General features: G+C 41.7%; 1 long non-coding RNA gene, 1 other non-coding gene and 1 pseudogene across 2 annotated transcripts; 2 read left to right on the forward strand and 1 right to left on the reverse strand.

Moving 5' to 3' along the window:
* Positions 1 to 5,155: 5,155 nt before the first annotated feature.
* LOC124390296 lies at positions 5,156 to 13,332 on the reverse strand. Its single transcript, XR_006926714.1, has 6 exons — positions 13,158 to 13,332; positions 10,115 to 10,300; positions 9,732 to 10,006; positions 9,505 to 9,651; positions 8,929 to 9,177; positions 5,156 to 5,655 (listed from the first exon to the last, which is right to left on the reverse strand). It is a non-coding gene; the product is annotated as an uncharacterized LOC124390296 (long non-coding RNA).
* A 930-nt stretch (positions 13,333 to 14,262) lies between these two features.
* LOC124390705 lies at positions 14,263 to 14,437 on the forward strand (annotated as a pseudogene).
* Positions 14,438 to 14,671: 234 nt separating this feature from the next.
* LOC124390659 lies at positions 14,672 to 14,785 on the forward strand. The gene has a single exon (XR_006926806.1). It is a non-coding gene; the product is annotated as a U5 spliceosomal RNA (small nuclear RNA).
* Positions 14,786 to 72,089: the final 57,304 nt, after the last annotated feature.

Below are 72,089 nucleotides of genomic sequence, written 5' to 3' on the forward strand. Positions count from 1 at the left end.
ATCAACACATCACCTGCCCCACCAGGGGTGAAAGGACACTGGACCACTGTTACACACCATGCAAGAACAGCTACAAGGCACAATCACGTCCATCGTTTGAGAAATTGGACCATGGGTGGATAAAACCATCCATGGCGCTCTGAGATCCCGCTCCGCTGCCTACAACATGGGGCTCACCACCGGGGACATGGACAAGTACAAGGCTGCATCCTACAGTGTTCGCAGAGCGGTGAAGGATGCAAAGCGGCGCTACGGGAGTCACAGTTCCAACATGGTGGCTCTAGGAGCCTGTGGCAGGAACTAAGAACAATCACGGACAACAGAACACCATCTTCTAGTATGAGGAATGCGGACGCTTCTCTGGCAGATGAGCTAAACATCTGTTACGTTTGCTTCGAGGCTGCAGATAACCATGCTAGTGGTGCTAGTGGCACAAACAGCATGCACGCTAAGAGAGCCGGAGAGGTGAACACGTTCACTATCTCGGAGCATGACGTGAGGAGGGCATTCAAGAGAGTGAATATCAGGAAGGCAGCAGGACCAGATGGCATCACAGGTCGGGTTGGAAAAGCCTGCGTTGACCAGCTAGCACCGGTTTTCAGATATTCAACCTCTCTCTGGAACAGTCTGTTGTCCCCTATTGCTTCAAACAGTCCAACATTGTTCCTGTCCCGAAGAAACCCCAGCCCGCCTCCTTAACATCTACCGTCCTGTAGCCTTGACCTCAGTAGTGATGAAGTGCTTTGAGAGACTGGTCAGAGACCTCATCAGTGCCTCACTACCAGACACACTGGACCCATTACAGTTTGCGTACTGCCTGAACCGTTCTACTGAGGACGCCATTGCTCATCTCCTCCACACTAGGATAAGCCACCTGGACTACAGTAATGGGAATTATACAAAGATGCTGTTTGTGGACTACAGTTCAGAATTAAAACACACCTTATCCACCCTCACCCTCAGCACTGGAGCTCCCCAGGGTTGTGTTCTGAGCCCCCTGCTGTACTCACTGTGCAGCCACTTCCAACTACACAATCATCATCAAGTTTGCTGACGACACTGTTGCGGTCGGCCTGATCTCCAACAATGACGAGATGGCCTACCTACAGGAGGTTAAAAACCTGGAGAGATGGTGCCAGGAGAACAACCTTCTTCTAAATGTCAGCAAGACTAAGGAGTTGATATTGGACTTCAGCATGAAGCAGGAGCGGTCTACCCTTGTACGTTGCTACTGAGACCTTCCTCTCATTTCTTTCCTCAACCATTGACCTCCTTTGCCCCTTGACTACAAAACCCAAGAAGACTTCTTGTCCCACACCGTGGCTGTCAGAAGTTTTGTGCAGCAATCGACAAGAACTCAGATCTGCAGAGAGGAAGTGGAAAAATCTCCACAATCATCAACGGGTCATTAACATCTGGCTATGTACCAACTACCTTCTAGCAAGCAAGGGTCATTCTGATCTTGAAGAAACCTGCTCTGGATCCATCAGACATCAACAACTACAGACCGGTATCACTTCTCTCATTTCTTTCTAAATCTCTGGAACGCACTGTTTTTAACCAACTGTCTGTCTAACTCTCAAAGAACAACCTCCATGATCCTAACCAGTCTGAGTTCAAAGCGGCACATTCCACAGAGACAGCCCTTTTAGCTGTTTCTGAGAAACTGCATGCTGCTCGGTCAAGTCAAGTCAAGTCTATTTCTATAGCGCTTTTCACAACAGACATTGTCTCAAAGCAGCTTTACAGAAATCAACAGTCAAGGTGAATGGTGTGCATTTATCCCTGATGAGCAAGCCATGGTGACTGTGGCAAGGAAAAACTCCCTTAGATGTAATGAGGAAGAAACCTTGAGAGGAACCAGACTCCAAAGGGGAACCCATCCTCATTTGGGTGACATCAAGTCAGCTCGGTCAGCTGAGCTGTCATCTGTACTTATCTTCCTGGACCTTTCAGCAGCATTTGACCACAAGATCCCAGGTGGTTCATCTCCAGGTCAAGATCCCCAAATAACACTTCATGACTCTCTGCTCTCCCCTTCAGCCACTGCTCATAACGTTGGGGTAACTATGGACAATGAACTGTCCTTCTTCCCACATGTCGCTAATGTTGCTCGTTCTTGTCAATTTCTTCTCTACAACATTTGAAGGATTCGACCATTTCTGTCCACACAGGCTGCCCAGGTGCTTGTTCAGTCTCTTGTCATTTCAAGACTCGACTACTGCAACTCTCTGCTGGCAGGTCTTCCCCTGAATGCAATTTGTCCACTGCAAATGATCCAAAATGCAGCTGCACGGCTAGTGTTCAATCAGCACAAGTTCTCCCACACCACCCCACTGCTGCGCTCCCTTCACTGGCTTCCAGTAGCTGCATGTATCAAATTTAAAACACTGATGCTTGCCTACAAGGCCAAAAATGGACCAGCGCCATCATCACATCTCGCACTGTCTGAGATCCTCTAGCACTGTTTGACTGGTACCACCTTCTCTCAGAATGAGAGGTAAGTACACTTCAAGGCTCTTCTCTGTTCTGGCACCGAGGTGGTGGAATGAACTTCCCCTAGATGTCCGTACATCGGAGTCCCTGACTATCTTCAAGCGACGACTGAAGACCTACCTCTTCCTGAAACACTTAAATTAGCACTTTCCAAGTTTGTAGAATTCAAAAGTTATATTTATAAAAAGTTTGTAATCTGGCTTACCAGTGTAGATTTATTCATTACTAGAGACTTAAAGCATTTTTGTACGTCGCTCTGGATAAGGGCGTCTGCTAAATGGTGCAAATGTGAGTGTAAAAACCAACCGCTAAACATCAGCAGGACCCCAGTGGAGAGAGTGGACAGTTTTCTGTACCTAGGTATTTACATCACACAGGACCTGTCTTGGTCCTGTCACACCAACACCCTGGTGAAGAGGACCCAGCAGCTGTACCATCTGAGACATTTAAGGGACTTTAAACTACCCTATCAGGTGGTAAAGACTTTTTTCACTTGCACCATTGAGAGCGTTTTGACGGGTAACATCACTACCTGGTTTAGGAACAGCACCATTCAGGACAGGTGAGCCCTCCAGAGGGTAGTGCGTTCAGCTGAACGTACCATCCACACCGAGCTCCCTAACCTGCAGGACATCTACAGCATGCAGTGCCGGACCAGAGCCAGAAAGATTGTGAAGGACCTCAGCCATCCTAACAATGGACCCCTTTTCTTTTTGCATTCAGGGAAACGCTTCCGCTCCCTGAAAGCAACCACAGAGAATTAGGAGGAGCTTCTTCCCGCAGGCCATTCAAAGTTTGAACCAGGAATCACCCAGGATCTAAAAAACTGGCCCACTCTCTCCATCATCACACTTTTTCTATGCACATATTTTTATTTTCGTACTACGACACTTTAAACTCTGGACTGTCACTTTAGCTCTGGACTTGCACAGCACAGCACAGTGCACTTTATACTTTATACCACACCATACCGCACATGGACACTTTAAGGACAATCACATAAACCACCTTAATTTTTTTTACTGATTTACAGTTTTCTGCCATAAGCATACCTTGTATATACACCTTTTTTCTCATATATATCTTTATATATTTTACATAGTTTTATACTTTATTTATCTGCCTTCTTTTTCTTGGTTTATTATTTTCTCTCCCCATCCTATTCCCTCATGCCGGACAGTCGTTAAAAGCATTTCACTGCATGTCGTAACTTGTATGTATGTGTGTGAGACAAATAAAATTTGATTTGATATAATTTGAAGTGGATTTTAAAATAGGGTCGACAATTTTAGGGGTAAAATTCAAAGAAGGGGGAGGAAGCGGGAACTGGTCTGACTTGATAGGGAAAGTCAGGCAGCAACTGGGATTTTAGGGACTAAGACAGATGACAATAAAAGGTAAAGTTTTCATTTTCAAAGCATTGATTTTACCTATGATTTTACTTGTCTGTTCTGTTTTTAGTCCTAACAGGAAATTTCTTTTAGGGTTGTAGAAAGTGGTATTTTAGCTCTTGTGGGGGTCTAAGTGGAAGCAAATAAAGAGGAGGTCATGAAGAAAAGACATGAGAATGGCAGCAATGGACTCCCAGACTCCGACCTGTTTTTAGGAAATTGATTCACCGCTCTCCACGTCCGCTATGCTGTGACCCCATTCAGTGAAAACAAAACAGCTGCCATGGCCCAATTCTGAATGGGTTTTTACTAGTTGACTTAAAAATTCCAGTGTCTTTTAACCTCCCCAAGTAGTATAGTTTTATTAAAACGTTTTAAAAGAAGTATCTTTTAGAAAATGAAAATGTCACCATTTTAACTAACCACAAGTCTCTTATCTCTCTTGTGCAGGACCGGGAAACTGTAAACCCCCAATTCCAAGCCTCACTCTAGGTGAGACCAAACAAGTTTGGATGAACGCTGTGCACCCGGCTCTCCAGAACAGGCACAAGGACTTGTCATGGATGGTGGCCCATGAGATCCTCCAAGTCAGGGCGTTAATGCACCTGCGCAGCATGGCCACATGCCCCCAGGCCAAATGCCATGCCCTAGAGACCGTGCGACACCTGTTTTGGAACTGCGGCGCTGTGAGGACCAGTGGATCGCGCCCGGCCCACTGTTATTCCCGTGCCTACCAGCGGGTGGGGTCCAGATGGATTACAAGCTCACCATCCTAAGAGTGGGCAAGTGCTAAAAGGAGACAAAGGCTCCCACATCTTGGCCTACCACATCTTGGCCTCCCACATAGCAATTTTTCTCTGGCCCAGCTCTGGCCTATACAACCAGCTGGATTCCAGACAAGGGCCACTAATGGGCCATAGCTGGCCCAAGTCTCAGCCAAGTTAAATACCCATAACTGGTCCTGAATTGGGCCAGGTCAAAATATGACATTGGAACCAAAATACAACCATAAGTAAACCATATCAACAGCAGAAATCCCAAAACTTAGCCACACCTGAGCATAATCCATAGGTTAACTAAACCTGGCAGCCAAAATATGGGCCATAAAAGGGCCATGACAGAGCCATAGCTCACCCACCTGTATAACCATAGCTGGCCCTATTGTGGTCCTATACACTGGACCAGATATGGTTTTTTTAAGGCTGACGTGGAACCTAACCACGCCACTTGATACACACCCCTCCCAAATGAATAGTCACAACAATGACAGTATTTTGAACAAATATTTAATTATATTTAACATCAAACCTCACATATAACGCTTAAACATCCATGTTTGTCATTAACAAGTTTCACACTTTGCATAACACTTGAACGTCCTGGTTAATAACAAGATTTACAAGATAACTTTGCATAACACTTGAACGTCCTGGTTAATAACAAGAATTACAAGATAACACTTGAACATCCGTGTTTCTAGTCATCAACAAGTTTCACTTCACATAACACTTGAGCCACCACTTTTATAGTCAGTAACAAGTAGTACGCTTCAAATAACTCCAAAACATTAATGATTCTTTCAACGAACAAGCTCTGGAGTCCATTCCTGAAGTCTGTTAACCAGTCAGACTCTCTTTGCGCACCTTGTTCTTCATTCTCTCTTTTTGGCCACCAATTCTGTCTGGGGCCAGATATAGCCATCTTTTAACTGTGGAATCGATTTCTTTTTCTGTTGCCTTAGATGTAAGACGGTTACGCCTCACAGCTGCTGAAAAACACAAGCACACATGGCGTGTAATTAACTTTTGCATCAACAGTAACGTGGATATTGGATAAAATACAATATTACAAGACAAACTGCACCTAGGACCTCTGGATAAACTGCTGTGTTGTCTTTTCATGTGTACCTGTCTTCCGTTTTAATTATTGTTTCTTCCTTCACGTGTTACTAAGGTAAGCAACTTACCAATCACAACATCTCGTATCTGTAGGCGTAGGAAGCCAGTCTTTCCATTCACTCCTCTCATGTTAACTTTCCTCACCAAGGAGTTTGTAAACAGTCCATGCATGATTCTCCAAACGTTCGTCCCATCTTAAACAGCCAGTGTGTTTACCTGAAATCATTTATTAATTAGTTTATAAAGTTGTAAATATGGATATTTAAAAAAAAAAATGTTTTTCTTTAGAAGGCCTTTATTAACACCATAGATCCATGTGAATTGCTTTTATGATGGATGGATGCACTTTTTTAGGCTTTAACCAAACAAACTCTATGTTGACTACTCATCACAATTACTGTATAAAGCTTAAAGATACAGGAAATTTTCAAATATAACTCCAATTGTATTCATCTGAAAGGAGGAATACACTAAGGATTTTTGGGTTAAATATACCTTAAAGCTGAAGAGAAAAAAAGGCTTATTTGGAAAATAAAAGCTAGCCAAATAGGTTTGAATGTTATAAAATAAAATGCCCACATACCAATTGCTTTTGGAGGTCAGAAGTACTCCGCAGATTGTCCTCCATGTCCTGAAGAGTACTGAGATCTTTGAGTGGTAATAAATTTCGATCCAGGCCTATCTCTGTCTCCTGACTTGATTGCATACCCTGGAGGGTCTTAAAGATAATTCGCAATTAGTCCAACACCATTTCCTGTTTTGCTAATATATTACAAAGAAGAACTAAGAGGAAAAAAGAGAAAGACAGACATTAGTTTTTTGTTGTCCAAATTTTACTGTATACTTGCCACACACCCAACCTAACTATAGAAAACATTACAGAAAACAAATTCAGAAACCTGTAAGAAAATGCATTGCACTTATTTACCAAAATGCCATTGGTGTTGACATTATTTAATAATTATAAAAACAACATTGCACGGTATTCACATGGGACACAGCAAGCATTGGGATCACTATATAGCTGACGCTTTTATAGAGGAAGGGTTTTGTGCAGGTCAGGCTGTGATTACATTATGTTCTCTGGTCACACTTTGCCATAGCTGTGATTACCAAGCACACATGGCGTGTAATTAACTTTTGCATCAACAGTAACGTGGATATTGGATAAAATACAATATTACAAGACAAACTGCACCTAGGACCTCTGGATAAACTGCTGTGTTGTCTTTTCATGTGTACCTGTCTTCTCGTTTTAATTATTGTTTCTTCCTTCACGTGTTACTAAGGTAAGCAACTTACCAATCACAACATCTCGTATCTGTAGGCGTAGGAAGCCAGTCTTTCCATTCACTCCTCTCATGTTAACTTTCCTCACCAAGGAGTTTGTAAACAGTCCATGCATGATTCTCCAAACGTTCGTCCCATCTTAAACAGCCAGTGTGTTTACCTGAAATCATTTATTAATTAGTTTATAAAGTTGTAAATATGGATATTTAAAAAAAAAAATGTTTTTCTTTAGAAGGCCTTTATTAACACCATAGATCCATGTGAATTGCTTTTATGATGGATGGATGCACTTTTTTAGGCTTTAACCAAACAAACTCTATGTTGACTACTCATCACAATTACTGTATAAAGCTTAAAGATACAGGAAATTTTCAAATATAACTCCAATTGTATTCATCTGAAAGGAGGAATACACTAAGGATTTTTGGGTTAAATATACCTTAAAGCTGAAGAGAAAAAAAGGCTTATTTGGAAAATAAAAGCTAGCCAAATAGGTTTGAATGTTATAAAATAAAATGCCCACATACCAATTGCTTTTGGAGGTCAGAAGTACTCCGCAGATTGTCCTCCATGTCCTGAAGAGTACTGAGATCTTTGAGTGGTAATAAATTTCGATCCAGGCCTATCTCTGTCTCCTGACTTGATTGCATACCCTGGAGGGTCTTAAAGATAATTCGCAATTAGTCCAACACCATTTCCTGTTTTGCTAATATATTACAAAGAAGAACTAAGAGGAAAAAAGAGAAAGACAGACATTAGTTTTTTGTTGTCCAAATTTTACTGTATACTTGCCACACACCCAACCTAACTATAGAAAACATTACAGAAAACAAATTCAGAAACCTGTAAGAAAAATGCATTGCACTTATTTACCAAAATGCCATTGGTGTTGACATTATTTAATAATTATAAAAACAACATTGCACGTGTATTCACATGGGACACAGCAAGCATTGGGATCACTATATAGCTGACGCTTTTATAGAGGAAGGGTTTTGTGCAGGTCAGGCTGTGATTACATTATGTTCTCTGGTCACACTTTGCCATAGCTGTGATTACCAAGGTCACATTTGGTGACTGAAAACATAACAGACTGATTATGTGTTTGTTATTAATCATTTCATGGGAACATGACTAGCATAGTTTTCTTTATAGATTGTTTATAATGACAAAGAATTTGCAGTGTTTTTCCATATGTGATCAAGCTTGAGCTTATTCGTACATTACTCGTCACATCCTGTGCACAAAACCCTTCCTCTTTAAAACCAGCAGCTATGTAGTGATCCCACTGTTTGCTGTGTCCCAAATAAATGCACATGTAATTTTGTTTTTATTCTTTATACTCATTTGACTCAGGTGATGTGTAGATTGTTAGAGAGAGAAAATACTAAAGTTGTGATGTTCAAGAGGCAATTCAAAAATTGGATAAAGAACTTATGGATGGCCCTGTACCAGAGTGCTTCTCACAACAAGATCATCAATTTTAAAATCACTGGCAGTGTGAATGAACCAAAATCAGATGATTCTGAAGCTAATCCTGTGACATACTATCAGTGCATTCTCTGTGTGAAAAGTGATAAACATTTGGTGCAACCCAGATGAGGATGGGTTCCATCTTGAGTCTGGTTCCTCTCAAGGTTTCTCCTTATGCCATCTTGGGGAGTTTTTCCTTGCCACAGTTGCTCATCAGGGACAAACATACTTACAAAGAACATATTTACGTTTAATCACCACATTATCTGTGTAAAGCTGCTTTGAGACAATGTTCATTGTTAAAAGCGCTATACAAATAAAATGAATTGAATTGAATTGAATTGAATTGAATTGAACTGAATAAACACTAATATACTCACACATTTGGTGACTGGATGTTTGCTGGATGTCCTTGGTGTGGTGTGACCTTGAAGGTTCAGAGTGCCTTTTTTTATGGATCTCCTTACTTTTGTGGGCTGTTTTTCTGACCTCAGTGTCGGCATGCCTTGAAAGGGTCTCAGTGCTTGATTTACCTGATGTACAGCTCTCAGAGCGAACATGCAAGCCGGAGGATAACATAGTAGTGCTGGTCTGGGGACTTAAGTGGATCTCAGGAGTGCTGTGACCATCTGCATAAAAGTCAGGACTGTAGTAGCAATTCGGGCAAAAGTTGTGACTAATTTGGCTGTATAGACGAAGGTGAGGACTGCTTTGGCCATGTGGGCTAACATCAGGACTGCTTTGGCCATGTGGGCTAACGTCAGGACTGCTTTGACCATGTGAATGAAGGTCAGGACTGCTTTGGCCACTAAGTTGGAGGTTGTCTACTACAGGAGAAATCTGTTCCCTAGTGATCACTGGAGCATTAGGTAAGGCATGCCTCCTGCAAAGTATCTTAGTCCCTTTAACAGCAGTGATAAAATGCACTGTAATTTTAAAAGGCTGATGTCTCTTACCTTTTTCTTGACTTTGTTCCTTTAATGCGTTTCATCTCATCAATAGGGAGGTCAGGAGTACTGTGGCAGTGCTTTGGGCAGCTTGGCTTTCCTGGGTCTAATTTGTGTTGTCTAGCGATTTTTGGAGCATCAGGTATGGAATACCTTCTGCTTAAAAGTACAAAATGTCAGTCATTTATCTGCTGTGGTGAAATAAATTATCATTATAAAAAGCAGATGCTTCTTACCCCTTTTTTTTATTTGGTTCTTTCTGGTGTCCTTCCATCTCACTATCATCATCTTCTCCAGGGAAAAGAATGTTCTTAGGTCTAACAACACATTTATCAATTTCAAAATATACTTTTATTTTTAAATGTGGTGCAAAACACTAATATAAACAAACAAACCAAAACCCTATTTCTTTTTCTTTGAAATGTAATGGGTGAGTTCCCTCCATCGGTCTGATCAATGTCTGTGTGATCAACAGCTAGAGATAGTTTACGTCTTGCTTCCTTGTAGCTAACTGGAAAAGTAGCATCACAAAAAGAAGAAATGTAAAAAGTAAAACAGTGATTTTAAATTTAATTACTATTAATTCATTTAAAGGAAGTGGTGGCAAAACATAACTCACATGATGTGAAAATAATTCTGGCCTTATGGGGATTCCAATCATCTCCAGGACTCTCTTGCGATTTTACAGCTTTTGTTATATCACTTTTATTTGGAGGCCACATGCACTCACACACGCATTTTTAATCCAGACTGAAGGCACAACTTCAACCTCATTTGTCTTGTCAAAGACAACAATATGAAACATCTAAAGAGACAAAGAATTGTATTCCTCAGCCAAATATTATACAAAAGCAACTTAAGAGTTATTTCTCTTGATGCAGGAGTGGAACAACAACAAATCTGTTTCGGAATGGCAATCTCACATACTTCTAAAGCTTCTTTCCTGTCATGAAACACCCAACATTTGTGGAGAGGTTGGAAACCACATAAATTCCCAATTCCTTTGAATCAATAGGATATTTAAAGAAGTGTTCCACTTGTATATATTTATTGCCCACAAGGTATACTGCACCTTCATCCTCAACAATGTTTTGGACTAAAACCAACTGATTGTCGATTTTGACACAAGAATCTCTCTCATTGAGCTTCACAACTATATCATCAATCGCAAGAACTTTAAATTGACGAGCTTGTAGCGAGAAGCACTCTGGTATTGGCCCATCTGTATGTTCTTTATCCAATTTTTTGAATTGCCTCTTGAACATCACAACTGTAGTTGCTATTTTCTATCTCTGACAATCTACGCATAACCTGAGTCAAAGGATTGCAAGCCCCTCTAACCATTTTTTTGAGTTTTCATAAGAAATTTTCAAAGGGGAATCCTGATATAAGATCTAGATTGCCATGGATTTAGACATCTTCGCTGAGGTGCACCAGGCCATGAATATTGTAAACCAAAAACTCTTCACCATAAAGCTGGCCAAAGTGTTCAACAAATGAAAGCAACAGAGTATTTGCAAGGTCATTCATCTTCATGCAAAATTTCGGACTTGCCAAAATCTACACAGCTACAGACAAAAGCATGAAGTTGTTGTAGATTTTATGCTGTAGAACATTGTTCAGCACAACTGAACCAGTGTACAACAAGAATTGGCATAGCTCTATTGCTTTCCACCTACATCGATCTGCTAGTGCCCGAGGCCTTCGAATAAACTCACGTGGAATGTAATTTCTCATGGCAATAAGTCTATCTGACACCATGGAAGCTTGAATAGATGATATGCAACAGTGCAAGGGACCAGTGGTGCTCATCCACAAGTCTAAGAGACGCCGCATTACACCCAGACAAACCAGGTGCATGTAATTATGTGGGAAATAAGCGACCATGTCAATGCCAATGTCTGTAAGAGGTGAGTGCTGGATGTGTTCTTCATCAGTTGCTTGCCTAAAACTCTCATCAGTTCTGCACTTTGCATTCAACTTAGGAAATGTCATTCAATTTAATTTCCAAACACCTGTTTGGTGACACTTCTCACATGCACGATATGCAGTGTGTGACTTCACACCTCTGATGAAGGTTCGGGCAGGGGCATCGCACACATCAGAAACAACATGCAAAAAGAACATTTTCTTCTTGAACAGAAACCCATCTCTCAACATTTTCAGCTCCTGAGCCAGATCATGAAGATAATCAGCCAAGGAATTTGGCTTTAAAGTACCACAAAAGATCCAATCAACACAGGTGCCTTAGTGTGACCTTGCAGCAAACCAAGAATCGGCCAAAACGGTGTACTATTACTCTTAAAGAGTGGTAGTCCATCAAAATTCAACTGTAGTTTGAAGACATGTTTGTCTGGCACAGTATGCCAAACTTTATCAAGGATTTTCCAAACAGAATTAAGAATTCCACAATAATGGAACACACCACCAGCTATACTGCTAATGCTGTAGCATGTTTTTGTTTTCAGCAACGTTCTTTCATCCTTAGGCAGAGAGGAATGATGGACTTTGAGAATGGTAAGAAGTGCTGACAAAGCAATTAGTGAAATTCCAAATTCAATTGCCCAATCTGCTAGTGAACTCTGCAAATCACTATCTCTCTGACTACAAGGTTCTCCAAGATCAGAGTGGTCCTCAACAGAAGCTGCAGTCTCTTCATTTACTTCCTTATCTTCAACATCCAACTCAATATTTTGGTGGTCACCTTCATCATCACTAATTTCTATCTCTGATTTCCCTGAATCATCAACACAAACACTTAACTCCAAATTGTCCCCCACCTCCCCCTCCCTATGTTGCTCATTGTCAATCAATTCACTGACTAGTCTTAGTGCCCTCCTTTTGGAATTGCTCCTATCATTGTACTTCCAAACCTTTTCCATACTTTTCCTTTACTGAAGCCTTTTGTTCTTCCTCCCAATAAAAACATTATTAAAAAGTTTTAGACTATAATGAAAATAAAATACCAGAAAAGAGAAGCTTTTTTCAGCCTCTGTTTGATTCTAAAAAAAGCAAAATAGCTTGATGATTAATTAAAACCACTATTTAAGAACTATTAATTATAATTAAAACCACATTTGATTTCTGTGATTTTAACTCAAAATAATACTGTTTGATGTAATACCTAATTAAATATTGTTTATACATGCAATCATGGCTGAACAATTAATTAAAAAGTAATCAACGACATAACATGCAACATACACCACGAATGAAATTCTATAATATTGGTCAAACAAAATGTATAATTTTCACTGTGATTTAATATATAGTTTTACAGACATTTGCTCCAACCAAATAACAACAAAATGACGGTTACAACCCTAATCTGCCTAAAACTATTTAATTTAAGTAACATAATACAATGAGTGACTTTTTCAGGAGTAGTGGCATGTTAGTTTATTGTATTTACAACACGTAACAGTTAAATTAGATCAAAACTGCGTTCACGTGCTACTGAAACAAGGGCACTCATTAAGTACATGCTGGTTTAATTTTTTTTTTTTTTGTTTTTGCCTTCGTCCATTTATTCATACACGTACAGGTGTATTTTTTTATTTCCCCCCATCCATCATTTGTTCATTAAGTCCACATGTGACCGTGGCTAAATTTAATAATAATATAATATTTGTTTATTAAAACATTTGTATGTTCTCACTTACCAACTCTGCTGGCTTTCCTGGGTTGAGTGCGAGTGGCTGTTCCCGAGCGCCCGCCCACTTTTTCAACAGGCAGTTCCTGGAGTATTTTCATTCACTTTTCCTCGTTGGAGATTTGTTGCTTAAAGCGTTATAAGCCTTGAATCATAACAACCATCTACAACTTGAATTACAACATGTAAAATCTTCGATCTGAAATAAAAATATTTGGAAATTTGTCATAAAGGCAATATGAGACTGTGTGTGTTAACCGGCTAACTGGGTAAATAAAACTACAATCCCATGAAGCATTGCAATTGTTCGCCTTTTGGCCAACTTTGCTCTGATAGGCCAATTTCGCATTTCCAGGTTTTTAAAATCATGATTGTGCACGCTGGGTAAAAGTTATTCCGGTAAAAAAAAATCAATCTATTTTTTGTTTTATTAAAATCTACACCTACCCCAACCAAAATTCCTGAGTGTAATGACATGACCAAAAGAAGTGTTCCACTATTTTACCTTTACTATTATTATACAGTGTGACAAAAATTACAGCATACTAATGTGGGCATGCCAAGTTTTAGATTTAGCTTAGATTTAATGAAAATGTTTAGACTGTCTTAATTGGTGGTTTATTGGTCTACAAGTTTAAATTAATGGCATAAACCTTTTTAACTGAAATCAAACAATTTCAGTTGATTTTCATAATTCAGAAGTATAAATCTTTATTGTTGCCTGAATTAACTTGAAGGCATTAGACACAGAAAGATGGAAATATCTTTGTGAATTAAAACATTGGGATTTTACTCAAAGGTATTTGAAATGGATTTTAAATATGGGTTAAGATCGGCCATATGTATGAGGCCTACATATGTATACTTGACATCTGGGCCGAATACTACCGGGTCATGTTTGACCCACATGCTGTATGCCAGTGCCGGATTATTGCCAGCTGTACCAGATGAATGCCAAATCTGGGCCAGATTTGTTTGCTGACTGGGGGCCTGCTCTAAAGAATTGAGTGATGGCCCTTCCTTGATAGGTACTCACACCCGGGTCTCACAACATTATTTTATTTAATATGTAGAAAGTGAATCATGTTTTAAGAAAGTGACGGTGACAAGAACAGATTTCTTCTGTAAAAATAATTTACTATCTGATATAATATAATATCTGAAACATCCTCTATATGAGGACTTCATATTAAACTGATTTTTCGCCATGGTAGTCGGAAGAAGGCCTCGCTCCATCCGCTCCACGCATCAGCCCGGTATTGCAGTGCTTCTGGGAATAATGCATCTCACCTGTTAAAAAAGCAGAAATAAAGCAAAGAAAAAAAATTAAGGTGATGCTTATTGTTCTTTTCTTGAGTGGACATAGCTCTCAGCTGTGTAGTGTGTTCAATTTAATTTAAAAAACATAAATTCAATGTGAATTTTCTTTTCCACACCTGTTCATTATCAACAGTTTTCCTGGCACCCTTAGCCAGCTTTCTAGCCCACCAATGGACTTTCTAAGACCTAGCAACACCCAAAGTATATCTCAGGTTTCTCTTCATTCATGAATAAATCTTTAGCCTTTTACAAAATTTTCCGTGGAGAGGAACATTGATGAGTTCCAATTATTTTTGCAGGCTTTGCTATTGCAAAGCTAGTTGTTTTCTATGGTTCAAGGAAAGAATTTGTATGAAGAGACTTATATCTAAATCTTGTTGCTAGCTTCTACAACCTTTTCACCACCGCTCTTATTTAAAACCTCTGATTGGGAGATTGAGACGGTAGTGTCAGTAGTGCCGGGAAGGATTGTTTGTGTGGATGGTAAGAGGAGGGGGTTGAGTTTCAGGGCGATAGGTGTGTATACACCATGCAGGGGACAACAGAGGCGGGGTTTTGTCAGCTTACTTGAGCCACTACTCTACACAAGAATGCTACTATTGGTGGGAGGGGATTTAAATGTTGACATGGAGGCAGACGGTGGAGGGGAGCTGGCCCAGGTAATGGCGGGAGCAGGCCTGGTGGGACATGTTCAGGGTGGTCGAGCTGCAGGCTTTGGGCCATACCTGGAGGAATGCCAGAGGTAATGCCTCCCAGCTCAACTTCCTTTTTGTGGCAGATAGTGCAAGGGTGCAGTCATTCCTTCTAAAGCCCTTCTGGAGTATGGTGATTGGGGAAATTTGGGTAGAGGTGGGGCAAAGAGGATGGGGCTTGTGGGAGTTAAGTGTGACCGTGCTGTAAGCTGTAACCTTGGCCAGGGAAATGATGGAAGTGACTAACTCCTTCTACAGCAATCTCTTTGGGATGAAGGAAACGAGAAGTGACCTCGCAATGACTTTTTTGGACTCTGTGGCCGGCAAGCTGCCAGGGGAAAATGCATCAAAACTAGAGGGACAGATTTCCCTAGAGGAGGTGAAGAGAGACATGTTTTCCCTGAAGACAGGCGTAGCCCCCGGTGGGCATGGTTTACCAGTGGAATGGTACGCCCGGATTTGTTGCCCTTGTATAGTGAAGCAATAGAGTGTGATGCTCTACCTCTGTCCACTAGAGTAGGGCATGTCACTCTCCTTTATAAAAAGGGCGACAGGCTAGACCTAGCAAACTGAGGGCCGATCACATTGTTGGTGGCTGATTACAAGATTTTGGCTAAGCTAATGGTTCTGTGCTTGTGGGAGTTGATGGCCTTGGTCGTTCACCCTAACCAGACCTGTGGGGTGCCCGGGAGGATGTGTGCCATAAATCTGGTGCTGATCAGAGATTCATTGGCATGGGCTGAACAGCATGGGTACCTTTGGCCGTGCTAAGTCTGGACCAGAAAAAGGTTCCTTTTCAAAATGTTCGAGCGAATAGGCTTTGGTCATGGCGTGAGTTTGGACCAGGAGAAGGCCTTCGATCGGGTCTCACATGATTTCCTATTCGCACTCTTGGAGCTAATGGGCTTTGGGCCTGCTTTTACCACCATAGTCTGCCTGCTATACACTGGGGCAGTCAGCCACGTCGTGGTGAATGGGCACTTATCCGAGCTGATTGCACAGTGAAGAGGGGTCAGGCAGGGATGTCCGCTGTTGCCCTTTGCTCTACGTTTTGTACATAGAGCCTTTGGCAAATTGGCTGAGAAGGGAGCCTGCATTCCAGGGACAGCATGTTCCAGGTGCAGGAGGGACAAGGGCCAAGGTGTTTGTGTACGCCAATGATGCAACATTGTTTCTTGGCCAGGATGAGCACTTCTGTGCTGTGGGGCATGTGTTAGGGGCCTTTACAAAAGCCACCGGAGCACGTGTTAACCACAGTAAGTCCGCAGTCCTGTATGCAGGAGCATGGGCCGGAAGGATCAACATACCGGGGGTGGTTATTGCTGTGCCAGGATGGGTTCAGGGTTTTGGGGGTTGCCTTCTGTAGGGAGGGCAGTGCCCACAATAACTGGGATATTGCCAGGAGGAAGTTGGGGCAGAAGGGACCTCTCCCGGACAGGGAGAGTACTGGCAGTAAACTCCAATCTCCAATCATTCAAACATCTTTTGGATCTTCCCAAGCCAAAACCAGTTCCCTTCTCAAACTTAAACCCTATGAGGATGAAAATAACCAACTCCTTCGTGTGGGAGGCAGACTAACAAATGCCCCAATTCCCTTTGAGCCTAAACATCCAGTGATCCTACCTAACAATCATCACATCACTCAGCTGATAATCAGTTACTACCATCTTCGCTTGGGTCATCCAGGTCCAGAGCGGGTACTTGCGGAAATTCGTCAATGTTTCTGGATACTAAAGGGATGTGTAACTGATTAATCGTACTCTCAATTCATGTTTACAGTGTCTAGTGACACCAGGTGAGCCTCCATTCACTCATGTGGGCATAGACTACTTCGGGCCATTTTTGGTTAAGAAGGCTCAAAAGCTCAAGAGGTATGGATGTTTGTTTACATGTCTCACTAAGAGAGCCATTCACTTGGAAGTTGCGCACACCCTCGATACTGACTACCTCATCAACGCCTTACAGCGATTTTTCGCTAGGAGAGACCCACCTATTGAAATACGCTCGGATAACGGGACTAATTTCATTGGTGGATTATGAGAGTTGCGGAAAGCCATCAGTGAATTGAATCAACAAAAGATTTCTGATTACCTGCTGCAGAGCAAAATAAAATGGATCTTTAATCCACCTGCTGCCTCCAACATGGGTGGTGTTTGGGAGCGACAAATTCACACCGTTCATTTTATTCCTAACACTGTCCTATGACAGCAAGCACCAGATGGGTTGACAACAATGTTTTGCTGCATTAAGTCTATTGTCAATGGTAGACCAATCACTAAACTCTCAGACGACCCATCAGATCCTTTACCACTCACACCAAATCATCTGTTGCTACTCCGTTCAGGTCCGATTCTACCTCCAGGAGCCTTCAAAAAACGAGACCTTACAGACGCAGATGGCGCCAGGTGCAATATCTGGCTCAAGGAGTATTTACTTGCATTGCAACAATGGCAAAAATGATTACAACCAAGGCAGAATCTTCGGATAGGAGAAAACACACTACACAATCACTGGCCGCTAGTGATGTTGGGTGCTGCCCCTTTAAACAATGGGAGGATGCCAGAGGTTACCAGGGCCTGAAGCATCTGCCTTCAATGATTGAGAGGCTACATTCATCACCAGGGTATGCCTGAACTATGCAGCAAGTGTGGAAGAATGGGGCATTTAGCCAAGTATGCCAAGAAATTGTGTGTGGGAAATGTTAAGAAATTGATCACAAGTTTGAGGAGTGTACCATTGGCAGATGGTGCAATCATTGTGGAGAATCAAACTATCTCTACAGAGATTGTTCTGAAAGTTTTGCCAACATATTAAAAGGCAAACAGATAGCCGCCCCACAAGAGGAACAAACACAGAAGGAGGTGGGCCCTGATGTTTTGGTGGGAAATTCAAACTCCCAGCCAGCCTCAGGGATTGGACAAGGTGGAGGAAGTGGGGCGACCTCAAGGGTGGAGTCAATCCTGGAGACTGAGGAAGCCCCCCCTTGGAAAAGGAGTTGGAAATGGAGTATTCAATAAATTTTTAGTTGTATAGCGCTTTTAACAATGAACATTGTCTCAAAGCAGCTTTACACAGATAATGTGGTTATAAAAATTTATATGTTCTTTATAAAGGTAAGTTGGTCCCGGATGAGCAAGCTGGTGGTGACTGTGGCAAGGAAAAACTCCCTGAGATGGCATAAGGAAGAAACGTTTAGAGGAACCAGACTTAAGGAACCCATCCTCATCTGGAATGTCCATTTATTGCAGATATACAATGTTGCTGGGTACAATGATGGTGATCAGAATCAATCTGTAGTCCTGAGTCAATGTAGCAGACTGTTGACATTAACTACAGTCCAAATCCATCCTCAAAGCTTCCATTCTTACTCAGAAATTTAATGGAACCACCCAAGACATGGATGAGAAACCGTCCCCAGCTGCAAAGAGTGGCCTTCAAACGAAGAGAACACTATCCAGAAGCAGGCCTGGACAAAGTGGAAAAATCCACAAAGGGAAGTGGGGCAGCATCAGTGGTCACTGGAACCTCAGGAGCATGTTTAGAGAGAGGGAAGAGCACCCCTCTTCTCTCTCTCTAAACACAGGAAGAGAAGGATATGGATTATTATGTGTCCTAAAAAAATCTACTGATAAAACACTTGACTAGATAAATATATTCCCCGACTCTGGCATTAGAGCCCTCGCAGCGGGGCGAATGGCTAACGTTAAGGCTTGCCCAAGGGAGCACCATTCCTCTCCGCTTCACGTGTCCAACAGGTTTGCTCTCCTCAGTGAAGCACTCGCTGAGAAACCTGAAAGAGCTCTGGTTTTAGGAGACTCCATTCTGAGGCACGTGAAATTAGCTAGACCTTTAGGGGCACCAGCAGCACAGGTTATGTGTATACCGGGAGCCAGGGCGCCGGACATAGCAGGTCAGCTTAGATTCTTAGGAAAGCACAAGTTCTCTAATATAGTTTTTCACACAGGAGCTAATGATATATGCCTTCGACAGCCAGAGGTTACTAAGAGTAATATTATAGAGGTGTGTAAATTGTCCGATGCAGTAACATGCTCTGGCCCCATCCCAATGCAACGTGGCAATGTAGCCTACAGCAGGTTATGGTCGCTGAACTACTGGATGTCCGAGTGGTGCTAGGAAAACAATGTGGGCTTCATTAATAATTGGAGCATTTTTGAGGGCAAGGCTGGCCTGTTAGGGCAGGACGGTATCCATTCCACCCGGGAAGGTGCTGCTCTCATTTCTTGTGTGGAATTTTTGATTGGCATTATAAAACAGTCAGCATATACTTATTAGTAGTTATTAGTCAGTACTTTTTATCAATCAATGTTTAATCACATTATTTAGTGAACTTAGTAGAGGACTTAATTAACTTACCTGCGTACCAGGATAAACCTTAAACCTAGCTTAAACCAGTTTAATTGCTTGCTTACAAATAACCATAACAAGAGACCATTTAGGAAAAGACCACCATGTTTATTCATTGTGCCCAGAGTAATCCATGTGAGGAAAGTTACTCAGGGGAAAGCAATTACAGATGGGGAGATAAGAACCAGAAGACTCAAGAAACCTGTAGGGAAAAGGAGTCTCGAAAGGAGTGAGATCAACAGAAGGTGCTTGGTCAAGGCTCAATCATAATGATGCTGGCAGGTGAAGAGGGCCCAGGGGTAGGACTGCGAGGAGAAGTAGGGGAATAGGATGGAGAAGCAGATTGGAAAGGGGCTGGAGAAGAGGGCTCAGAGTTAGGCGCAGTATCAGTACCAGACGAGTCGAGACCCCCAGAAGGAGAATCAGCAGGGAGAATCACCACAGGGTCAGTCTGAGTGCCCACATCCATTGAAGAAGGAGAGGTGTGGGAAGAAGAGGAAGTATTAGGAAGAACAGGGTCATCAGTAGGATTGACCAAATAGTTGTCCAAGTCATCAAGCAGGCGACTGATCTGGAAATGATGATAGGAAGGAAGACAGGCCCTAGGGTAAGGGCCTGGGACTAAGGATTTGTGCCTAGTAGTCTTACAACGAGCTAGAACACATGAGGAAAAAAGAAAAGGCAAAAGGTCAATGGATGGCATGGTGGCAAATAAGTAGGAAGAGGCCAGTCAGCACACTAGGTACTTAACTAGTGCACAGCGAAACATAAGAAAAGCTTAAAAGCAAACAGCAATATAATCAACTATAATCACATTAATAGCAGAAAGCACATAAGAGCATAAAAGAAGGTTTAAGGGAGAATATTTTGCTATAGAAATAAGAATAAAATAAGAAAAGAGACTTATGCATAATCAAGAAGAAGAAAATAAGAAAATAATCCAAGGGAACTGGAGAGTGACCAAATGATGTTGCTTCAGCAAGTGCCAAGACAAGAATGAGGAAGATAAGACGAGTTTTAAAAAATAAAGCCCCAAAAAGGCCCGAAAATAATGGGATATGAAGAAGAGAGATCACGTGGGGGAAAGGACGACAGGAAAGGGAGGAACCGGGAAGAACAGAAATAATGGGATTTGGAATAAACCACGTGATGACTAATAATTAGTGGGAAGGGCCTAAAAATCTAGCAGCAGGGAAATAATGGAATTTGGACAAAAATTATGTAAATTAAGAGAGGAGGTGCCCAGAGGCGCCTGCAAATAAATAGAAGGCGATCTCAACAGTCAGAGCAGTTCTTTTTGGAGAACAGTACAGTGCAGTTCTTTTTTGCTATTGGAGTACCTTCAAGACCGGTCTGAAGACTTCTATTTCTGGATTTTAGTTGTTACTTTCATTTGTGGGTGAGCTCTGATTTTTGGAAACTACCTAAGTCTTTTGGGTGGAAATCACCTTTGGTGATTTGCCCGACAGGGTTTTTGGGACTTTCCTTTTTGAAGCGCTTGCAAGCATCTATTATTCTGTAAGGGACTTTTCTTAGGCTGCTTTTTGTCTGAAGAGTGACCTTTTCTGCAGAGAAAAGAAATAAACTGTGTTTGGTCTCAGAGGGGATTTTGAGATCCGACACTTGTAGTATAGGTAATAGTCTCAGAACAGCACTAGTTAACAAGTGACTGGCTAGAGCCAAGGCCAGGGAGCAGACAGACAGGCTAAACCGACCATCTGCTAGCTGCACAGAGTCGTCACTCAGGATCCACCATATTGAGACTGTGTCTGTCCCCCGAGCAAAACCAAAATATAGGAATTATCAGAAAGTCTGTTTTAGTAACCTGATTAACATTAAATTAAATAGGACTGAATGCACAGCCAGCACCCTGATCTAAAAATAGGATTGTTGAATATTAGATCTCTCACGTCAAAAGTGCTTACTATAAACGAAATTATTACCGACCAGGAGTTTAATATAATGTGTTTGACAGAAACATGGATTAAAGCGAATGAATATGTAGCATTAAATGAAGCGAGTCCTCCTGGGTATAGTTACATACACCAAACCCATCTAAATGGCAGAGGAGGCGGAGTCGCAGCTATCTATAATAATAATCTAAACGTCACACAAAAGACTAAACACAAATGTAAAACATTTGAAGTTCTTTACACCAACATAAAATATTCAGTGTCCGAAAGCAGGTCCAGTCAGTCAATTCCACTAATTATTATTTATAGAACCCCAGGGCCCTACTCTGATTTTCTCACAGAATTTGCAGATTTCGTCACAAATTTAGCTACTTCTTTAGCAAAAGCATTAATTATTGGTGACTTTAATATTCATTTTGATAATCAGGAAGACTCCTTAAGAGCAGCAGTTGTGTCCATTCTAGAGTCAGTTGGAATTAATCAGAATGTTATAGGACCCACTCATAGTGGTAGACACACTCTTGATTTTTAGTTAACATTTGGATTAAAAATAAAAAACTTAGTCATAATTCCACAGTCTGAAGCTATTTCAGACCATTATCTCATCTCTTTTTAAAATCTGCCTCAGTCATTGCATTTCTACCTCACCACGTTACCGTGTTAAGCGTACTTTCACGTCAGCTACAGCAGCGCGTTTTATCAATAATCTTCCAGAAATTACAATATTAGATAGATCTCCGTCTTACCCCACAGAGCTCGACTGGGCCACTGAACATCTAGAATCAACGTTACGTTACACTCTAGATGATGTAGCTCCCCTTAAGACCAAAATGATCATGGAGAAAAAATTATAGTATAATGATCATATGCGTACCTTAAAACAGACCACTCAAAAATTAGAACGTAAATGGCGTCAAACAAAATTAACAGTATTTCAAATAGCATGGAAGGAGAGCCTCCTAAATTATAGAAAATCTCTTAGTGCTGCTAGATCAGCATATTTCTCCACCCTCATAGAAAATAACAAGCATAATCCTAGATTTTTATTCAGCATGGTAGCAAAATTAACAGGGAATAAAAGCACTGTGCTAACATGCACACCATCATTAGGTAGTAATGATTTCATGAACTTTTTTAATAATAAAATTGAAAACATCAGGCAAGAAATCCAGACGGTTAATATAAATCCAAATTATTTTACAAGTAACCCTGTAGACAGCAGCGTAATTATAGCAGACAATCAACTACAAAGCTTCACTCCTATTCATGAGAATGACTTAATTTCATTAATTTCCTTATCAAAATCATCAACCTGCATTCTCGATTCCTTGCCTACAAGTTTCTTTAAACAGATAACTCCAGAGGTAATTGAACCTGTTTTAAAAATAATAAACTCTTCCATTAGCACTGGTTATGTACCAAAATCCTTCAAACTGGCAGTTATCCACCCCTTATTAAGAAACCTGACCTTGACCCATGTCAGTTGTCCAACTACAGACCAATATCAAATCTCTCCTTTATATCCAAAATTTTAGAAAAGGTTGTAGCACAGCAGTTATGCTCACACCTACTTATGAATAACATTTTAGAAATGTATCAGTCAGGATTTCGGCCTCATCATAGCACAAAGACGGTGCCAGTTAAGGTGGTAAATGACCTGTTATTGGCCTCTGATCAGGGTTTTGTCTCCTTACTTGTTTTGCTCGACCTTAGTGCAGCTTTTGACACCATTGATCACACTATACTACTTGCTAGACTTGAGAACGTTGTTGGAATAAAGGGAACAGCTCTCTCTTGGCTCAGGTCTTATTTGACTGATCGCTATCAGTTTGTTGATGTAAATGGTGAGTTCTCCACACTCTCTGAGGTAAAGTTTGGTGTTCCTCAAGGATCTGTCCTAGGCCCTCTGCTTTTCTCTTTATATATGCTGCCTCTTGGTGAAATTATTCATAAACATGGGATTCGCTTCCATTGCTATGCTGATGACACACAGCTGTATATTTCAGCAAAGCCAGATGAGAGAGATCAGCTTAACAATGTTGAGAAGTGTGTGAGGGACATTAGACAGTGGATGCTTGATAACTTTCTTCTGCTCAACTCAGATAAGACGGAAGTACTTTTAATAGGACCACATGCAGCCTGAAGTAAACTTTCCGATTACGTAGCATCTCTGGATGGTGTTTCTGTTTCAGCATGTACGGCTGTCAAAGACCTTGGTGTGATTATTGACCCTAGTCTTTAGTTTAGTCTCACGTGAATAATATCACCAGGATCGCCTTCTTTCACCTTAGAAATATTGCTAAAATTAGAAATATGATGTCGTTACAGGATGCATTAAAACTAGTTCATGCTTTTGTTACTTCTAGATTAGACTACTGTAATGCTTTACTGTCTGGGTGTGCAAATAAGTGCATAAATAAGCTTCAGTTAGTTCAGAATGCAGCAGCAAGAGTCCTCACTAGATCTAGGAAATATGACCACATCACCCCTGTTTTAATCAGTCTACACTGGCTCCCAATTAAATCTCGCATCGATTATAAAATACTACTACTGACGTATAAAGCACTTATTGGTCTCGCACCGCAGTATCTGAGTGAACTTCTGTACCAGTATGATCCTCCATGCCTACTTAGATCAAAAGGTGCTGGCTATCTGTTGGTTCCTCAAATAATTAAGACTACAGCAGGGGGCAGTTCTTTCTCTTATAAAGCCCCACAGTTATGGAACAGCCTTCCAACCAGTGTTCGGGACTCAGACACAGTCTCAGTGTTCAAGTTGAGGTTGAAAACATATTTATTTAGTCAAGCCTTTTATCAGTAGATTTTTCTTAGGTAAAGGCTCAGATCTGGAGGGAACATGGATATAGAGTGTTTGGTGAACTGGGATATTTGTATGCTGTCGTCCCCTCACATTGACATGTTCACTCAGGTTTGTTGACGGTGGTGTGGTGGGTCGTCTCTTATCCCAGAGATCCCTCATGTCTGTGTTACCTTCTGGTTCTCCCTTTTAGTTATGCTGCCATAGCGAGTCTTGCCGGAGTCCAAACTGCACAGTGACATTAACTTTCATACAACAATAAGGACACTTAATAATCCATATCCTTCTCTTCCTGTCACCCTCTCTCTCTCTCTCTCTCTCTCGGTCGAGTTGAACATGCTCCTGAGGCTCCAGTGACCACTGTCCCTGCCCCTCTCCCCTCCGTGGATCTTCCCACTTCGTCCAGGCCTGCCTCTGGATAGTGTTCTCTTCGACTGGAGGCCACTCTGTGCAGCTTGGGAAGATTTCTCATCAACACCTTAGGTGGTTCCATGAAATTCCGGAGTAAGAACGGGCGATTTGAGGATGGACTGGACTGTAGTTAATGTCAACAGTCTGCTACACTGACTCAGGAAACAGTTCGCTTCTGATCATTATCACTGTACCCCCGCAACATTGTATATCTGCTTCAAATGGACATTCGGTGCAACCCAGATGAGGATGGGTTCCCTCTTGAGTCTGGTTCCTCTCAAGGTATCTTCCTTATGCCATCTCGGGGAGTTTTTCCACAGTTGCTCATCAGGGACAAACTTACTTACAAAGAACATATTTACTTTTAATCACCACATTATCTGTGTAAAGCTGCTTTGAGACAATGTTCATTGTTAAAAGCGCTATACAAATAAAAATGAATTGAATTGAATTGAATTGAATTGAATTGAATTGAAATGCTTTTTATGACGGTCCAGCATGAGGGAATAGAATGGGGTGAAAAATAAAACAAAGAAAAAGAGGGCAGATAAATAAAGTATAAAAACTATATAAAATATAAGAATATATAAAGATATATATAAGAGAAAAAGGTGTGTATACAAAATATGCTTATGGCAGTAAGCAGTAAAACAGTAAACAACAGTAAACAATTGAAGGTGGCTTTTAGATTGTCTATAAAGTGTCCGTGTGCGGTATGGTGAGGTGTAATGTGTCGGTGTGCGGTATGGTGTGGTATAAAATAAAATATAAAGTGCACTGTGCTGAGCGAGTCCAGTGTTTAAAGTGTCATAGCATAGAAAAGTGAGATATGGACATAGAGAAAAAAGTGTAATGATTGAGAGAGTGGGCCAGATTTTAGATCCTGGGTGTTTCCTGGTCTAAACTCCGAATGGCCTGGGGGAAGAAGCTCCTCCTCATTCTCTCTGTGTTCGCTTTCAGGGAGTGGAAACGTTTCCCTGAATGCAACAAAGAAAAAAATAGTCCATTGTTGGGATGGCTGAGGTCCTTCACAATCTTTCTAGCTCTGGTCCTGCACCGCATGCTGTAGATGTCCTGCAGGTTAGGGAGCTCGGTGTGGATGGTACATTCAGCTAACGCACCACCCTCTGGAGGGCTCGTCTGTCCTGCATGGTGCTGTTCCCGAACCATGAAGTGATGCTACCCGTCAGAACGCTCTCAATGGTGCAGGTGTAGAAAGTCCTTATCACCTGAGAGGGTAGTTTAAAGTCCCTAAAGCGTCTCAGATGGTACAGACACTGCCAGGTCTTCTTCAGCAGGGTGTTGATGTGACAGGACTAAGACAGGTCCTGTGTGATGTGAACACCTAGGTACCGGAAACTGTCCACTCAATCCACTGGGGTCCTGTTGATGTTTAGCGGTTGGTACGACCGCCCCTGCTTCGTGCTAAAGTCCATGATCAACCCTTTAGTCTTGCTGACGTTCAGGAGAAGGTTGTTCTCCTGGCACCATCTCTCCAGGTTTTAAACCTCCTGTAGGTAGGCCGTCTCGTTGTTGTTGGAGATCAGGCCCACCACAACAGTGTCGTCAGGGAACTGGATGATGGTTGTGGAGTTGGAAGTGACCACACAGTCATATGTGTACAGTGAGTACAGCAGGGGGCTAAGAACACAACCCTGGGGAGCTCCAGTGCTAAGGGTGTATATAGTTTGAATAACAGTTTGCCAGCATCCTCCACCATTATATGTAGCGAATTTAGCTCGCAAAGAAAAGGAAATATTTAAAAGTAATAATAAAGGCGTATAGTTAATCCTAAATATTTAAATCAAGTTGAATTGACGGTAATGGAATTAACGTTACACTTATTTGGTCTGTTCGTCCGGTAAACAGACAGTATAATATTTTAATTCTATAAAAGGAGGTATCTTCCCGGCCGAGAAAGACGCAACCTCCCTTTACTTTATACTGTACAATTAATAGAGCATGTAGTTCAGATCGAATGTTGCAGGAACCTTAACCCCCTTGAGAGATTTTGACATGCTCTTACATTTGGTTCTTTTTAGTTGCTTTTAAAATATATTATTGACAAAAGGCTTATTACACTGTATTCAGCACAAACTGGGCTACCATAATATGTAAACAACTTATATGTGTTTGTTTGTATTTTTGACAAAATAAGATTTATGCGTGGTTTAAAAAAGCAAAAAAAAACCTCACTGAAATAAGGCCACAAAACCGATAGTAAACATGTTTCCCCAAGACTTTTTGAGAACAGATCTTCTAATGTAGGTTTTTTTATTTTTAATCATGTGAAAATCATCCTGCCTGCTCATTCACCTTAAACAATACTTTGATTTAAAATTTAAAAGACACTTTCTACTTTGAAAGGCCATATGCGAAGAGGCGTCGACATGCTGTGACTCACAGCTTCGTAGACAATGGGTCGCATAATGAGCTGTCGATTACATAATGAGCTGTGGATCACTGAGCCAGGATCACAGTGAGAAGTACAGTACTACAACAAGGAATGTGTTTCCTTTGTGTTCATTAAAAATACACATTAGCAAGGACAGCATTAAAAGGGAATTGTGTAACAATAAATCAATACAGTACAGTATGTATAAAAAAAAAAAAAAGAGTGCAACAAAAACTAACACAATACATTACAGTAGGGTTCTGCAAATCCTAGCCTGTAGGGCTACAATACTATGCATTAAATAATAGTGTATCCATTTGAGGAATCGGCAAGAACAAACAACGTGAACCCCCACTTAGTTGGCTTGGCTTTCATGTACTGTGTCCTCCCAGTGTTAGCTTTGCATGCTACCATCCTCTCATCCACGGCTAAATGTCTACTAGGATGATAAATTGCTTTGCATGTCTTACGGATTGTGTCCATAAGCAGTTTCACTCTGAACAGATGGTCATGTTCAGATGTGCCCCTCTTTCTGTCATTTTCTTTGTCTGCATCTGGGTGACTCATGTGTACATTCCACGAAATTGTCCTGTATCTGTCCCTTGACATAATTGTTGCTGGAAAGGGAACTGTGAAAATTCTGCTCTGTCACCAGTAGTCTATGATGGAGGGCAACTTTACCATTGCCATGTAAAATAAGAGCCCGATGTAGCAATACATCTCACTCACGGTTACATCTCTCCATTTGTATTTGCGTCACTTGGCTATTGACTTGGCAGCTTGAGCATTTGTGTTGTGGCACAGAGTTGACACAACACTGTCCGGGAAAAACATTTTAAATAGACTAAATGGAGAATGAGAGTCAGAAGACCTCAGTTGAGGTTCAGGTTCACGCTATGGCAGGAATCGCAGAGTCTGTGGAACTGTGTCGTTATCTGTCTGATCCTTCCATGACATGGTGGACTGTGTGTGCTGCCTTTGCCCTTTTTGGAGCAGGTGCTTGATCACATCTGTTTATGAAACACACACACGAACATCACTAATTGTGTCATTGGTAAAGTTGTTTGCATATGTCATACAATGCAATAATGATTCAAACTAAATATAATTTAAGAAAATATAAAATATGTACTTACTCAGGATGATTCTCGGTCGAACTCAAAATGGAGCGACACCTGCGTGGCCTGGTGTGAGTTTCCAGTGAAGGCAAGGGCGATGCAGCCACATTCCTAAAAATAATCAAACAATATATTTACAATATATTTTAGGATGATGAATAAACTTGAACAATATATATTTGTTAGCATGCATTGTACAGCCTATAGGCCTATTTGTTGATGGGCAATAGGACAGATAAATGTTTGTTGATGGGCCATAGACCATAATGCATCTCAGACATTTACACCATCACCATTTACAGCTGAGCAAATAATATTGTCATTGATAAAGTTGTTTGCATATGTCATACAAAGCAATAATGATTCAAACTAAATATAATTTAGGAAAATATAAAATATGTACTTACTCAGGATGATTCTTGGTCGAACTCAAAATGGAGCGACACCTGCGTGGCCTGGTGTGAGTTTCCAGTGAAGGCAGGGGTGATGCAGCCACATTCCTTAAAATAACCAAACAATATATTTTTCAGTATTTTTGATGAATACACTTGAACAATATATATTTGTTAGCATGCATTGTACATTCTGGAACATCTCTGCTAGCTAACACTACATAACAGCCTTTCAGGATGATCAGTGACACTAACCAAAACTGAACTGAGGCTAAAATATAACTTTATATAACCTCAACAATATTTAGGGCATACAAACAGTTACAAACAGTTAATGTTACAAATGAGCAGATATTGGTGGATTTTTGTTGTAACATTAAAAGGCAATGCTGACGAAAGCTAGGCAGAGATGTCTACAAACAGTATGAGTTTTATATGATCAGAATGTAAGACTAAATAACTTACTCATCGTAGCAACTTGCTGGAAAGTCCTCGCTCTTCAAAATGCAAACGCTCCTCGTCGGAATCGCAATCTTCTTCGGATGAAAAGGTGTGAATAGCGGGGGGCCGTGTCCGCTCGCAGCTCATTATCAGATAATGAGCTGCGGTGGAAAATCTGTGCCTCCACTTGGTTTCACATGATTTATATTCATTGGAAACATATGTTTTTTTATTTCACCGACTTATTCTTAAACTACACACTTTAAGCTGTCTAAAGATATATTTTTTTATTTCCGTGTGTCAGCTATTGGCCGAGTTTTAGCGCTTTTTGATGACGTGTTTCTAAACAAAGTTTACGCAGACAAAGGCGACAGATGGCGCACCCTGACTATTTTATTCATATAAAAAAAATACAACGTTTTGTTTATATAGTGAGCATACACAAATGAAAGTAGACCCTTTACAGATTTAAATGATGTATTACTTTGATATTTTTGATCAAATATGACCGAGCAGTTTCAGCTCATTTTGCTGGCATCTGAAAAAAAAGCACGTTTGGGCGCCGGCGGCAATTCAGACTCCAGAGGGTTAAAATGGGAGCGGCACTGACTTATGAAAAATACGGTGTTTAATGAATGAGACAAACACAACATAAAACTAACTACATAAACAAACAAAAAGAAATGAAGAAAATAAAAATGAAAATAAAAATAAACAAAAAGTTAAAATAGAAAAAGGAGGAAGAGAGGGGAAAAGAAGAAAGGAGAGAATGAAAGGAAAGGATTCAAATTCACCTTAAATTAAGGGGCTCAAACTTAAACATACATGTAAATTGGTTAGTAAACCCGTTACTTGCATTGGCTTGTTGCCCAACAGTCCGGATGCGACAACGAGATCTTTGAAAAGTCAGTTAGGATGGAGTCAGATGTTCTTCCAGGTTCTCCTGAAGATCAGAGCAGTTGTTGTTCTTAAGAGTAAAGCTTGATGGAAGATCTTGAAAGAAGAGAGTTTTTCCAAACTGTTCAGAACGTCTGACCCTCTGGGCCTCGAGCCCTTCCCTCGAGCAAGCGAGTTGACTTGACCTGGCTGACTCACTGACTAGTTGGGTTCAAGATGTTTTAAAGGTCCTGAACCCCACCCATCTGTGGGGGAATGGCCAATGCTATGGCCTGAAATTTTGGAGGGAGAAACTCCCTTGGTTCATGCATTTGTGGGCATGGTTTCCGGGTTATACTTGCTTTGGAGAATTTAAAGTTTTATCCAAAGTGTATTAAGACAGTATGGATGCACCATTGTTTGCAAAATAAGGAACGGATAATTTTGTGAAAATTTTAATGTTAGAAATGGAAAGCAAGGACAGCATTAAACAGAGGTACATTACATAAGAGTTAACATTTAACCTACTATTAACATACCAGTATTTAAGGTATAACTTTGTTAATACAATGTTATATTCAGGTATATAAGATGCACCCTTGTTAGGAAAATAAAGAGATCATTTTATGTCAACTTTGACATCAAGCCTTAAAAAAAAAGACAGCATTAAAACAGAGGTACATTACATACGAGTTAACATTTAACCTACTATAAACATACCAGTATTTAAGGTATAACTTATGTTAATATAACATTATATTCTGGTGTATACAATGCACCCTTGTTAGGAAAGAAAGAATAAAGAGAAGATAATTTTAAATCAACTTTGAAATCAAAAGAAAGAAACAACATTGAAACAGTGGTATATTACTAAACCTTTTAGCGTGTAACTATTATTGAGGTAGAGTTAAACACTTGCTTTATTTATAGGAGAAGGTACAAACAAAATGTATGTTTATGTCATGTGAAGTGGGACATTCTATTTATTATTCAAGTAATAAAAGAATGCTCCCTTTTGGTGTGTGTGTCTGTATAGCCGTCTATATTGTCTGTATGTGCGTCTGTGTGTCACAAACAGATGTACTGGGGCCTAGTTTTGAGAGTGAATTGTTTTATGGTTTAAGGGTCCCTGTGGAGTCAACCAGAGAGGCCAGGGGTTTATCTGGCTTTCAGGGTGGTGTATATGTGTGTGTGTGTGTGTACTGTGTAAGGTATAGAGACTGGCTTGTGTTATCAGTTGAATGCTGCTTATTAGCTGGAGAGGTCAGGGCTGGGGGTGGGGGTATGACACTGTGGTATACAAACTTTCAATAAAAGTGCAAGCCGTGGTGCTCATCCTTTGATTGAAAAGCAGATGTCAAGGGTTAAAAGCAATGCCTGAGATATGAAGTCTACATGACACGTGCCAGACGCTACAGTCCACAAACAGCATCTTTGAATAATTCCCATTTCTTTGGTCTAGGTGGCTCATCGTTGTGTGGAGGAGATGAGCAATGGCGTCCTCAGTGGAACGGTTCTGACGGTATGCGAACTGTAGTGGGTCAAGTGCAGACATGGGCAAACTATGGCCCGCGGGCCACACACTGCCCGTTGGGTTTATTAATCCGGCCCGCCGAACGTGACCAAATTCTATTAAAATAGGTACGGGTTAACATTGTTCAATTTACCTTTCCCCTATAATGCCCACGTTTCCCCTAAAGATGTCGCACTTCAGCTCCATTGACGTTGTTTGCGTGCTATACTCTCTTCTTCTCTTGAAAGAGAGCTTAATCTAATACTCTTTAAAAACTGTGACAGTTTCTGACAAACACCTCGGACCTATCCTGAGAATTGCACAACAAAACTTACTCCAGACTTTGATGCACTGGCAAAATAAGGAGTTAAACAACACTGTTAATACTGAAACTGAACTTGAGTTTTTATTGATGCACTGGCAAAAAAAAAGATAAACAAATTGTTGATCTTTTGGCACTTAATGAAACTGAATTTGCCAAATGTCTAATGTTATATATATATATATATATATATATATATATATATATATATATATATATATATATATATATATTTCGATGTCCTAGGGGGTTGCCAAAAAGCATCGAGATAACCGATGATCGAGATAAACGAAAATCAAAATGGCGGCAATATATTAACGTGCTTGAAATTTCTTTATGTACATGATGTGCGTTAATAAATGAGAATGTGTGCATGCGTGTGTTTTTGAAGGATTTTTTACACAACAGCGTTCCCGCAATTTGTTTGATGAAGGCATGCTATAAAAATACATACAGTACATGTTTGTTAACTGTCAGGAATCCACCGGCCATGCCCCCTTCGGCGTGGCAGGTGCTTTCTTGGCCGCTTTCTCTGAAGCTCCCGGCTTCAATCGCGCACATATGGTGCTCGTATCCCGGTACGTGCCTTCCCACCGGCACTCTCTCAACGGCCGCGTTATGGGAAGAAAAGCGCAGCCGTTGAGAGAGTGCCGATGGGAAGGCACGTACCGGGATACGCATGAGCTATAACAACGACCGCCGTGAACCAACATATACCAACAATAACGGACGGTGAGAGTGTGGAAGTTTAAATAGGAGCTGGTGATGATGCTAAACGAGCACCATATGTGCGCGATTGAAGCCGATCGCGGATTCCCCCCGATCCTGCCGTTGTTCATTCTATGCTTTTGCTGCTCATCCCACGTTCCTACCAAGCGCGGCTTTCGCCTCCCGTTCATCGCATAACATTCAGGATCCACCATATTGAGACTGTGTCTGTCCCCCGAGCAAAACCAAAATATAGGAACTATCAGAAAGTCTGTTTAAGTAACCTGATTAACATTAAATTAAATAGGACTGAACGCACAGCCAGCACCTCTGATCTAAAAATAGGATTGTTGAATATTAGATCTCTCACGCCAAAAGCGCTTACTATAAACGAAATTATTACCGACCAGGAGTTTAATATAATGTGTTTGACAGAAACGTGGATTAAATCGAATGAATATGTAGCATTAAATGAGGCGAGTCCTCCTGGGTATAGTTACATACACCAACCCCGTCTAAATGGCAGAGGAGGCGGAGTAGCAGCTATTTATAATAATAATCTAAACGTCACACAAAAGACTAAACACAAATGTAAAACATTTGAAGTTCTTACACCAACATAAAATATTCAGTGTCTGAAAGCAGGTCAAGTCAGTTAATTCCACTAATTATTATTTATAGACCCCAGGGCCCTACTCTGATTTTCTGATAGAATTTGCAGATTTCATTACAAATCTAGCTACTTCTTTAGACAAAGCATTAATTGTTGGAGACTTTAATATTCATTTTGATAATCAGGAAGACTCCTTAAGAGCAGCAGTTGTGTCCATTCTAGATTCAGTCGGAATTAATCAGAATGTTATAGGACCCACTCATAGTGGTGGACACACTCTCGATTTGTTGTTAACATTTGGATTAAAAATAAAAACTTAGTCATAATTCCACAGTCTGAAGCTATTTCAGACCATTATCTAATCTCGTTTAAAATTTGCCTCAGTCATTGCATTTCTACCTCACCACGTTACCGTGTTAAGCGTACTTTCACGTCAGCTACAGCAGCGTTTTATTAATTATCTTCCGATATTACGATATTAGATAGATCTCCGTCAGACCCGCAGAGCTCGACTGGGCCACTGAACATCTAGAAACAACGTTACGTTACACTCTAGATGATGTAGCTCCCTTAAGACCAAAATGATCAGGGAGAAAAATTAGCACAGTGGTATAATGATCATACGCACACCTTAAAACAGACCACTCGAAAACTAGAATGTAAATGGTGTCAAACAAAATTAACAGTATTTCAAATAGCATGGAAGGAGAGCCTCCTAAATTATAGAAAATCTCTTAGTGCTGCCAGATCAGCATATTTCTCCACCCTCATAGAAAATAACAAGCATAATCCTAGATTTTTATTCAGCACGGTAGCAAAATTAACAGGAATAAAAGCACTGCGCTAACATGCACACCATCAATAGGTAGTAATGATTTCATGAACTTTTTTAATAATAAAATTGAAAACATCAGGCAAGAAATCCAGACGGTTAATATAAATCCAAATTATTTTACAAGTAACCCTGTAGACAGCAGTGTCATTATAGCAGACAATCAATTACAAAGCTTCACTACTATTCATGAGAGTGACTTAATTTCATTAATCTCCTCATCAAAATCATCAACCTGTATTCTCGATCCCTTGCCTACTAGTTTCTTTAAACAGATAGCTCCAGAGGTAATCAAACCTGTTTTAAAAATAATTAACTCTTCCATTAGCACTGGTTATGTACCAAATCCTTCAAACTGGCAGTTATCCACCCCTTATTAAGAAACCTGACCTTGACCCATGTCAGTTGTCCAACTACAGACCGATATCAAATCTCCCCTTTATATCCAAAATTTTAGAAAAGGTTGTAGCACAGCAGTTATGCTCACATCTGCTTATGAATAACATTTTTGAAATGTATCAGTCAGGATTTCGGCCTCATCATAGCACAGAGACGGCGCTAGTTAAGGTGGTAAATGACCTGTTATTGGCCTCTGATCAGGGTTTTGTCTCCTTACTTGTTTTGCTCGACCTTAGTGCAGCTTTTGACACCATTGATCACACTATACTGCTTGCTAGACTTGAGAATGTTGTAGGAATAAAGGAACAGCTCTCTCTTGGCTCAGGTCTTATTTGACTGATCGCTATCAGTTTGTGGATGTAAATGGTGAGTTCTCCACACTCTGAGGTAAAGTTTGGTGTTCCTCAAGGATCTGTCTTAGGCCCACTGCTTTTCTCTTTATATATGCTGCCTCTTGGTGAAATTATTCATAAACATGGGATTCGCTTCCATTGCTATGCTGATGACACACAGCTGTATATTTCAGCAAAGCCAGATGAGAGATCAGCTTAACAATGTTGAGAAGTGTGTAAAGGACATTAGACAGTGGATGCTTAATAACTTTCTTCTGCTCAACTCAGATAAGACGGAAGTACTTTTACTAGGACCACATGCAGCTAGAAGTAAACTTTCCGATTACGTAGCATCTCTGGATGGTGTTTCTGTTTCAGCATGTACGGCTGTCAAAGACCTTGGTGTGATTATTGACCCGAGTCTTTCCTTTGAGTCTCACGTGAATAATATCACCAGAATCGCCTTCTTTCACCTTAGAAATATTGCTAAGATTAGAAATATGATGTCGTTACAGGATGCAGAAAAACTGGTTCATGCTTTTGTTACTTCTAGATTAGACTACTGTAACGCTTTACTGTCTGGGTGTGCGAGTAAGTGCATCAATAAGCTTCAGTTAATCCAGAATGCAGCAGCAAGGGTCCTCACTAGATCTAGGAAATATGACCACATCACCCCTGTTTTAATCAGTCTACACTGGCTCCCAATCAAATCTCGCATTGATTATAAAATATTACTACTGACGTATAAAGCACTCAATGGTCTCGCACCGCAGTATCTGAGTGAACTTCTGTACCAGTATGATCCTCCACGCCTACTTAGATCAAAAGGTGCTGGCTATCTGTTGGTTCCTCAAATAATGAAGACTACAGCAGGGGGCAGATCTTTCTCTTATAAAGCCCCACAGTTATGGAACAGCCTTCCAATCAGTGTTCGGGACTCAGACACAGTCTCAGTGTTCAAGTCGAGGTTGAAAACGTATTTATTTAGTCAAGCCTTTTATCAGTAGATTTTCTTAGGTAAAGGCACAGATCTGGAGGAACATGGATATAGAGTGTTTGGTGAACTGGTATATTTGTATGCTGTCGTCCCTCACATTCACACGTTCACTCAGGTTTGTTGACGGTGGTGTGGTGGGTCGTCTCTTATCCCAGAGATCCCTCATGTCTGTGTTACCTTCTGGTTCTCCTTTAGTTATGCTGCCATAGCGAGTCTTGCCGAGTCCAAACTGCACAGTGACATTAACTTTCATACACCAATAGTTACACTTAATAATCCATATCCTTCTCTTCCCGTCACCTCTCTCTCTCTCTCTCTCTCTCTCTCTCTCTCGGTCGAGTTAAACATGCTCCTGAGGCTCCAGTGACCAGTGTTCCTGCCCCTCTCCTCCTTGGATCTTCACACTTCTGTGCAGCTCGGGACGGTCTCTTAATTCCGGAGTAGAACGGGTGCTTTGAGGACGGATTGGACTGTAGTTGGTGTCGGCGGTCTGCTGCACTGACTCGGGAGTGCAGTTTGCTTCTGATCATCATCACTGTACCCCACAACATTGTATATCTGCTTCAAATGGACATTTGGTGCAACCCAGATGAGGATGGGTTCCCTCTTGAGTCTGGTTCCTCTCAAGGTTTCTTCCTTATGCCATCTCGGGAGTTTTCCTTGCCACAGTTGCTCATCAGGGACAAACATACTTACACAGAACATATTTATGTTTAATCACCACATTATCTGTGTAAAGCTGCTTTGAGACAATGTTCATTGTTAAAAGCGCTATACAAATAAAAATGAATTGAATTGAATTGAATAACATTTAACAACAAAAGGCATATGTGCACTAACTTACAGCAGAGATTCACCAGTATACAACACCTGTAGCATCTGTAAGGCTCGATTTTTCTGCCACTTTCGCGAGTTCTTCTGCGGCTGCACAGTGCCGATCGAGATAACTGACATTAACACTCTGGAGTCTGAATTGCCGCCGGCGCCCAAACAGGCTTTTTTTTCAGATGCCAGCAAAAAGAGCTTAAACTGCTCGGTCATATTTGATCAAAAATGTCAAAGTAATACATTTAATCATTTAAATCTGTAAAGGGTCTACTTTCATTTGTGTATGCTCACTATATAAATAAAATAGTCAGGGTGCGCCATCTGTCGCCTTTGTCTTTGTTCTAAACTTTGTTTAGAAACACGTCATCAAAAAGCGCTGAAACTCGGCCAATAGCCGACACACGGAAATAAAAAATATATCTTTAGACAGCTTAAAGTGTGTAGTTTTAGAATAAGTCGGTGAAATAAAAAAACATATGTTTCCAATGAATATAAATCATGTGAAACCAAGTAGAGGCACAGATTTTTCACCGCAGCTCATTATCTGATAACGAGCTGCGAGCGGACACGCCCCCCGCTATTCACAGGTAAAACAGTTCACACGTTGAGTCACACACACACACGCCCCACGAACAGTGGCATAAAACAATGGCAGAGAATTTACCTTTTCATCCGAAGAAGATTGCGATTCCGACGAGGGGTGTTTGCATTTTGAAGAGCGAGGACTTTCCAGCAAGTTGCTACGATGAGTAAGTTATTTAGTCTTACATTCTGATCATATAAAACTCATATTGTTTGTAGACATCTCTGCCTAGCTTTTGTCAGCATTGTCTTTTAATGTTACAACAAAAATCCGCCAATATCTGCTCATTTGTAACATTAACTGTTTGTAATTGTATGTCCTAAATATTGTTGATGTTATATAAAGTTATATTTTAGCCTCAGTTCAGTTTTGGTTAGTGTCACTGATCATCCTGAAAGGCTGTTATGTAGTGTTAGCTAGCAGAGATGTTCCGGAATGCTGAGGTGTAAATGCTATATGTACAATGCATGATAACAAATATATATAGTTCAAGTGTATTTATCAAAAATACTGAAAAATATATTGTTTGGTTATTTTTAGGAGTGTGGCTGCATCACCCCTGCCTTCACTGGAAACTCACACCAGGCCACGCAGGTGTCGCCCCATTTTGAGTTCGACCGAGAATCATCCTGAGTAAGTACATATTTTATATTTTCCTAAATTATATTTAGTTTGAATCATTATTGCTTTGTATGACATATGCAAACAACTTTATCAATGACAATATTATTTGCTCAGCTGTAAATGGTGATGGTGTAAATGTCTGAGATGCATTATGGTCTATAGCCCATCAACAAACATTTATCTGTCCTATTGCCCATCAACAAATAGGCCTATAGGCTATACAATGCATGCTAACAATTATATATTGTTCAAGTGTATTCATCATCCTAAAATATATTGTTTGATTATTTTTAGGAATGTGGCTGCATCACCCCTGCCTTTACTGAAAACTCACACCAGGCCACGCAGGCGTCGCTACATTTTGAGTTTGACCGAGAATCATCCTGAGTAAGTACATATTTTGTATTTTCTTAAATTATATTTAGTTTGAATCATTATTGCATTGTATGACATATGCAAACAACTTTACTAATGACACAATTAGTGATGTTCGTGTGTGTGTTTCATAAACAGATGTGATCAAGCACCTGCTCCAAAAAGGGCAAATGCAGCACACACAGTCCACCATGTCATGGAAGGATCAGACAGATAACGACACAGTTCCACAGACTCTGCGATTCCTGCCCGCACGTGAACCTGGACCTCAACTGAGGTCTTCTGACTTTCATTCTCCATTTAGTCTATTTAGTCACATCTGAACATGACCGTCTGTTCAGAGTGAAACTGCTTATGGACACAATCCGTAAGACATGCAAAGCAATATATCATCCTAGAAGACATTAAGCCGTGGATGAGAGGATGGTAGCATGCAAAGCTAACACTTGGAAGACACAGTACATGATAGCCAAGCCAACTAAGTGGGGGTTCAAGTTGTTTGTTCTTGCCAATTCCTCAAATGGATACACTATTATTATTTAATGCATGGTATTGTAGCCCTACAGGCTAGGATTTGCAGAACCCTACTGTAATGTATTGTGTTAGTTTTTGTTGCACTCTTTATTTTTTATACATACTGTACTGTATTGTTTTATTGTTACACAATTCCCTTTTTAATGCTGTCCTTGCTAATGTGTATTTTTAATAAACACAAAGGAAACACATTCCTTGTTGTAGTACTGTACTTCTCACTGTGATCCTGGCTCAGTGATCCACAGCTCATTATGTAATCGACAGCTCATTATGCGACCCATTGTCTACGAAGCTGTCAGTCACAGCATGTCGACGCCTCTTCGCATATGGCCTTTCAAAGTAGAAAGTGTCTTTTAAATTTTAAATCAAAGTATTGTTTAAGGTGAATGAGCAGGCAGGATGATTTTCACAAACCTACATTAGAAGCTCTGTTCTCAAAAAGTTTTGGGAAAACATGTTTACTATAGGTTTTGTGGCCTTATTTCAGTGAGGTGTTTTTTTTTTGCTTTTTCAAAAACCATGCATAAACCTTATTTTGTCTAAAATACAAACAAACACATAAGTTGTTTACATATTATGGTAGCCCAGTTTGTGCTGAATACAGTGTAATAAGCCTTTTGTCAATAATATATATTAAAAGCAACTAAAAAGAACCAAATGTAAAAGCATGTCAAAAACACCCTCAGACTCCAGAGGGTTAAATGGCAAATTTTTCCCCCCTTGTGCTCGAGATATCAGGGTTCGGCGACATAAAAAAGTCGACATAACCGATAAAAAAATGCTTAGACAAAGCGAGAATTTGGCGGTTCCACTTCAAAAACGTCGACTTAATAGGGTTGTCGAGTTAACCCGAGGTCGAGATAAGTGGGTTCTACTGTGTGTATGTATGTGTGTATATATATATATATATATATATATATATATATATATATATATATATATATATATATATATATATGTATGTATGTATGTATGTATGTATGTATGTATGTATGTATATATATATATATATATATATATATGTATATATGTGTATGTATCTATCATTGCTTACGACTGAAGACCTACCTCTTCCTATTAGATGTGTGTGTGTGTGTGTGTGTGTGTGTGTGTGTATATATATATATATATATATATATATATATATATATATATATATATATATATATATATATATATATACACACACACACACACACACACACACACACACACAGTGCCCTCCACAATTATTGGCACCCTGTTTAAGATGTGGTCGTGGACTTCTAAAAATTCTCCTTTTTTAAAACAACATAGAACCCAAATGCAAAAAGAGAAAATCCAACCTTTCATTTAAGTACATAACTTTGGTGGTAAAAATCATACATTTAGAAAAAAAAAAAAACCTTGAAATCATGTGTCCCACAATTATTGGCACCCCTAACAATTCCTCTGAAAATTTAATTTTTTTTTTTTTTTATATATTTTCTGTAGTTGCTAAGGTTGGTCAGGGTATCTAGGGATTTTTAATTAGTAATTCATGATTTCCAGTTTCCCTGGGGTATAAATATGACGTGACACAGAGGCCTAATTCTCTTACCCATTTGTCAACATGGCAAAGACAAGAGAACACACCATTCAAGTAAGGCAGATGTGTGTCGACCTTCATAAGTCAGGCAATGGCTACAAGAAAATAGCCACTCGCCTTAACTTGCCGGATTCAGAGGAATCATTAAGAAGTTTAAAACAACTGGTACAGTGACAAACAAGGCTGGAAGAGGTCCCAAGTTTATCTTGCCACAACGCACAGTGAGGAGGATGGGTAAGAGAAGTAAAAAAATTTCCCAAGCTCACCGTCACAGAATTGCATCAAAGAGTGGCATCTTCGGGTCACAGAGTCTCCAAAACAACCATCAGACGCTCTCTACATGCCAACAAGCTGTTTGGGAGGCATGCAAGGAAAAAGCCTTTTTCACTAACACTCACAAACGTAAACGTCTGGAGTTTGCTAAGCGGTACTGGGACTTCAACTGGGATCGCGTGCTTTGGTGAGATGAGACTAAGATTGAGCTTTTTGGCAACAAACACTCTAAGTGGGTCTGGCGTAAAACAAAAGATGAGTATGCCGAAAAGCACCTCATGCACACCGTGAAGTATGATGGAGGATCTGTGATGCTGTGGGCCTGTTTCTCTTCCAAAGGCCCTGGGAACCTTGTTAGGGTGCATGGCATTATGAACGCTTTGAAGTACCAGGATATTTTAAATAAAAACCTGATGGCCTCTGCCAGAAAGCTGAAGATGGGTCGTCATTGGGTCTTTCAGCAGGATAATGATCCAAAACATGTGGCAAAATCTACACAAAAGTGGTTCAGCAGTCACAAACTCAAGGTCCTCCCATGGCCATCTCAGTCCCCAGACCTCAACCCATTCGAAAACGTGGGGCGAGCTAAAGAGAAGAGTGCATAAGAGAGGACCCAGGACACTGGATGATCTAGAAAGATTGTGCAAAGAAGAATGGTCAAAATCCTCTCTGTGTTCTCCAATCTTGTGAAATGTTATAGGAGGAGATTAAGTGCTGTCTTGTTGGCAAAAGGAGGTTGTACAAAGTATTAACATCAGGGGTGCCAATAATTGTGGCACACATGATTTCAAGGTGTTTTTTTTCTTTCTAAATGTGTGATTTTTTTACCACCAAAGTAATGTACTTAAATAAAAGGTTGGATTTTTCTCTTTTTTTGCATTTGGGTTCTATGTTGTTTTTAAAAAAATCTCCAGATTACCTCTCAGGGCATCAGTGACTTCATTTTTCTTTTCTTTACCTGGAACGACTTTTATGTTTGCGTATGTATATGTATGACCCGGCCCCTCTGTCAAATTTTAGAACCCATTGTGGCCCGTGAGTCAAAAAGTTTGCCCATCCCTGGTCTAGTGTGTCTGGTAGTGATGCAGTGATGAAGTCTCTGACCAGTCTTTCAAAACACTTCATCACTACTGAGATCAGGGCTACAGGGCGGTAGTCATTAAGGCGGGCGGGCTGGGGTTTCTTCGGGACAGAAACAATGGTGGACTGTTTGAAACATGAGGGGACAACAGACTGTTTCACTGGTCAGCGCAGGCTTTCAGAACCCAACCTGTGATGCCATCTGGTCCTGCTGCCTTCCTGGTATTCACTCTCTGGAATGCCCTCCTTACATCATGCTCCGAGATGGTGAACATGTTTACTTCTCCGGCTCTATCGCCATGCATCCTGTTTTTGCTGCTAGCATGGTTAGCATGGTGCAGCCTTGAAACAAGCGTAAAAGGTGTTTAGCTCGTCTTCCAGAGAAGCGTCCGCATTCACCATTTAAGAAGATGGTGTTCTATAGTCTGTGATTGTTCTTAGTCCCTGCCACAGGCTCCTAGAGCGACCATGTTGGAACTGTGACTCTAAATTCCTCCCATAGTGCCGCTTTGCATACTTCACCGCTCTGCAAACACTGTAAGATGCAGCCTTGTACTCATCCTTGTCCCTGGTGGTGAGCCCTGTGTTGTAGGCAGCGGAGCGGGATCTTAGAGCATTGCGGATGGTTTTCTCCACCCACGGCTTCTGGTTGGGAAATGTTCTGATGGTGTTTTTTTGCACCGCGTCATCTGCTAGTTTCCCGATAAATCCCACAACCGCTTCCGTAAAAATGTTGACGTCATCAGAGTTGCGCCTGAACATGTCCCAGTCTGCGTCATGCAAAGCGTTCCTGCAGAGCGGCCACCGATTGGTCAGTCCAGCGCGCAACCTCCCTCTGAACCGGAGCTTCCTGTTTCAGCCTTTGTTTGTAAACAGGCATGAGGAAGATGGCAGCATGGTCCGATTTCCCAAACGGTGGACGTGATTGTGCCTTGTAGCTTGTCTTGAATGTTGTGTAACAGTGGTCCAGTTTCCTTTCGCCCCTGGTAGGGCAGGTGATGTGCTGATGAAAGTTTGGTAGTGCGCCCTTGAGGTTGGCACTGTTAAAATCTCCTACCACAATGTGCGCAGCGTCCAGATGCTGTGTTTGGTGAAGTGTTTTTGTCTCATGTAAATCCCATACTGCAGTGTCCGTGTCCGCTTGAGGTGGAATACAAACGGCACTGACTATGACCGAGCTGAATTCCCGAGGTAGATAAAAGGGCCGACATTTGATGGTCAGTAGTTCCAGGTTTGGTGTGCAGGAGCATGAAACAGGAACAATGCTCATGCTGTCGCACCAGTGGTTGTTCACCATCAGACACACTCCACCTCCTCTCGAATTCCCCGACTCCAGTGTTCTGTACATGCGGTAAACCTAGAAAAACTCGGCCGGCTGGATGGCGTACAGCTGGGTTCAGCCATGTCTCAGTAAAGCAGAGAAGGTTGCAGTCCTGAATGTCTCTCTGGAACTTGACCCTTGCCCTGAAGTCGTCGAGCTTGTTTTTCCAGTGACTGGACATTAGCTAACAGGATACTAGGTAAGGGAGCGCGGTGTGCACGTGCCCTCAGCCTGTTCCTGATGCCGGCTTGTTTCCCTCGCAGACGCCGGTACGGCTTGCGCCATTTGTTCTCCCTCAGGATCTAGCTCGGCCAGCATGGGTCCGGGTTTAAAAATGGCAAAAGGTGAGTGCATTGTACACCACTAGATATGAGTGTCTCTGTTATACCTTACAATGTATATCTTGTGTAGATGGAACTGTAACTAATTAAATAAAAGTATAAAATAAACAAAAAAGGAGAAAATGTTGCCGGCGCAGTCGTGACGGCAGCCGACCTCACTGGCACCATCTTGCCCTCTTGACCCACAGCCCATGGGGATTCACAAGAAATAATATAACTTTAATGTTTGTCTCTGCAGGTTTGTATATGTTGTTTTTTAAAAAGTGCATAGCTTTAAATTAACCATATTGCTCATAGACCTCACAATTTCAACAATCAATGTCAGAAGTGTGAGGTCCCCCCTGCGAGCACAGAGTGTTTTATCCTTTTTAAAATATTATAAGTCAGATGATGTTTTTTTTGCAAGAGTGTTCTCTGCCTTTTTAAATAATTACACAAAGTGGGAGGACTGCGGGACCCTTCATTTGGACCTGTTCTAACTGCAACAAGTGTGAGGGTTTTGCCATTTTTTCAACAACCCAAACATTGTGGTGAAGGGCAGCACGGTGGTGAGGGATGGTGATGCACTTTTAGTAAATCTGACATTTTTAAACAAGGATCTTAATATCCTTAATATGTATGGTTTTACGGAAACAAACGAGAGGTATGAGCTTTTAAAAGACTTGCAGCCCCACAAGCTAGGGACGGTGCCCCTACTTTTAGCAGGGGATTTTAACTAGGTTTTATCTAACAAAGATAAAAAGAAGGCAGATAAAGATTTTAAATGTAGACAATACATTGGTTTTATTGCAGGGCTTAGTGAGAGATTTTAAATTAGATGGCTGTTTTTAAACATTCATCCAAGAGAGGAGGGCTTCACCTGGTTCAGTGGTGATGGCACCAGAGCCTCTCGAATAGACTGCGTTTTTACACGGGACTGCCCACCAACCGATGCTACATTGACGTCCCCTCTTCTTTTCCAATCACCTTATGCTGTCTTGCACCCTTTTGTTTTCCATTCCTGTGACGGTAGGGGAAGGGTTGTGGAAGCTGAACTGTTCTCTTTTAGATTATGAGGGAGTGGTAAAAAAAATATAAGAAGTACAGCCAATGGCAGACCCTCCAGGACCTTTTAGACTCATGAGCCCTGTGGTGGGAGACGGTAAAAAACCTGACGAGACAGTTTTCAAGGAAGAAAGGGAGGGAAAAATAGGGTACGGAAGAAAGATGCATACTGGGACTGCAAAAAAGACTGCAGAAATATTTTAAACTTTTAAATAACGGGTTTGATTTTAGAAAAGAGTTAAACTAAGTCAAAAGGGAGATGTCATTTCTAGCAAAAACCGAAAGGTAAGGGGATTATTTTAAGAAGTAAGGAAAGAGAGCTAAAAGAAGGAGAAAAGTGTAAAAGATGGAGGAAAGGGATTAAGACATTTTATGAAGACTTATATAGACCATAAAAGGTACACTTTGACACTGTAGAGGAATTTTTTGACAAAAAGGTTGACAGTGACAATGTGATTTTAGCCCAGGATTTTTCTATTTTAGAAGTTTAAAGTTCTCTTAAAGCTTTTAAAAGAGGGAAGTCCCCAGGTATGGATGGACTCCCTCTAGAGATTTACCTGACCTTCTGGGACATTTTAGCACGAGTTACTGACTGTTTTTAAAGACAGATTTGAGACCTTGGCAGACTTCCTGACAGTATTAAATTAGGGATAGTTTTTCTACTTTACAAGAAAGGAGACAAGACGGAACAAAAAAAATGGCAAACGATTACACTTTTAAATTTTGACTGCAAACTTTTTAGTAAAGTTTTAGCTTCACGCATGTTGACAGTTTTAGAGGGCGTGATCCGCCCAGGTCAAGAATTTGATTTAATCCCAGTGAAAGAGGCTAGAGCAATGAAGGTGACCGAAGGGGAGAGGAAGCAAGAAAGGAGAGTCCAGCTTTAACTAACAGCTGAAGATGATGAAGAATAGAATAACCAAGCCCAGGAGAACTCAATGACAGACAACGAGGGGTGGATTCAGATGACAGCAAGGAGGTTTTCAACAGAGAGCTTGGGGGCACACTCCATCCTGGCTCAACCAGAGTGGGCGGCTGAAGAGCCTGCGGATGGCCTAGAGAAAGGTGGCTTTGGGCAGGAGATGGAGATGGAGGGGGAAGCAGAGCCATCCAAGGGATGGCAAACAAGGCAGGCAGAGACATCAGAGGAGATTTGGCCAAACGTTCATGATTGGAGCAGAAGCGGCAATTGAACCTTCTCACAGGAAATGTCCGCATGAGAACCACACAAGCCGAAGGTGAGGGGGCCCAATGTGGATATCCTCTTGTAATAGACTTTCAGAAGGAAGGACATAGATCACAGGAAGAAGGTGTAACTGAGGATAAAGGGTGGTCCCAGTTGATGGTGAGGAGAACTGGGAGGGGACGGAGACTGACTAGAGAAAAAAAAACAATGGAGTCTCAAAGTGGGCAAATTTGGAAATGGTTTGGGTGATAGAAGGTTTTAGAGGAGCAGAGGGAAGGGAAGGGTGTGCACACATAGGAAAAAGGGAGAAGAGCAGAGGAACAACAGGAGAGGGGAGGGGGGTGAGAATGATCATGATGGCAAATTTATTTAGGATTGCAACTTTATATGTGCGAGGCATTAAGCAACCCCTAAATAGTGTTTCAACGTTAAATTGCCATTCACTTTGACATTGTTTTTGCAGGAATGCCATGTATGCTCAGAGGCAGAGGGCAAAATTTTTTTAAAGGGCTGGAAGCTGGGGCCTTCAATTTGCAGGGTGGGTGAGGGAAAAGGGGATGAAGTGGGTATTTTGTTTAGAACTTATGATTCCATTGTACAGTCAGTAGTTTCAGTCATGCCAGAAAGAGTAGTGTGCATGGATGGGCAATGGAGGGGGTTAAAGTTTACGAAGCTGAGGCCAGATGCTACATGGTTCAGGCTGGGAGACAGGTGGTGGAGCAGGATGAGTGCCCAACACAATATTTCTTTAGCAGCATAAGATGCCGCCAGCGGGAGTCATTCATGGAGGGCCTGAAGCACGGTACTTAGGTCATAAGCTCGACCAAAGAGATGTTGTAAGTCGCAAGGTCCTTTTACAGTGATCTATTTGGTGTAAGGGAAACAAGGGAAAGACTCACAGCAAATTACCTAAATACTGTTGATTGCAGGTTGCCAGAAGACAGCAGGCATGCTTTGGAGAGCCATATCCTCTTTATATCAAAATTTTAGAAAAGGTTGTGGCACAGCAGTTATGCTCACATCTACTTATGAATACCATTTTTGAAATGTAACAGTCAGAATTTAGGCCTCATCATAGCACAGAGACGGCACTAGTTAAGGTGGTAAATGACCTGCTATTGGCCTCTGATCAGGGTTTTGTCTCTTTACTTGTTTTGCTCGACCATAGTGCAGCTTTTGACACCATTGATCACACTATACTACTTGCTAGACATGAGAATGTTGTTGGAATAAAGGGAACAGCTCTCCTTTGGCTCAGGTCTTACTTGACTGATCGCTATCAGTTTGTTGATGTAAGTGGTGAGTTCTCCACACTCTCTGAGGTAAAGTTTGGTGTTCCGCAAGGATCTGTCTTAGGCCCACTGCTGTTCTCTTTATATACGCTGCCTCTGGGGGAAATTACAGGATGCAGAAAAACTAGTTCATGCTTTTGTTACATCTAGATTAGACTACTGTAACGCTTTACCGTCTGGGTGTTTAAGTAAGTGCATAAATAATTAGTTCAGAATGCAGAGAGTCCTCACTCAATCTAGAAAATGTGACCACATAACCCCCGTTTTAATCAGTCTACACTGGCTACCAATCAAATCTTGCATTGATTATAAAATACTACTACTGACGTATAAAGCACTTAACGGTCTCGCACCGCAGTTCTTGAGTGAACTTCTGTACCAGTATGATCCTCCACGCCTACTTAGATCAAAAGGTGCAGGCTCTCTGTTGGTAAAATAATGAAAACTACAGAAGGGGCAGATCTTTCTCTTATAAAACCCCACAGTTATGGAACAGCCTTCCAACCAGTGTTCAGGACTCAGACACAGTCTCAGTGTTCAAGTTGAGGTTGAAAACATATTTATTCAGTCAAGCCTTTGATCAGTAGATTTTTTTCTTAGGTAAAGGCTCAGATCAGGAGGGAACAGAGTGTTTGGTGAACTGGGATATTTGTATGCTGTCGTCCCCTCACATTGACATGTTCACTCAGGTTTGTTGACGGTGGTGTGGTGGGTCGTCTCTTATCCCAGAGATCCCTCATGTCTGTGTTACCTTCTGGTTCTCCCTTTTAGTTATGCTGCTGTAGTGTTCTCGTACAGTGTGTTGGAACTCTGACTAAACACCAAGATAAACCAAGTAGCCAATGAAGACTGTAATAAAACATTACATAAAATATTGAATAAAATATTAAAACATTCAGAGCCTATGTTTTAATAAACACACCATTATAAGTAACTAACACCAATTCACTTATAGCAATAACACGAGCTACTAGCATTGCTTGTACACACGTAGCAAACAACAGTTTACAACATCTGATCAAACATCACATTTCCAATCTAAAGAGAGAAAAATCAACTCACGGCATTGCGTCTCTGTGGTTTAAAGCTGAAGCAATAATATTTAACGAGAGCAAAATTTTCTTCTTGTTTTACATGCTGAACCGAAAAACTAGCAGGAAGGGATCCAACAGGAAGTGACCAAACAGGAAGTGACATCATCCAATGATATTTTACAAATTAAACCTGAGAATATTAAATAACATATGCAAACCGAATACTTAAAGGTTAACTCCCCTTAAAGGACAACACAGCTGCCATAGCGAGTCTTGCCGGAGTCCAAACTGCACAGTGACATTAACTTTCATACAACAATAAGGACACTTAATAATCCATATCCTTCTCTTCCTGTCACCCCCTATCTCTCTCTCTCTTTCTCTCTCGGTTGAGTTAAACATGCTCCTGAGGCTCCAGTGACCACTGTTCCTGCCCCTCTCCCCTCCGTGGATCTTCCCAATTCGTCCAGGCCTGCCTCTGGATAGTGTTCTCTTCGACTGGAGGCCACTCTGTGCAGCTTGGGAAGATTTCTCATCAACACCTTGGGTGGTTCCATGAAGATCCGGAGTAAGAACGAGCGCTTTGAGGATGGACTGGACTGTAGTTAATGTCAACAGTCTGCTACACTGACTCAGGAAACAGTTCGCTTCTGATCATCATCACTGTACCCCACAACATTGTATATCTGCTTCAAATGGACATTTGGTGCAACCCAGATGAGGATAGGTTCCCTCTTGAGTCTGGTTCCTCTCAAGGTTTCTTCCTTATGCCATCTCGGGGAGTTTTTCCTTGCCACAGTCGCCACCGGCTTGCTCATCAGGGACAAACTTACTTATAAAGAACATATTCACCTTTACTCACCACATTTTCTGTGTAAGCTGCATTGAGACAATGTTAATTGTTAAAAGAGAGAGTTAAAAGGGGAGTGGTGCCTGGTGTGGATGGTTTACCAGTGGAGTGGTACCATACATTCTAGTCACTGGTGGGCCCAGACCTGCTGGCAAATGGGCTTTGGCCCCAGCTTTATTGCCAAGGTCTTTTGTACGCAGAGGCAGTTAGCCGGGCGGTAGTAAATGAGCACCATTCCGAGCAGATTAAGCAGCAAGAAGGGGTGAGGCAGGGATGTCGGCTATAACCATTGCTTTATGTTTTGTACTTGGAGCCATTGGCAGAGTGGATGGGAAGGGAGCCTGCATTCCAGGGGCTACACATCCCTGGTGCAAGAGAAAGAAGGGTCTAGGTTTCAGTGTATGCTGATGATGCAACACCTTTTATTGGCTGTGACAAGGACTTCCATTCAGTAGAGCAGGTCTTGAAAGCCTTTCCTTCACTGGGGAATGTGTAACTGGGGTAAGTCTGCGGTTCTATATGCTGGGACATGGGCTGGTAGGATCGAAGTGCCTGGGGGGTTCTCTCAGTGTCAAGACAGGTTCAAAATTTTGGGTGTTTGGGGGTTTGAGCAGGTTGCCTGAAGCAGAATGCACATGGAGTGGGAAAATAGAGGAAGGGGAGTGATTAGTGCTCCTCTAAAGATGATGGCGATGTACATGGGCTTTTTAGCCAAACTGGTCATGGGGGCTGAAGGCCATATGGCATTAGTACTTGCAAGATTCTGGGTGGGCTTTAACCTGTAAACAGCGATTCCCATAACAGGGACATCTCCATGGTCAACAGATCGCCCATGGCACTACCAGAAGGCAGCAGATTTTGACTGTGACCAGCCTTGGTGCTTGGAAAACAGTCATTGCTAGGTCAAAAGAGGCTGTATAAGAGTTGGAGGGATTGCGGTACAGTGCAATTAAGGTAAAAAATTTAATAATTGCCAGAAGTTAAATGGGCTGATATGCAGCCCACATGGTTGGACGGGCCAAGTAAGGTCCTGCATTGGCTGGGGGCTCTGTGTCATCTTCCAGTTAGAGGGCGCCTCGATCGGCATTGATTGAGCCGCACTCCTCTGTGCCCGACTGGATGCGAGGGCAAGAAGACGGTCGAGCATGCTTAGTGCTTATGTCCCGTGGCGGCCTGACTTTGGGGATGCATTGCCAAGGAGTGCAGGGCAAAAGAGGGAGTAAATATACAACGTGACCTGGTGTTGGACAGTAGAGGCTTGAGGCACTTGGAGCCAGAGGTGGCAAAGCAAACGTGGCAAGCAATCTCAGTGGCAAAGTACGTGCTATTGGGTGTGAGATGCAAGCGCATCCGGAGCCTGTCCCCGCAAGTTCTTTGGGACAACGTGTACAATGTGTACAGAGTCAGGCTCAGGAAGCTAAGGAGGGGGGATGGAGGTACATTAGGATTTGTGAGAGTAGGTGTGTGTAGATATACAGTGGTGTTACAAAAGTGTGAGCTCTTGTTTTTTTGCATGTTTGTCACACTCTGTTTCAGATCATCAAACTAATTTCAATATTAGTAAGATAACACAAATGAACACCACATGCAGTTTATAAATGAAAGTTTTTATTATTTAGGGAAAACAAAATCCAAAACTACATGGCCCTGTGTGAAAAAGTGTTTGCCCCCTAAACCTAATAACTGGTTGGGCCACCCTTAGCAGCAACAGCTGCAATCAAGCGTTTGCAGAGTCTGTTACAGCGCTGTGGAGGAATTTTGTTCCACTTATCTATGCAGAATTGTTGTAATTCATTGTAATTGGAGGATTTTTGAGCATGACTGCCTTTTTACGCCAGACATAATGGGACACAAACCTTCCAAATGTTCAACCAAAAGTCTTGGGGATCATCAAAATGTTTTCTGGCAAAATTGAGACAAACCTTTCTTCTTTTTGCTCAGCAGCGGTTTTCTTATAGTGGAGTTATAAACATTGACCTTAACTGAGGCAAGTGAGGGCTGCAGTTCTTTGGATTTTGTTGTGGGGTCTTTTGTGACCTTTTGAATGAGTCATCATTGAGTCCAAAAACTTTAGAAATGGATTTATAATCTATTCCAGCCTGATAGATCTCAATTACTTTCTCTCTCATTTGTTTCAGAATTTCTTTTGATCTCAGCATGATGTCATGATGAAACTTTTGGTCTACTTCACTTTTTCAGACAGGTTCCTATTTAGGAGATTTCTTGATTGCGAACAGGTGTGGCTATAATCAGGCCTAGGTGTGGCTAGACAAATTAACTCAGGTGTGATGAAACAGTTTTAACAGGGGGACAAACACTTTTACACACAGGCACATGTATTATATTTTATATATTATATATATATATATATATATATATATATGCTTTTTTTATTTTCCTGTTTTTGTCTTATGTATTCTTCCATTTATTTATATATTTTGGATATTTCAATTGATTTATCGGTAGCATATCAAGTTTTGTGTCAGTGGAAATTCTTTAAGAGAAGGAAATGGAAGTACACTGTGAAATTTAGTGTAATGGTTTTTGATTTGGATAGCTGCAGTGAATGTGTATAATGGGTGCAATTGGATAATGTATGTGTACTGTTTTGCTCATCTGCCCAAAAACCAGTACACAGAAGCTCCAGCATGTTCTGTTACTACTAGTTCCACAGTAAAAGACCTAGGAGTTATTTTAGACACCAACTTGTCTTTTAAAAATCATATCAACCATGTTACAAAAACAGCCTTCTTCCACCTAAGCTAAGAAACGTTATCCATATCTACATCACGGTGCCTTCAAAATGTTTAATAACAAACAAATGAATTAACAGTAGGGGTTCACGATCACTCTCACTTAAACAAACTAAATAACACTATTAGTGTTGTGAAGCTGTCCTCTAAAAGAATATCACATTCAAATAACAGGATGCAAATGCAGAGTGTAACAAATATAATAGTTAAACAAAGACTACTTTATTTTGGTATGAGAGAAAATAAAATAAAAAAAACCTTAGAGCTCAAAAGAACAAAAAATATTGTCAATAGATTACATACTGTGTAGCATACTCAGACTGAACAGACACTTTACTCTCTTGAAACTGATGTTTATAAGGATTTTAATGTCCAAAATAAAGCACCATAAGAGCTGATTAAAAACACAAAAAATACAGTGACTAAATAAAACTCACATAGCTACAAACAACATGTTTGAACTAAAAACCCACATCAATCATAATGTTAACAAAATAATAATACACCTTATTATGCTTAAAACAACAATTACAATTAATGCTCCAATCTCTATATAGCAAAATCAGCATGTGAAATGCTAACCTGCATACATACATTAGCGACCTGCTAAGCTTAAACCATTAGCTTCAATGGAGATGGCTAAAATAAACATTCTAAAACCACCAAATTTCCCATACAGATGAAATTAAAATGATACCTTGTGCCCTTCATCAGCTAGGAGCTAAGAGGCAGGAAGGAACCCTTTTAAAAACGCGTGTTTGACACCAGTACAGCCAAAAGTCCACTTTTCCCTTTCAGTAACAAATCAGACTGCCATTTCAAGTAGCAAAATTCACTAATGTCCCACACCGCCATACATGACCACACTGCCCTCTATTGGACGGAGTTAAAGTGTCCGTGATTGAAAGATTTAATGGTCATTTACACTCCCACCAAATCACAAGTGATTGTGTGACATTAAGGAGTACAAATTACAAATGATTTCAAAACGAAAATGAGCTTTAACTCAAAAACTATATACTGAATGAATATTAGAATATAAAAATGATGAAAGGATACATTTTCTTGCTCCCAAAAGCAGCTAAATAGTCTCTAATAACAGGATCCGCTTCTGTACTGGGCATTTAACGACAGACAGCTTGGTGAGGCGACCACCATCCCCTTTTAGATTCCGGTCACCAAGACACACCTTGACTCTTCTCACAAGCCTGTCTTTATCCGTAGTAGTCTCCGTTACTCTGGCCAGCCTCCATTTATTTCTGGGAAGATTGTCAGCCTTTTCCATGACGATATCTCCTACTTTCAGGTTTCTCTTTGCTGCGTGCCAGCGCTGCCTAGTGGCAATGTTGGATAGATACTCCTTACGCCAGCGACTCCGAAACTGCTCTGCGAGGAACTGAACATGACGCCACCTTTTCCTTGCGTAGATATCTTCTCTGATGAATCTGCCTGGGGGTGGTAATGCTGGAGCAGACCTCATAGTAAACAGGTCAAGTCAAGTCAAGTCAAGTCGTCAAGTCAAGTCAAGAAGCTTTTATTGTCATTTCAACCATATATAGCTGATGCAGTATACAGTGAAATGAGACAACGTTTCTCCTGAACCCAGGTGCTACATAAAACAACATAAAAACAACAGTCACAGTACAGAAGAACACAGGGCCAGGAACTAAGATCCTCGCCACATAAAGTGCATGTGTGCAACTGGTGCAAACAGTGCAAAAGACAACACAAGACAGTGCAAAAGACAACACAAGACAGTGCAGAACAATACAAAATACACAAAATATAAAAATAAAAGCAGCAGTAGCTCCGCCAGTAAAACTTGTCGTGACAGGATAAGGTGCACAGTAGCAGAAATGTAAACAATTATAAACAGAATTTTGCAATCCTATAATAGTGTAAAAAATATGGTAGCAGCAATCAAGATAAAGTGAACAGTGGCCAATGGATTCACAGAATAATGTGCAAATAGAGCAAGTTCCGGAGATCAGCAACAAACGGCATGTAAACATTATGCTATAATGAGAGGTGTGAATGGTGCTGAGACCTGGGTGTGTGAAGTGTATGTGTGTTGAGTCCGGTTGTGCACAGTCACTCAAACGGCATTGTGTGTAAGTGTGTGTGTGTGTGTGTGTGTGTGTGTGTGTGTGTGTGTGAGAGAGAGTTCAGTCCAGATGTTTGTTCAGGAGCCTGACGGTTTATGGAAAAAACTGTTACACAGTCTTGTTGTGGCGGCCCAATGCTTCGGAACCGTTTTCCTGATGGTAGGAGGGTGAAGTATGTGTGTGATGGGTGTGTGTGGTCGCCCACAATGCTGTTTGCTTTATGGATGCAGTGTGTGGTGTAAATGTCCATGATAGAGGGAGAGAGACTCGATGATCTTCTCAGCTGTCCTCACTATCCTCTGTAGGGTCTTGCGATCCGAGACGGTGCAATTCCCAAACCAGGCAGTGATGCAGCTGCTCACGATGCTCTCGATGGTCCCTCTATAGAACATGGTCAGGATGGGGAGGGAGATGGGCTTTCCTCAGCCTTCTCAGGAAGTAGAGACGCTGCTGGGCTTTCTTGGTGATGGAGCTGGTGTTAAGTGACCAGGTGAGGTTATCCGCCAGATGAACACCAAGGAATTTGGTGCTCTTGACGATCTCCACTGAAGATCCATCGATGATCAGTGGAGAATGGTCACTCTGTGCTCTTCTGAAGTCAACAACCATCTCTTTGGTTTTGTCCACGTTCAGAGACAGGTTGTTGGCTCCACACCAGGCTGTTAGCCGTTGCACCTCCTCTCTGTATGCTGACTGTCGTTCTTGCTGATTAGACCCACCACGGTCGTGTCATCAGCAAACTTGATGATATGATTCGAGCTGTGCATTGGAGCACAGTCGTGAGTCAGCAGAGTGAACAGCAGTGGACTGAGCACACAGCCCTGAGGGGCCCCAGTGCTCAGTGTGGTGGTGCTGGAGATGCTGTTCCCGATCCGGACTGACTGAGGTCTCTCGGTCAGGAAGTCCAGGATCCAGTTGCAGAGAGAGGTGTTCAGGCCCAGTAGGCTCAGCTTCTCGATCAGGTGCTGGGAATGATTGTGTTGAATGCTGAACTGAAGTCTATGAACAGCATCCTTACATAAGAGTCCTTGTTATCCAGATGGGTGAGGGCCAGATGGAGGGTTGTGGAGATGGCATGGTCCGTGGAGCGGTTTGGACGATACGCAAACTGCATGGGGTCCAGTGCGGTGGGAGCTGGGTCTTTATGTGCCTCATGACAAGCCTCTCAAGCACTTCATCATGATGGGTGTGAGTGCAACGGACGATAGTCATTGAGGCAGGACACAGAAGACTTCTTCGGCACAGGAATGATGGTCGCCATCTTGAGGCACGAAGGAACAGTGGCGCTGCTCAGGGAGATGTTGAAGATGTCAGTGAAGACATCTGCTAGTTGTTCTGCACATTCCTGAGCACTCTGCCAGGAATGTTGTCAGGTCCAGCAGACTTCCGTGGGTTAACTCTGCATAGAGTTTTCCTCACTTCAGCTGTGGTTAGACAGAGCACCTGGTCACTGGGAGGAGGGATGGTCTTCCTCGCCACCACGTTGTTCTGCACCTCGAACCGGGCGTAGAAGTCATTCAGCGCATCTGGAAGGGAGGCGCCACGGTCACAAGCAGGTGATGTGGTCTTGTAATTCGTGATCGCCTGGATGCCCTGCCACATGCGCCGGGTGTCTCCGCTGTCCTGGAAGTGGCCATGGATTCTCTTGGCGTGTGCGCGCTTCGCCTCTCTGATAGCACGGGACAGTTTGGCCCTTGCTGTTTTAAGGCCGTCTTGTCCCCTGCTCTGAAGGCAGAGTCTCTTGTTTTAGCAGCGCACGAACCTTGGCGGTCATCCATGGCTTCTGGTTGGAACGTATAGTGATGGTCCTGGAGGTAGTCACGTCGTCAATGCACTTGCCGATGTAACTGGTCACTGTTGACGTGTACTCCTCCAAGTTGATGAAATCGCCATTGGTTGCAGCTTCCCTGAACATGTCCCAGTCAGTGCATTCAAAACAGTCCTGGAGAGCAGACATGGATCCTGCTGGCCAGGTTCTCACTTGTTTTGAGCTGGTCTTGAACGCCTGCTGAGTGGTCTGTATGCTGGGATCAGCATAACAGAGATGTGGTCTGAGTACCCGAGGTGGGGCGGGCTTCGCCCGGTATACGCCCGGATGTTTGTGTAAACAACATCCAGCGTGTTTTCTCCTCTGGTTGCAAAGTCCACATTCTGATAGAATTTGGGAAGCACAGTCCTGAGATTTGCATGATTAAAATCTCCGGCGACTATAAACAGTCCGTCAGGGTGTGTGTTTTGAAGTCCGCTAATGGTCCCGTAGAGCACGCTGAGCGCTTCCTTAGCATTAGCGCTAGGTGGTATGTACACTCCGAGCACAATAGCGGTGGTGAATTCCCGGGGTAAATAAAAAGGTCTACATCTCACAACAATAAACTCCAGCAGCGATGAGCAGTAGGTAGAAACAAGCACAGAGTTCTTACACCATTCCGTGTTGATGTAAACACACAGACCGCCGCCGCGAGTCTTACCGCACAGAGCTGCATTTCTGTCGGCACAAACGCGCCAGCCCGCCCAGCTGTATGGCGGCGTCCGGAACTCTGTCGCTCAGCCACGTCTCAGTAAACACAAAAACGCAGCAGTGTCTGTACTCACGCCGAGTAGCTTGTTGGAGTCTGATGTAGTCTAATTTATTGTCCAGGGAGCAGACATTTGCCAGCAGTAGTGATGGTAGAGCGGGCCGGCTAGGGTTTGCTTTTAGCCTAGCATTAGCACCCGCTCGCTTTCCGCGTTTCTGCTTCCTTGCGCAACGCTTCCGATTCCCCCTCCTCCGTCCGTCCTCCGCAGGCGATGCCGAGGTCTGGAGGCCTGGTTCTCGGAGCACGCCGAGGTCGCGTAGCTTCTGCCGCAGGTCGTCATTTATGGTGTTGTTTGGGTTGTTTCTGAGTTCTATCAATGTTTTTCGGTTGTACACAGGGACACCGGTTGCTCCGATGCCCATGTGTTGTGTAGGGCGGGCTACAGAATAACGTTAGCACCATTTTGGGTCCGGAGCGGCCGCTGCGAGCTACTGCCGCGCCGCCATCTTGGAACAATCAGGTGATCAGGGGTAAGAGGTACAAGGCTGTTAGGATCATTCAGGCCGTCAACTCAAGTCAAGTCAAGAGGCTTTTATTGTCGTTTTTACTATACACAGTGGTACACAGTAAAAACTAAACGTTTCCTCCGGAACCCTGGTGCTACACTAAACAACAAAACAACAACAGCATAGAGCTACAACACAAACATAAAGTGCATCGAGTGCAACCTGGTGCAAACAAAAAACAGTACAGACAGACAGTGCAGACAGACAACACAAGACAAAAAAAACAAGTATAGCGCCGACTAGTAAACCTGCTGTATACTTGATTATACAGTACTAAGTGAGGAGAAATGTAAAAACTATACCCAGGAGAGAATACAAACAGAACAGAACAATGTAGTGCAAAAAAAAAGCAGCAAGGAGGTGCAAAGACAGCATGTAAACATTCTACTGTAATACAAAGGTGCAAAGACAGCATGTAAACATTATACTGAATACAAAGGTGCAGACAGCATGTAAACATTCTACTGTAATACAACGTGCGAGTATAAATAATAATAAATAGATACATGGTGGTGGAGTGGATTGAAATGAGTGATGATTGTGTTTAGTCCAGGTTGTACAGTTCGGTAACAAACATTTGCGTGAGTGTGTGTGAGTGAGTGTGTGCAAGTTCTGTTTCAGTTCTGTGTATTGAGAAGCCTGATGGCTTGTGGAAAGAAACTGTTGCACAGTCTTGTTGTGACGGCCCGAATGCTTCGGAACCGTTTTCCTGATTGTAGGAGTGTGAAAAGTGTGTGTGATCGTCCACAATGCTGTGTGCTTTGCAGATGCAGCGTGTAGTGTAAATGTCCATGATAGAGGGGAGAGAGACTCCGATGATGATCTCAGCTGTCCTCACTATTCTCTGCAGGGTCTTGCGATCTGAGACGGTGCAATTCCCAAACCAGGCAGTGATGCAGCTGCTCAGGATGCTCTCAATGGTCACTCTGTAGAACATGGTCAGGATGGGGGGGAGGGAGGTGGGCTTTCCTCAGCCTTCTCAGAAAGTAGAGACGCTGCTGGGCTTTCTTGGTGATGGAGCTGGTGGTAAGTGACCAGGTGAGGTTGTCTGCCAGATGAACACCAAGGAATTTGGTGCTCTTGACGATCTCCACAGAGGATCCATCAATAATCAGTGGAGATTGGTCGCTTTGTGCTCGCCTGAAGTCCACAACCATCTCTTTCGTTTTGTCCACGTTCAGAGACAGGTTGTTTGCTCCACACCAGGCAGTTAACCGTTGCACCTCTTCTCTATATGCTGACTTGTCGTTCTTGCTGATTAGACCCACCACGGTCGAGTCATTGGCAAACTTGATGATATGATTTGAGCTGTGCGTTGGTGCACAGTCGTGAGTCAGCAGAGTGAACAGCAGTGGACTGAGCACACAGCCCTGAGGGGCTCCAGTGCTCAGTGTGGTGGTGCTGGAGATGCTGTTCCCGATCCGGACTGACTGAGGTCTCCCAGTCAGGAAGTCCAGGATCCAGTTGCAGAGAAAGGTGTTCAGGCCCAGAAGGTTCAACTTCTCGATCAGGTGCTGAGGAATGATTGTAATGCTGAGCTGAAGTCAATGAACAGCATTCGTACATATGAGTCCTTGTTATCCAGGTGGGTGAGGGCCAGATGGAGGGTTGTGGAGATGGCATCGTCCGTGGAACGGTTTGGACGATACGCAAACTGCATGGGGTCCAGGGAGGGTGGAAGCTGTGTCTTGATGTGCCTCATGACGAGCCTCTCGAAGCACTTCATCACGATGGGAGTGAGCGCAACAGGACGATAGTCATTGAGGCAGGAGACAGTCGATTTCTTTGGCACAGGAACAATGGTCGTTGTCTTGAGGCACGTGGGAACAACGTTGCTGCTCAGGGAGATGTTGAAGATGTCAGTGAAGACATCTGCTAGTTGTTCTGCACATTCCCTGAGCACTCTGCCAGGAATGTTGTCAGGTCCAGCAGACTTCCGTGGGTTAACTCTGCATAAAGTTTTCCTCACTTCAGCTGTGGTTAGACAGAGCACCTGGTCAGTGGGAGGAGGGATGGTCTTCCTCGCCACCACGTTGTTCTGTACCTCAAACCGGGCGTGGTCTTGTAATTAGTGATCGCCTGGATGCCCTGCCACATGCGCCGAGTGTCTCCACTGTCCTAGAAGTGGTCGTGGATTTTCTTCGCATGTGCGCGCTTCGCCTCTCTGATGGCATGAGACAGTTTGGCCCTTGCTGTTTTTAAGGCCATCTTGTCCCCTGTTCTGAAGGCAGAGTCTCTTTGTTTCAACAGCGCACGCACATTTGCGGTCTTTCACGGTTTCTGGTTGGAGCGTGTAGTGATGGTCTTGGAGATGGTCACATCATCAACGCACTTGCTGATGTAGCAGGTCACTGATAACATGTACTCCTCGAAGTTGATGGAATCACCGTTGGTTGCAGACTCTCTAAACATGTCCCAGTCAGTGCACTTAAAGCAGTCCTGAAGAGCAGAAGTAGCTCCTTCTGGCCAGGTTTTCACCTGTTTCAGAACCGGTTAAGAGCATCTGACGAGGAGTCTGTATGCTGGAATTAACATAGAGCAGTGGTCTGATTATCCGAGATGGGGGCGGGACTCCGCACGATACGCGCCGGGGATGTTTGTGTAAACAAGATCCAGCGTGTTCGCTCCTCTCGTTGCAAAGTCCACATGCTGATGGAGTTTAGGAAGCACAGTCCTGAGATTCGCATGGTTGAAATCTCCGGCAAAAATAAACAATACGTCGGGGTGAGCATTCTGCAGGTCGCTAATAGCGCCGTAGAGTTCACACAGTGCCTCCTTAGCATTAGCACTGGGTGGAATGTACACTCCGACAATGTAAACAATTGTGAATTCACGTGGTAAATAAAAAGGTCTGAGAGTGGTCTACTGTTTACGATTGCCATAGCCTCATAAAGAAATGTGCGCAATGATGCATCATCCAGTCTGCCAGAAGAGAGTGAGAGTGTTGAGCGAAGAACATTTCTCACTGTTCTAATTTGTCTCTCCCATACCCCACCCGCATGACCCGAATGGGGCGCACCCAGGACAAAGTCGCACTGCAATGAAACAGCGCAGACCATTGATGAAAGAGTCTGTAAACATGTCATCCAGCACCCCAATATGGACAGCTCTGGAGCCGAAACACGTGAAGAGAAGGCCGTACCCCCTATGATCCTTCCGAGCCTGTTTAGTGACAAAGGGACCAAAGCAGTCCACACCACAATAGGCGAAGGGTGGTGATAGATTTGTACGCTCTGAATAGAGATCAGCCATTCCTTGTTCCTCCGTGGGTCTCCTGAGCTTCCTATATGTCACACAGTGATGCACATGGGATGCTAATGCCCTGTTCATTCCTGGAATCCAGTAGCCTTGTGATCTGATCTCATTAATTGCGAGACCCCCTCCTTGGTGCTTGACACTCCCATGACACTGAGAGATGATCATCTTTGTTATGTGGTGATCTTTAGGAACGATCATTGGGTGTTTGACTGAGCTGGGTAAGAGCCGCTTTGGCTCGGCGAACGAGACGTGCCATAGCTTGGACAGCTCTAGACCATGAAGACAGCTTTGACAAGCGGTCCAAGAGGCTAAACTCTGTTGTTTCTACACTCAATGTCTGAGCCTGTCTCACTTCAGGATCTCCAACTGTTAGTGCTGTGTCAATACCTGCAACAGGAGGTATATCCTTCTTCCATAGGAATCCCGGTCCTGTCATCCAATTGGATGTAAGAATTTCACCAGTGCTTAAACCTCTTAACACATGGTCCGCAGGGTTTTCATTAGTGGGAACATATTTCCATTGTTGCGGAGTGATGCTAAGATGTATCTTCTGCACTCTGTTTGCCACAAATGTATGGAAGCGGCGTGCCTCGTTGTTACTGTATCCCAAAACCACTTGAGAGTCTGTCCAGAAGTGCTCTTCTATGTCTTCATATTTAAGCTCCTGTTTAAGCATATTGCTCATAGCAACTGAGATGACAGCAGCTGTCAGTTCGAGCCTGGGAATAGTCTGGACCTTGAGCGGGGCAACTCTGGATTTCCCCATTACCAAAGTACAATGAATGTTTCTTGTTTCGTTTGTGAATCTCAAATAGGAACACTGGCCATAACCACTATTGTTGGCATCAAAGAAGTGATGAAGCTCTCTTTTGATGACCTTTCCAAAGTTTGCAGGCACATAGCATCGGGGTATATTAAAACTTTTCAAGTTAACCAGATCAGCCTTCCAATGTTCCCACCTTGGCTGTACTTCTTTAGAAACGGGGTCATCCCAGCCTGTTCCGTTTCTGCACATTTCCTGAAGGACTCAAGCCCAGTGGATCATACAGTGATGCAACTGTTGATAGTATGCCACAAAGTGTTGCAGGTTGGTCTTTGAGGTCAGCAGAATATCTGAGTCTGTCAGAATCAATGTGCCAGTAGATCCCTAAAGCTCTCTCCTCTCTCTATAGGTGTGTCATCGAAGTTGAGGTCTAGTGCCTTTACTTCAGGGGCTCGTTCAGACATTGGAATGCTATCCAGAACAACTCTGTCATTCTAAATAAATCTGTGCAGTCTAAGACCACCTAAGGCACACAGTTGTCGAGCTTCTCTTGCTACCTGAACAGCTACTTCTGTACTGGCCACACTGGTGACACCATCATCTACATAGAAGTCTGTTGTGATAGATTTTGAGGCAAGGGGATATGTAAGCTCATTCTCTTTAGCGAGATGTTTCAGACCATAGTTGGTGCATCCAGGCGATGAAGTTGCACCGAAAAGATGTACATCAATGCGGTATTCTTGTGGGCATAAAGCAAAATCTCCCTTTTCCCACCATAGGAAACGGAGGTAGTTTCGATCTGCTTCTTCAACATGAAATTGGTGAAACATCATTTCAACATCGCACATAAGAGCAATGGGATGTTGTCTGAATCTTACAAGAATCCCAGTCAGATTATTCATTAAATCTGGGCCTTGGAGCAAGTAGTCATTGAGGCTGGTTCCATGGTACTTGGCAGAACAATCGAAGACAACACAAAGCTTGTCTGGCTTCTCAGGATGGTACACCCCACGATGAGGGATGTACCACCCCTCTCCATCCCCTCCCTCACCATGCACCTCCTCCGAATCACTTCTCTCAATGACCGCCTCCATAAACCTCACATGATGTCCCTTGTACCTTTCATCTTTGAGCAGTTTTCTTTTAAGGTGATTGAGCCTTACGAGAGCAAGCTGCTTATTGTTAGGCAAGTGAGGTCTTGCTTGAAAGAAAGAGGCATCTCATAATGCCCAAGGTTGTTGTTCTTTATGCCTTGCTGCAGTTTGTTCAAGAAAAGGATGTCGTTCTGCGAGATTATCATCTTCACCAGCATCTTTAAAGTCAGACTCCAATACTTTAACAACATCTGCTGGGGTCACTGGAGGAAGCTCTTTAATGCTGACTCTATGACAGATGGTGCTGAAGCTTTGTGATTCATGGTGTGAAGACAGGCGACCAACAATGCTCCATCCTAGGTCTGTATTTACTGCACAAGGTTCATCATCTCCTCCTAGAATCACTTGTTTTGGTCCCAAAGCTTTTGGACAGCTGTAGCCTATCAGAAGACCAATCTTACAATCTAGCAGAGGTGGAATTTTGTCCACTATTGTAGAGCGATGTTTCCAGTGTTGTGCTGTTTCACACGTAGGGATATGAGTACGGTTCACTGGAATGGAGTCCTTAGTGTAGGCAAGGGGCAGATTGAGAACAACAGAGGAGCTGTAACCTCTTACTTTGAGACCTACACCCTTTCACTTAGCACAACATCCTTTGCGGTCATGGTCGTCAACTTCAGTCTCACGGGACAAGAGTCAGCTTGGAGCTTGTTGCTTAGCTCTTTGTCGACAAACACAGTATCACTCTGGGTGTCAAGCAAAGCATAAACAAGTTTTTCAGAGCCTGAATTGATCTCGGTTGATACCCACACTGGAACGATCATTGAAGTGTTGGTGAATGACTCTTCATTCTCTGGACGTAGCAGAAGTTGTCTCAGTGACACCTTGGTTTGAGACTAAGGCAGGGTGAACTTTCCTTATGTAGTTGTCATCATGTAGACAGGTTGGATGTCTACCTCTACAGGTGTCACAGGATAGACGGTTACGGCAGTCCTTTGCGCTGTGGCCTGGTTTCATGCAACCATACCAGAGTTTGTTCTCCTTCACATATTTCCATTTCTCTTCTAAAGTTTTTTCCACAAATTTAGAACAGTTGTGAACCTTATGCTTGCTGTCTTTGCAGAAGAGGCACATTTTGTAATGTCCTTTAGAAGGCCTTTGTTCGTTTTTACAATTTTGGTTATTTTCCTTAGCTGTTTGAATGTGAAAGACGTTAGCCCTGTTCCCTTTACTGTCCTTAAAGTTACGTTTTTCTGAAGTGGATTCAGGGGAACGAAGAGCGCTAAAGAAGGTGACAGGATTACAAGTGATCTCTGCTTCCATTGACATGAAGGTCACAAAATCCATAAACTGTGGAAAGTCTTGAGTCTCAATGTCTGTGTGACCTGACGGTTTCAACGGGCTGCTGCCCAATCTGGTAATTTGTGTACAAGTTTCTGATTTTCATCACAATCATTTAATATTTCAAGCCCTTTGACATGAGGCATAGCTTGATGACATGCACTCAAGAAGTCAGAGAATTCTCTGAATCCTTCAGAACCCTTGAATCTTGGGCCATCTGGCTAGTTTTTTACCTAAATGCCTTCTGTATGACAAATGGCTGTCCGTACCTTTGGCTCAGCTTGTTCAATGCATCATTATATGCCTCATCATCAGTTCTGTAGAAGATTCCATCAAGAGACTTACGAGCTGGCCCAGCAACATACCTTTTAAAATAGTGTAGCTTGTCAGCAGAAGAAATAGCCTTTCCATCAATTAATGACAAGAATGTCTTCCACTCAATGAACTCCATAAATCACCGTTAAACACCGATGGTTCTGGTGTAGGCAGTCTGTTCAGGGCTATGCTATCTTGGACAGCTTGAGCAAGATAGGATATATCAGATTTTGAAGGTGAGGATGTTGCTCTGATGTTAGTAGGACATTGGGTAGGAAATGGGACCACATGTTGCTGCACCATTATGCTTGTGTCCTGCTTTTCCTTTATATTTGAGTCTGAAGAATGAATGCTGAGTTCTTGTGCTATTTCTTGATCATAAGCCTGCAGTCTGGCTCGAGCTGCTTTCAGATCCTTCTCTGCCTTTAGTTTTTCTAGTTCACACTTTCGAGCTTCAATCTCTTGTAGCATTACGTATTCCGCTTCTTTGGCCACTAATTCAGCTGCTGCATCTGCCTGCTTGGCTGCAATGGATGTAACAGAAGATCTTGATGATGTGGGGTGTGAAACTGTGGATCTATACACAGAGCGAGCATAATCATGATGGAGTAACTGCCGCAGGTTGTGGTTAACATTTTCTCGTTCAAATTCTTCAAGGCATGCCATTCTGTCAAATATAATCTTTGAAATGTCTTTTGACACAGCTTCACAAGTATCAATTCTGCGTCTAGTGTCACTGGATGGAGCAATATAATCTCTGATTTCCAGGTAGATGTGCATGACATCATCCCGTCCTTTCTCCAGTGCATTAATGAGTGCTACCAGTTAACTCTCACTTATGTCCATCTTTAGCTGTTCCCTTGTGTTGTGAGCCAGGTCCTTCCATTGTTCATACATCTTAATCAATCTTTTTTCCTTTTTAAGGGCTTCCTCCCTTTTATATGCACGCATCTTTTCTGTGGGATTCCATAGTCGACCAGAGCGGTCAAGCTCCTCCTCTTCCGTTCCATTATAAGGGACCTCCACCTGCTGGTCTGGGTCTTTATTTTCAGAAGCATCCATTTTCTTTACACGAGTGCCACAGACTTAGATTCCTGTTCTCTAATCCTTTGATTGTTGTTAGACAGTTTATAGATATGTGATATGACTAACATGGTGAAGCAGTTGTCGGTTTTGGTAAAGCGCTTACTCTCCAGAGTAAGGGCAAGATCTTACTGTAGCATACCCACCTGAACAGATACACTTTACTCTCTTGAAACTGAAGTTTATCAAGGATTTTAATGTCCAAAATAAAGCACCGTAAGAGCTGAAAAACCCCACAAAACATACAAAGTGACTAAATAAAACTCACATAGCTACAAACAACACGTTTGAACTAAAAACCCACATCAATCATAATGTTAACAAAATAATAATACACCTTATTATGCTTAAAACAACAATTACAATTATTGCTCAAATCTCTATATAGCAAAATCAGCACGTGAAATGCTAACCTGCATACATACATTAGCGACCTGCTAAGCATTAACCATTAGCTTCAATTGAGATGGCTAAAATAAACATTCCAAAACCACCAAAATTCCCACACAGATGAAATTAAAATGATACCTTGTGCCCTTCATCAGCTAGGAGCTAAGAGGCAGAAATAAACCCTTTTTTAAATGCATGTTTGACACCAGTACAGCCAAAAGTCCACCTTTCCCTTTCAGTAACAAATCAGAATGCCATTTCACGTATTTCACACGCAAAATTCACTAATGTCCCACAGCGCCATACATGACCACACTGCCCTCTATTGGACGGAGGTAAAGTGTCTGTGATTGGAAGATTAAATGGTCATTTACATACTGAATAAAGAATCAAAAACTGTTTGGTAGAGAACTCCACTGAATAAATTCAGCAGCTAGTTGCTGTAATATACCAATATGAATTAACATAATGCCCGAAAACAAACCTTCACCTTGCAAGTGTGTAGAGGGTCCTAAACCACGCGCTTGGATGCCCCAATTCTTTGGTGACCCAATTCGGTGGTGCACTTACAGGCAATCAGGAATGAATGGTGAATTTTGCAAGGAACAGTCAGACCTTTTACTCACTCAGTTCTCTCCTCTGCTACGGTGAAAACTCCCCAATTCACACAGAAAAATGGCTGCGTGTAGTGTTTTGTCGGTCTTTCAGCAGGATCCAGGAACCAGTCCGACACTGATGAAAAGTCACGCGTCTCCCGCAAGAAAATGGCTACTCACTCCTCACTCGGGAAGGTCAGCCTCCTCTAACTTTTAACAAGTGAAGCTGTCCCGGTTCGAACACAAGGTCTGTAAATCCTTTCAGGGCAGTTTGTAAAACAACTCAGTCCCAAGAAAGTCCAAAAAACGGAAAAAGACCGGAAAACACCTCTCCCAATCTCTCGCGCCGAACATGCTCTTTCACAAAACCATATCCGGTCCCCCTGCCCCATTCTGATCTCTGTCCATTCTGATTAGCTGATCATCAACACACCATAACTAAATGGAACACCTCATTGGTTATCATTGGGAATGACTCAATTTACATGCAATATTCAAATTCTTAATTACGTACAAAGTGATATTGAAACGTATCCAAGATATGTATTTATAATAATAAAAATTAATAATAAAATAGAAACATACAAGAATAATGATATAGCAATGTATACCAATGTTCACTGGGTTACAGTAGTATCTGTTCAACAACTACAGACCAGTATCACTTCTCTCCTTTTTTTCTAAATCTCTGGAATGCACTGATTTTAACCAACTGTCTGTCTATCTCTCTCAGAACAACCTCCATGATCCTAATCAGTCTGGGTTCAAAGCAGCACATTCCACAGAGACTGCCCTTTTGGCTGTTTCTAAGAAACAGCATGCTGCTCGGTCAGCCAAGCTGTCATCTGTACTTATCTTCCTGGACCTTTCTGCAGCATTTGACACAGTCAACCACAAGACACTTTTGTCAACCCTCAAGAGCCTCGGTATCTGCGGAACAGCATGGGAATGATTTGCTTTCTACCTGGATGGTCGCTCATACCAGGTAACATGGAGGGGATCCACATCTGCCCCATGCAGACTCACCACTGGTGTCCCACAAGGCTCGGTACTTGGTCCCCTCCTTTTCTCCCTCTATACCCACTCCATTGGTGAAGTCATATCCTCACATGGGTTTTCTTATCACTGCTATGCAGATGACACTCAACTAATCTTTTCTTTTCTTCCATCAGATACCACAGCTCCCGCTTAGATATCAGCATGCTTGACAAATATATCTTCATGGATGAGTGCTCACCAACTAAAACTCAACCCCAGCAAAACAGAACTGCTGGTCATCCCAGGTGATTCATCTCCAGGTCAAGATCTCCAAATAACACTTCATGACTCTCTGCTCTCCCCTTCAGCCACTGCTCATAACCTTGGGGTAACTATGGACAATGAACTGTCTTTCTTCCCACATGTTGCTAATGTTGCTCGTTCTTGTCGATTTCTTCTCTATAACATCCGAAGGATTCGACCATTTCTGTCCATACAGGCTGCCCAGGTGCTTGTTCAGTCTCTTGTCATTTCAAGACTTGACTACTGCAACTCTCTGCTGGCAGGTCTTCCCCTGAACGCTATTTGTCCACTGCAAATGATCCAAAACGCAGCTGCACGACTTGTGTTCAATCAGCCCAAGTTCTCCCACATCACCCCACTGCTGCGCTTCCTTCACTGGCTTCCAGTAGCTGCAAGTATCAGATTTAAAACACTGATGCTTGCCTACAAGGCCAAAAATGGACCAGCACCATCTTACCTTAGTGACCTCATCACATCTCGCACTGCACCACGCTGTCTGAGATCGTCCAGTACTGCTCGACTGGTACCACCTTCTCTCAGAATGAGAGGTAGGTACACTTCAAGGCTCTTCTCTGTTCTGGCACCGAGGTGGTGGAATGAACTTCCCCTAGATGTCTGGTGATGTCTTCCTTAAATACCTAAATTAGCACTTTCCAAGTTTGTAGAATTCGAGTTATATTTATATTAAGTTTGTAATCTTGCGTACCAGTGTAGATTTATTCATTACTAGAGATTTAAAGCACTTTTGTACGTCGCTCTGGATAAGGGCGTCTGATAAATGCCGCAAATGTAAATGTAAATGCAAATGTTTTCAAAATTCTGGTTGGGTTTTACCCTGCAAACAGTGATCCCCTGGAGAGGCACAGTGCCATAGTCGACTGACCGTCCAGATTATTATCAGAAAGTAGCTGAATTAGTTCGGGATCAGCCATGGTGTGTGGTGGATAGCATCATACTGGACCACTTAAGGCTGGCCTCGTCCAGTCTCAAGTCGATCGCCTCTGTGTCCAAGTGGATGTGGTGGCGAGGAGACTTTTGAGCACGCTTTGTGGTCTTGCCCGGTAGTGACCCAGTTATGGAGTCACATATCGGATTGGTGGTCAGCAAAAGGGGGCACAGGTCTGAGCCTGGAGCTGGTGTTGTATGGAAAAGGGTTGAGACATATAGAGCTGGGAAGGGTGAGGCTTCTTTGGCATGTTGTATCAGTGGCTAAATGCATCGTGTGGGGGACAAGGTGCAAACGCATCCAGAGTAGTTCTTCATATGTCAGACTAGATTACTTACTCCATACATTTCTGGCTAGACTTAAGAAAGTTCAGGGGGTACAAAATGAGGGTGAGAGTTGAGATAAATAGAGCAGGAATGGGCTGTTAAATCAAAAGATAAACTGTATAGATAGGATAGCAGGATCATTTGTTTGAATGAACAGAGGAATGTACATGTGATATGATTTTGTGACTGTATAGTTATGTGCATTGGTTTAATAAAAAAAATAAATAAATAAATAAATAATAATCTGTTACGTCCCATATATAAGGACTAAATATTAAACGGATTAGCCTGGTATTGCAGTATTTCTGGGAATGGTGCACCTCTTTACCTGTTAAAAAAGCAGAAATAAAGAAGGAAAAAAAGAGCAAGCTCATGCTCATTGTTCTTTTCTTGAGTGCACATAGCTCTCAGTTGTGTAGCATATTCAATTTCATTTAATAAATATAAGTTCAATCTTTTCTTTTCTTTTTTTTTTTTTTTTTTTTTTTTTTTTTTTTTTTTTTTTTTTTTTTTTTTTTTTTTTTTTTTTTTTTTTTTTTTTTTTTTTTTTTTTTTTTTTTTTTTTTTTTTTTTTTTTTTTTTTTTTTTTTTTTTTTTTTTTTTTTTTTTTTTTTTTTTTTTTTTTTTTTTTTTTTTTTTTTTTTTTTTTTTTTTTTTTTTTTTTTTTTTTTTTTTTTTTTTTTTTTTTTTTTTTTTTTTTTTTTTTTTTTTTTTTTTTTTTTTTTTTTTTTTTTTTTTTTTTTTTTTTTTTTTTTTTTTTTTTTTTTTTTTTTTTTTTTTTTTTTTTTTTTTTTTTTTTTTTTTTTTTTTTTTTTTTTTTTTTTTTTTTTTTTTTTTTTTTTTTTTTTTTTTTTTTTTTTTTTTTTTTTTTTTTTTTTTTTTTTTTTTTTTTTTTTTTTTTTTTTTTTTTTTTTTTTTTTTTTTTTTTTTTTTTTTTTTTTTTTTTTTTTTTTTTTTAATCAATGCTATTGGTCACCCTTTACGTCTGTCTGTCTGTCTGTTTTTAGCAAATATTTAGCAAATGAAAGTTCTTAAAACGAGCTTGTGTAAATCTTATTCGATCCTCAAGCTGTCAGTACGCTGATAACTCTGCCCCCTCTATATTCATTGAATCAACTGAAGTTCCACAGCAGCCGCACAGTAGACAACAGCTAAGCTTTTGCGAAGGGTAAATAAATATCTTGTTGTTTGAATAAGTACTACTAAACACTATGTCTATAAAGGCTAATATTTTATTTATTTGATGTCTGACTGACTCACTGACTGAGACATGTGGGACGTTGCCTGAGAGAGAGGGCTAGCATTTGCCATCTAGTCATAGCCAATACATAGCCAACACTTAAATAGCCTGTGCATACAGTAGCATTTCATCTTTTATAAAATGCGATTTTGGCCAAATGCATTTTACCACAGGAAAAACTGAGCGCTCCGTCTATATAGCTACAAAAACTAGTTTAGATGAAAATGTAATGTGAGGCGCCGTCGCCGTTTTAATGATGGACAAAAAAACTAAATTCACATTTGCACACATTCGCTGGTCAAAACTATATATTGATAAGTAATACAACAACATATAATTTGTTTTTACCATCGGAAAATCATAACAGGTGCGCCCCCGCGCTTTTTCGTACCGGAACTTACACAAAGCGACGAGTGATCCTCGTCACCTAGATAACATATATAAGAAATTTCTTCTTTGATTTAGGATTGCTGATACACTTAATTTATTAACATTTAGGCTAATCATGTTATGGTATACTCTCCACTCATCCTCACATGTATAAAATGTAGTAAAACATGGTTTTACTACAGTAATGTAGTAGTAACTAAAAAAAATTACAGAAGATCACTGTGAAATCTTTATATTTTATCATGCAGAATGTAATTCATGAATCATTCCAAGGCTTCATTTATTTGATCCAAAATACAGCAAAAACAGTAATATTGTGTAATATTTTTACAATTTTAAATAACTGTTTTCTATTTGAATATATTTTAAAATATAATTTATTTTTGTGATCAAAGCTGAATTTTCAGCATCATTACTCCAGTTCAGTACTCTTCAGTGTCACGTGATCCTTCAGAAATGCTTTTCACTGCAACTGTACTTTTCACACTATTTTTATTTATTTTTTCATTGCTGGCTTATTTTAGGGAAAGTGTAGTGAATAAGAAACCTTCAAGAGACCAACATCCCTGGTCCACCACAGTATCAAATTTTTGCCAGGTAGGCGGATACATGTTGGATATGTTATAGTAACGGTATGGCTATAGTTTCTTATAATCTGGAATTGAGTTGGACATAATTACTTAAATTATATTTCAAAAAAGTTTGTCAAAAATACTTGACTCATTGCTCACCTTCCCCTCTTCTCAATGTCATTCATAATCATGTTAACCAAATAATACAAATTAGCTTATAAAACCAAACAGAATAGCTAAAAAAGAGAATATACATAATTTTTTTCTTTGCAAAGTTCATAAAAAAGTGCATAAAGTTCAATAAAAAAAGATTTTGGTTTCTGTTCGGTTTTATAAGCTAATTTGTATTATTTGGTTAACATGTTTATGTATGAGTCAAGTATTTTTTCTCTATAAATGCAATTTAAAAAAAGAGAGAGTACACAAGAGCAATTCACAAACACAGGACCCTACAAATAATACTGACAAAAAAAAACTTTTTTTGCACTTACATAAATTTTGATTACTTGGTGGTTGCAGTGCAATGCCCCGTAAAGAGAGAAATAAGAAAAAGAAGGAGAGGGAGCAACAGCAGGCAGCCAAGGGTAGCAGCTCACTTACTTCATGGATCAGGCCAGTTTGTAGCTGGGAAGAAGAAAAGGAAGGAAGTAGTAATTCAGATGTAGAGAGTGAAGCGATAGATGATGTACAAGAATTTGGTGGTGAACAAGAGCCTCTGCAGGAGAGTTACCAGAAGGAGATGCAAGAGAAGAAAGCCAGTATGGAACTGCTGCAAATAAAGAGGATGTAATTGCAAAACTAGTGGCTTTGAATTGCCCTACAGATCCTGCCCACATGCAGACATTTAATATTAATTATAGTGACAGATATATTCAAATGTGTGAGAAAGTCGGACCTTGCCAGCCTGTTATGACATTCCCAAAAAACACAGATGGACGTTCTTTCCAGAGAAGATGGTACACGGATCGCCCATGGTTGGAGTATTCAGCCAAAAATGATGCCATGTACTGTTTTAGCTGTCGCATTTTTCTAAGAGAAGAAAAATTCAAGAACAAAACAGCCTGGAAGACAGTAGGCATAGATACATGGAGGAGTGCCACTGGAAAAATTAAAGAGCATGCCAGCACAGAGGCCCATATGATGAGTATGGTGAGATGCTTTTACAAGCTGCTTCTGATACATCGGATATTCAGGGGAGAGCAACACGAGAGAGAGAAAGACAAAGGAACAGGGAAATCCTAACACGTTTGATTGATATTACCTTGTATCTGGCACGACAGGGGCAAGCTTTTAGAGTAGATGATGAGTCGAACTCAAGTGCAAACCAAGGCAACTTTCTTGAACTTGTGAAAACATTGGCCCTGTATGATAGCGTAATGAAGCTGCATTTGGATGCCATCCAGGAAAAACAAGCCTCCATGAAAAGACCCCAAGTGTCCCTTCTCTCAAACAGGAGCCAGAATGACATTATAGCGTCCTTAGGTACCTTTATTAGGAGGGAAATACAGAATGAAATCAAAGATGCTCAAATCTTCTTCATCCTTCTAGATGAGACCACAGATGTCTCTCACAAAGAGCAAGTTTCCTTTGTAGTTCGCTACGTAAGTGACATGGAAATTAAGGAGCGTTTTCTCCAGGTCTGCACTGTTGAGTCCACAACAGGAAAAGAGTTGGAAAATGTTGTAATCTCTCTCCTTTAGGAAAATGGACTTGACTTGAAGAACATCAGGGGCCATGGATATGATGGGGCTGCAAACATGAGTGGAATGTACAAAGGTCTACATTCCCGGATACGTACACTCAATGAAAAGGCTCTTTATGTTCATTGCCAGGCACACTGCTTGAATCTGGTCCTGGTTGAGAGTGCAAAGTCAAATGTTCACTTTGTGACATTTTTCTCCTTGGTGGAAAAACTGTATGTTTTCTGCACCGGCTCCACAAAGAGGCATGCAGCATTTTTAAAATGCCAGCAGTCCTTGTATCCTGGTCAGCGTGTTTTTGAGCTGCAGAAGTTGTCTG

This window comes from Silurus meridionalis, chromosome 8 (genome assembly GCF_014805685.1).
Source record: "Silurus meridionalis isolate SWU-2019-XX chromosome 8, ASM1480568v1, whole genome shotgun sequence".
Lineage (NCBI taxonomy): Eukaryota > Metazoa > Chordata > Actinopteri > Siluriformes > Siluridae > Silurus > Silurus meridionalis.